The following is a 72,089-nucleotide window of genomic DNA, read 5'->3' on the forward strand; positions in this document are numbered from 1 at the left end:
ACACTTCTGTGACTTGCAACCATTAGGTACCACCATGACTCACTAGGTCCTCCCACAGTGTCAAACTACCCTTCCCTTTCCAAACTAGAGATAGCCCGAGTAACTCCCAATGTTGGAACCCAATCCATCCTCTTCTTGAATCCATTCCCTCTCGTGCTGACAGGATACTGCATCCTTCAGCTTCAAGAAATTCCCATGAATCAGCCAGCTATATCACATAACCATTCGTACCTAGCCCAATCAGCCTCGGGCTGGAATACCAGGTGCGCCTATAACGGGTCTAGTCATCCCTAGGACGGAATAACCTAGATTGGAATACCACTACTCACATAACCCATGCCTACAACCATACTTGAAGCCCAAGGATCCACCCTTGCATCACTTCTGAACTCATCTGATTCGACTTCAGTGCTAATCATTGTTGGGTTTTGAGCATTCTAACACTCCTAAGTGTACATGCAACCCTAAATACCTTGGATCTATGTTTTCTCTATTATACATGCAAATATAATTATCCAAGGTATTATCCTAACTAGCATATCAAAACATTGATACTAGGATACTAAAATAGATAGAATACATACCTTGTTGTTGTTGCTTGACTCCATGAAGCTTGAGAGCCTAGTGCCCCAAGTGTGACACCTCAAATGGTTCACACAACATCATGAACTCTTGGAATAACCATGAGAAGAAGACATACATGTTCAAATCGGCTAGCCCTCAAAATATGTATCACTAGTGCCAATTTCTTGAACTAAAGGGGTTCTTATATAGTGTGGCTATTAGGGTTACACCATGTAACTCATGACTTTACCCATTCCTTATGCTCCATGGGTTTTAACCTCCATGGAGTATCCATGGATCACCACATGGGTTAAACCCAACATAAAGGAATCTTGGATCATAAGCCCACATATATAAGAATGAATGATTTACACAATCAATCCCCATATATTTAATTAGTCTCTTTTTGATCACTAAATTAAGTCCAAATTAATTTTTGATCAATACTAATTAGATAACATGATTTCATATTAATATATTAGAACTTATAATATATTAATATGTCACAAAATGTCTTTTCCTCATAAACGGTCTATCCAAATGTTCCGATGCCATGCAACCCAAATGGACCATGCCGAGTCGGGTCAAGTACATACCAATTATAGTTATGGACTTAGACACTAATCCAACAGTCTCCCACTTGGATAAGTCTAAAACTATTATTGCGTATGACTTCAGGAACCAACTGGCAATCGTAGCTCTCAAAAGCCGCTGTCGAACTCTGGCCTTGTAGATGAACTCTGACCTTTGTCAATGACTTGTCCAATAGATAAGGGATCATATATTCCTCCATTCTAGATATCATATGGACTGAGACATGGATTATAATCATTCTCTCTGTCCATTTGTTGTTTCCCGATTTCCGATTTATGACGATTGACTAATTGAACAAATCAAATCAGTCCAGGCCCGGCCGAGCACTTACATTTGTCATCACCAAATCATCAAGGGGCCCACAGATATCGCTTTTATCCCGAAGGTAAAAGGAATGGATAAACTTCGACTCATATGGCTTGTTCTACTACTTGTTGAATCATACACAAAGGCACGTTTTATAACACCGAGTTACCGAATGCGTTTTCGTGCAATCAATGTACAACCAACTCATAGTAACAACTCATATCTCTAGGTTTGAAGAATATAAGATATTATCATTTCATGATCACTCGTGATAAAATCCATGAAGTGATTCCAATGAGCGCGGGTTGAATCCAATACTCAGAACTTATGAGCACTCATGAGTGTTGTAGCCCCTTGTCCAACATCTTAGACCTCTACAAGCCAACCCATGACAGTCTTGATTCATATCTACTTCCAACATATGACCGACTGTGGATAGTTTGAATAACTTAGTCAATCAGGAAGAACGACCTAGTTATTCTGGAAGTCAAAACATGCAAAATGAAACACAATAATAATAGAATCTAATATGGTATCAAAACCTATGAACATAAATAAAACACCTTTTATTTATCACCATATGATTACACATTATTCATTGTATACTGTTTCAGCTATCAACTTTATTCTTGAATTTAAAACAATAGTTGTCCCATGCTCCAAGCATGTACACTATGTTTTCTAAACACTAGTCATGACATACACCAAGTATGCATACTATGTTTGTCTATGATCTTCACTTTGTGAATTAGATCAATTGAACATAACTCCAATGATCCTCTTTCACAGTCCCAAATCCTTACTACAAATGCAAGAATTCCAAATTCATGCCATTTACTGAAATCTGTTAGATTCTAAACTTATATGCATTGATCCTCCTGTAATGATTATGCACAGAGTCAGAAAGACTTGACAACAACCATTACAGAGCATTCCAAAGGAGATCAGCTCCTTGGAAATATCCTTCTTGCATTAAGTTTCCTAATCTTACACAGATTGAATAATTTCCAACTTTGAAACATTTCCATATTCCATTTTGACTATCACTTCTGAACAAGAGTTGCCTCCTTACAGATTATGTCAATATGGTCCTTCCAGAATTATCACTATACTTCCAACTGTCCTTGAGCAACCAATCTTTGGTAAACCTTATATTGTCCTCGACAATTGCTTAATCCTTTTAGTCATATCCAGTTCTAGACCTTTTCCCTTCTTAATGCCCCACGCATTTGGAAAATTTTAGAAAGGATAAATATAGCACATGTAATCGATCCTATATCCGAAGCATATGGGACACGAGTCATGATGTCTCACATAAAGACTAAACCAGTCTTTTGCTATAACATTTCCATTTCTATTTGCCAAGTTCTCATAATTCAGATTATGAAAAGGGATGTCGTAATCATAATCGAATTTTAGAACGCAAATAATGGACCCATATATAGAATTTCCTTATGTTGAGTCATTCCAACATGAAATTCATATATATATCCTTGACTAAATACGACTTAAAACCTCAATCTAAGCTTTTAGAATTGAAATGAAGTATAATTTTCTCTCCCTTAATTATAGCAAAACAACTTTTTCAACCCCTGCAGCCTCACGAATTGAAACTTTTGTTTTCTATAATTAACATTGCTAACTTGCAACCTTTATCATAATTATCATGCTCCCACTAACATGATGATTATTAGCATAACACTTATGCTCCCACCAGCTTTGACATGTACTGAGAAATCAGTTGAACTTGTAGAAAAAAAAAACAATACTTTATTGACTTACTTACCAAAGTTCAGATTTCTGATACTAGATTGCTTTGATAAAACTTTATCAATATCATACACCTTATCTTAGATAGCTCACAGGTGTGTCTAAACAATTTCAGAACTATGAAAAGGGATGTCGTAATCATAGTCTCAATTGTTTAGACCTTTGCCACTTCTCACAAGTCCATGTTAGTGTGCCGGTTAACCACACAGCTCCACTAATGACTTTGAGAATGCAAATATCACAATTGCTATCTACTTCAAATCTACTTGGTGGAAGTGTTTCCTCACCATCATTTTCATGAATCGGAGAGAAACCTTATGACCCTTAGATTTAATGGTGTATGTGTTCTTATCCATGTGAATTGTCAAAACCATAGTCACAAGACAAGGATAATGACAAATCCAAACTCATATGGACTGAACTCAATCTTAATTTCTTGCCACCTGGCAGCTCAAGGGCCTGTCATTGCTTCCAAGTTGTTGTGCAACCAATTGAGAACTCTAAGAACTCATATGCAAAGCCAACTTTAACTGGAATGGGCACAGAATATGTCAACACGATAGGTTATAAACCTCAAGTCGTGTGCTAGTGAAGAACTTTAGGTTTTACTCTTGATTAGTTCTTGAGAGTTTCAAGACCTTTTAAGACTCCCACTGTCCTCTTGACATATAAGACTTTCTTGTCAGATATTCAAGAGATAATGTGGATTCTAATCAAGACAAACACTTCACACAATTGGCCTTAGTTGGTCTTTGTTTTATCCAAAACATCACAACTTACCAATTTCAAATGTACAAGAGTAGAAAACTTTTACTCTTACATTTGACAAGTGTTTTAAACCTTCTTTAAGACATGTCACTCAAGTTACAATCTTAGAGTATAACTCTAAGAATTGTTTTTGGAACGAAGTATAAATCATCTTCTTGATTTAACCACTTCAACAATTCATAGCTCCTCTTCTTAGCTACCAGAATGCACTTAGAGGATGAATTGTGATAAGGTCTCTTAATCATTAAGATGATTATCTACCATGATACTAAAGTACTCTCCCATCTTTTCAGATTTGAGAAACTTTTATCTTTCTGCCTAAGTCGATTCTTCTTATTCGCTCTGCCATACATTAAAACCTTTTCCAATGTCTCAGAATTACACTTAAGCTTGTAAGTATAACCATATTTACTGAATTTTAGTAAATAATGACGAATAGTCTTAACGATTATTTGTGGTGGGCTTGATCAGTGCACAAGAGTGTACTCGATCCTTTACTTGACTCACACATCCATGTGAACAAGTACTTAGTCTTAATTTTTCCAATGCTTGAAAGTTCTTATTCATCATGCTATACAACTTGCATGATTCCAAGTTTCTATCCAACTGAGACTTAGGTGATGAGAATCTTTCCTTATTTGGTAAATTTAGACACTACCACAAATGAAAGAATCAAATTCATATTTCCACTCTTGCTCTTAATGGAATCTTATAAGCAACAATTTTTTTCCTCAAATGTCATTGTAAGGATATTTTAAAATAAATAAATAAAATCATCATTTTTCCTTTTATTTTAAAAACTTTGCGGAAAAACTATCCTTACAGTGCAAAATCACATGAAAACTTTGTTGTTATCTATTCCTAAGCAATATATCATAACTCTTAAGAAGTAGCTCAAGAATCCGATCTTCAAACTATGCGATAGAAATCCATCTATGCCATCAGATTCAGCATATTCTTTCTTTAAGTTTCTTCACTTTTTCTTTGATTCTTAAAACATCAACATGTGACCCAGTCACATCATGTATCAAGAATCTCAGAATAGAAACTTATCAGAGTTAGATAGTAGACTTTACCTGAAGTAGAGTCAAACTTATTGACTTTAACATCCTTTGGTAAATTTGGCAGCTTCGCAACTAATGCCCCTTCCTTTGGCAATTTAACATATGGACGTATTGGTAATGGTACATGGGACTATCACAGACTTAGCCTTTCTCTTTACCATTTGGTCAACCGAGCTGACTATGGTCGATCCCTTTCCATTGGGAAGAGAATGCTTTTCCTGGATTTCTAGTGTCATCATTGTCAATGTCCATAAAGTTTGAGGAAGTTGATCTTAGCAAATAGATAAGATCATTAAAGGTCTTGTCATAGTCTGTTTCATAGGAGTCCCAAAGGAACTCACTATGTGACTTAGAAAGTGATTGATCATCAGCTTCCTCTAGACTTTAACACCCAACTCTCCCGGCTTGTCAATATGTGACTACATCTCCAAGATGTGATCACACATAGACCTTTGCTTGCCAATAGGGCTTGAGTGACCTTAAACTTTTCAGGAACTTGTGGGTTAGGGAGAATAATTGGAGGAGGTGAAAGAGGTATGATTTCCATGGGACATCATCTTCATTTAGGAAAGTTTGTTTCAAGAGATTTGGGAAGATCATAGATGTCTGAACTTAGACATCTTTTGGGAGATATTCAAGTTAGTTGATTTAGAGTCCTTAATATAACACCCAATATGAAATATTAAGGCTAGGACCCAATAACCTATTTATAATTGGAAGAGGGATGCCGTAATCCAAGTTATAAAATAGTTAAAGGTAGGTAAATGACGATTTACCAATTTCCACCATAGAAAAACGAAATATAATTAAGTTTTAATTGGATTTGAAACTCCTAGATCTTTTGAGATACATTGAACTTTCAATGGCATGTTTGAATCTCGATTGTGCCCTCTCAAGTTTGTGACTGGGATGCCGAGGATCACAAACAAGGTGTGAATAACCATACAAATTGACTTGGTACCCTCAACAATATTACCTAATCGATGTGTCGGTTAACCACACACGCTCCACCGATCTATAATAAAGTCAAGTTACCCTTTGCCACTCTTACTAGTCCATGTTAGTGTGCCGGTTAACCACACACGCTCCACTAACGACTTGGTAAGGTACAAAGTGTAATTTTATGGGCTAGCACCAATTTCACATTTTTCCTAAGTAACTAATATTGGGAATTTATAAGCGTTTAGTTACTTAGTATTTATCATTAATACTTTTAATGAAGGGAGAATTATAGTCCTTGTCCTACCCGTTCGGCTAACGACCCTCCACCAGTCAAGGAAGCGGTGGGTGAGAGTGGACACCCATTAAACTGCCATTTTATAGGCAGTAACCTTATACCCCCCTTATAGACCGGCTTCGTGAATGAGGCCTACTAACGGTAAGATTGACTTTTCTTATACATATATATATAATTAAAATTATAATAATAGTATAAGGGTTGAATTTTAACTTTTAAAATTCTAAGGGCTAACTTGGAATTAAAGTATTCATAAGTGAAACTTTTCAAATTCCAAAACTTGAGGGCAAGTTTTGAAACTATTCAAAACTAATTAACTCCATAACTTATGTGTTTAAATTAGTTTTAATTAAAAAACTCTTCATGTTCCATAACTTGAGGACAAGTTATGGAAGACTTTAAACTAATAAAAGAATGTAACTTTTCTTTATTTTGTAACTTATGGAATTAATTAAGGTTACACATTTTATTACTTAATGAAGTGACTCTTGAACCTCCATAACTTGAGGACAAGACTCTTCATTTTTGTAACCAGTGCCAACTTTTATGAGTTTTATGAAACTTAAATGTGACTTTTCATATAACTTGAGGACAAGTTACAAAAACACATTTTAGAATCAAATCTTAGATTAAAATGGATTGAAAACACATAATCAATTAACTTTTCTATTAATCTAAGCAACTCATAGAACAAGATAATTCAAATCAAACTTTTTCATGTAATTAGCCTAATCACTAAACTAATACAAAACATGAATCTATTGACAATTATCTTTAAAATTGGATTAGTATGAACATTACCACATCAAAAACAAGTTTATAAGTTCAAAAACATCTTAGGGTAATGTTTCTAGTCCATTTCTAGCCAAAAAACTCGAAAATATGCTGTCTGGGGCTCCTACTCGTCGAGTGTATCAACCTACTCGCCGAGTAGGATGATTTTCTTCATGGACTCGCCGAGTTCATCAGTGGACTCGACGAGTCCAGTGCCCAGAATGCCCGAAATTCGACTTTTTCAGCATTTTTCAGCAATTTGAATCAAGTATAATTGAAAACAAGCCTAGGCTCTGATACCACTGTTGGGTTTTGAGCATTCTAACACTCCTAAGTGTACATGCAACCCTAAATACCTTGGATCTATGTTTTCTCTATTATACATGCAAATATAATTATCCAAGGTATTATCCTAACTAGCATATCAAAACATTGATACTAGGATACTAAAATAGATAGAATACATACCTTGTTGTTGTTGCTTGACTCCATGAAGCTTGAGAGCCTAGTGCCCCAAGTGTGACACCTCAAATGGTTCACACAACATCATGAACTCTTGGAATAACCATGAGAAGAAGACATACATGTTCAAATCGGCTAGCCCTCAAAATATGTATCACTAGTGCCAATTTCTTGAACTAAAGGGGTTCTTATATAGTGTGGCTATTAGGGTTACACCATGTAACTCATGACTTTACCCATTCCTTATGCTCCATGGGTTTTAACCTCCATGGAGTATCCATGGATCACCACATGGGTTAAACCCAACATAAAGGAATCTTGGATCATAAGCCCACATATATAAGAATGAATGATTTACACAATCAATCCCCATATATTTAATTAGTCTCTTTTTGATCACTAAATTAAGTCCAAATTAATTTTTGATCAATACTAATTAAATAACATGATTTCATATTAATATATTAGAACTTATAATATATTAATATGTCACAAAATGTCTTTTCCTCATAAACGGTCTATCCAAATGTTCCGATGCCATGCAACCCAAATGGACCATGCCGAGTCGGGTCAAGTACATACCAATTATAGTTATGGACTTAGACACTAATCCAACAGTCTCCCACTTGGATAAGTCTAAAACTATTATTGCGTATGACTTCAGGAACCAACTGGCAATCGTAGCTCTCAAAAGCCGCTGTCGAACTCTGGCCTTGTAGATGAACTCTGACCTTTGTCAATGACTTGTCCATTAGATAAAGGATCATATATTCCTCCATTCTAGATATCATATGGACTGAGACATGGATTATAATCATTCTCTCTGTCCATTTGTTGTTTCCCGATTTCCGATTTATGACGATTGACTAATTGAACAAATCAAATCAGTCCAGGCCCGGCCGAGCACTTACATTTGTCATCACCAAATCATCGAGGGGCCCACAGATATCGCTTTTATCCCGAAGGTAAAAGGAATGGATAAACTTCGACTCATATGGCTTGTTCTACTACTTGTTGAATCATACACAAAGGCACGTTTTATAACACCGAGTTACCGAATGCGTTTTCGTGCAATCAATGTACAACCAACTCATAGTAACAACTCACATAACCATTCGTACCTAGCCCAATCAGCCTCGGGCTGGAATACCAGGTGCGCCTATAACGGGTCTAGTCATCCCTAGGACGGAATAACCTAGATTGGAATACCACTACTCACATAACCCATGCCTACAACCATACTTGAAGCCCAAGGATCCACCCTTGCATCACTTCTGAACTCATCTGATTCGACTTCAGCGCTAATCATTGTTGGGTTTTGAGCATTCTAACACTCCTAAGTGTACATGCAACCCTAAATACCTTGGATCTATGTTTTCTCTATTATACATGCAAATATAATTATCCAAGGTATTATCCTAACTAGCATATCAAAACATTGATACTAGGATACTAAAATAGATAGAATACATACCTTGTTGTTGTTGCTTGACTCCATGAAGCTTGAGAGCCTAGTGCCCCAAGTGTGACACCTCAAATGGTTCACACAACATCATGAACTCTTGGAATAACCATGAGAAGAAGACATACATGTTCAAATCGGCTAGCCCTCAAAATATGTATCACTAGTGCCAATTTCTTGAACTAAAGGGGTTCTTATATAGTGTGGCTATTAGGGTTACACCATGTAACTCATGACTTTACCCATTCCTTATGCTCCATGGGTTTTAACCTCCATGGAGTATCCATGGATCACCACATGGGTTAAACCCAACATAAAGGAATCTTGGATCATAAGCCCACATATATAAGAATGAATGATTTACACAATCAATCCCCATATATTTAATTAGTCTCTTTTTGATCACTAAATTAAGTCCAAATTAATTCTTGATCAATACTAATTAAATAACATGATTTCATATTAATATATTAGAACTTATAATATATTAATATGTCACAAAATGTCTTTTCCTCATAAACGGTCTATCCAAATGTTCCGATGCCATGCAACCCAAATGGACCATGCCGAGTCGGGTCAAGTACATACCAATTATAGTTATGGACTTAGACACTAATCCATTAATCTCCCACTTGGATAAGTCTAAAACTATTATTGCGTATGACTTCAGGAACCAACTGGCAATCGTAGCTCTCAAAAGCCGCTGTCGAACTCTGGCCTTGTAGATGAACTCTGACCTTTGTCAATGACTTGTCCATTAGATAAGGGATCATATATTCCTCCATTCTAGATATCATATGGACTGAGACATGGAACGGTAATGGCGTACACCTCACAAGACACTCATGCCACATCGATCCACCTGCGCTCACCGGCGCTAGAATATTGTCGCCAACCCCTACGACTAACTGACCCGAGCTAGAATACAACCTGATCCTGGGGTCCCAAGTCTGCTCAGTCCTTCGAGCTCGAAAACTAAAAGGGCACAATCCTTGCCCTATAAAACGACATTCCAACCCACTAATTAACCATTCTACTTCCAGCTGTGAAACCCCAGCTGAACATAAACATCACTCCTTTCCAGAGTCCTCACGACTCACATTCCGGCCTCAAGCAAAACCCCCGAAGCTTCAACTCTAGAAGCTCATGTACTAGACTTTCCCGCTCTTGCGGCACATACCACCGGACCTAAAAACTCCGGTATGACCCTTCCCATACTTCTCACAAGTGTGGCTGCTCTGTTCTCCAATCCTAGAGACTACGGCCTTGGACCGTTTCGGCGCCGGCTGCGACTGCGCCGGGGCCTGCCTCCGCTCTCACAACTGAAACTCAATCTCCAACTCGCGCCGCCTGGCGGCCTCCTGCAACTCTAACAAGGTGTCACATCTCTGCGTGGACACAAACTGTCTGATATCCCTCTTGAGCATATTCAGATATCGGGACATCTGAGCCTGCTCTGAAGCAAACTCCGGGCAAAACATCGCCCTCTCAGTGAACATCCTGGTGATCTCCGTCACCGACCCTGAATCCTGCTTTAGCTCCAAGAACTCCTGAGCCAACATCTCTCTCTCAACCCGCGGAACATAACGGGTACTAAACATTTCCCGGAACTGATCCCACGTAAGCGCAACCCGCTGCGCATCAGAATAAGATCACGTAGTCAACCTCCACCAATCCTTCTCTCCGAGCCTCAAAAGGTTCAGAGCACACCTCACCCTTTGGTCTGCAGAGCATGAACACGTGAAGAAACAACCCTCCACAACTGACAGCCGTCTCATAGCAATGATCGGATCCTGAACTCCATCAAAGGTAGGGGCTTCGTGTTATCAAAATCCCGATACTGAAAGCCCCGACTGGCTCCCCCTCCTGCCGCTGCTACAGCTGCTGCAGCTGCCGCGGCAGCCGTCTCAACAATGGCTACATAGCGCTCATCAAGGTATTCAACCATGGCGATCTTAATAGACCCAAACATCTCCGGAATCTGACCCCGGACAATTCCCGATCACCTCCTCCCGGATGATCTCACCGACACGATCCACTGACAATGCTGGCCTATCCTGGCTGCCAGCTCCCGATCCTATCTCGAATCCGCTCTCAAGACGTCTCGTAACCACCATTCTGGTAACACACCAGAAAGGTCTCTGATAACCCATATAATCACAAAGAGCCAATTCCCAACTAAACCCTAGGGGGTGTGACTTCCTTGCTACGCGTATGGGTCCTGTGCTTTCAGTAGTACGGGCCCATACTACCTTCCACACCTACCCATATTTGTCTCAAGTATCATCACAACGCCCTAACAATATACATAAACATAGCGAGCGCTCAATCCTCACTCCTAGACGAATGCTAAATATCTCATAACTGGCCTCCCGGCCTCACACAACCCACCCATCCATGAAACTTCCACCAACCCCTGCAGCACTAGTATATGCTAGCCACACATAACGCTAGACCCTATAGACCTTCAAATATCCAATCCTACCCTAAGCCCTAATCAAATAAGAACAGAACATAAGGCCAGGTCAAACATTCTCAGGCTATAAGATCTTAGTTATATACAACTATGATGCATACACAAGTAACTACAGTAATGATGTCAATCTCATATAAGGAAAACCCTAGGCTAACAGGCATCATGAAATCAGGTAATTCTATCATGCAATTCCTGAAGATCCCTAGCCTAGTACTAGCATGCTGTTCTAACATATCACAATATCAAATATCAGTATGGTATTTTGGGGTCTACTTACTGGCTCCGGCCGATCGTACACTCTGCATCCTCCTTTACTTATTTTGAAAACTATTTTAGAAATCATTTTGAAAACCTTTCCTTGATTTGAGACTGGATTCACACGAATGTTCCTCCAATTCACTCAAACCCAGGCTCTGATACCAACTTGTAACACCCGAAAAATTCAAGCCAATTTAAAACTTTTTAACGCATTTAAAAACCATTGAATGAGTACAGTTTGTTTTCAAAATAGTTAATCATCAGAGTATTCCCACAACCAATTCATAAAACCATGAAATAGGAGGAGCTGTACGACCACGCCTTTGCCTTCCTGCGACCATCTGATGTACCTGAAACATAATCAACAACTGTAAGCCCGAAGCTTAGTGAGTTACCCTCAAAATACCAACGCCATACAAACATAACCATATCATATAACAAATACAGAACAACATGCATCTCGAGTATACAATGTGACTGGTCCGCCCGCACCGGGCCTTCAGTCCACCCGGTCCACTCTCTGAGTCTACAGTATGACTGGACCGCCCGCACCGGGCCTACAGTCTATCTGGATCTATCTCGAGCCTTCGGTATGACTGGACCGCCATACGGGCCTACAGTCTATCCTGACCGCTCGTAGGGTATGTTGGCCTTCAGCACGAAGCAGGACCGCCTCAACCCAAACATCAAGCAAATAACCATGTGCACATATAACAAGTAATCACATAACAGTCCATAGACAGACAAATCGATCTTGCAGATCATATAGTATAGCAACATCCTAACCAGGATACCGACCTAACCGGTCACTAACATATCATCATCCTATATACCAGGACATCGACCCTAACCAGGTCACTAACCATAATATCGTCCTAATTACCAGGACGCCGATCTAACAGATCGATAAACATATCAATAATCCTATAACCAGGATATCGACCTAACCGGTCACTAACATAGCATATCACCATCCTAACTACCAGGATGTAAATCAGTAAGCATATCATGCAATAATCCAAATACAAACCAAAAAGGGTCGGCTTTGGTGCCTTAGACCCTGTTGATATAGTGAGGATAACTCACCTGCAATTGCCGACTGAAGAGATACGACCAAGCTGCTCCGACCACCGACACGAACTTCACCACAGCACACTACCAAGGAACCAATACCAAAAATTACCAAAATACCCTTGGAAGTCAAACTGGTCAACTCTTGGTCAAAGCCAAAGTCCTCAGTCAAATTCAACCTTCATGATTGACTCTACTCAAAGAGTCAACCCGTCGACTCGTCGAGTTCCTATACTCAGAACCTCACATAGCACGACTCAACTCGCCGAGTCGCCCCAAGACTCGTCGAGTTCAACGATCTCGGAATCCCATCCTGTCCAACTCACTGGGTCGCCAACCGACTCACTAATCCAAAGCTTTAACCAAAAGAGGTTGGGTTCTGCGACCAGACTCGCCGAGTCCAAGAACAGACTCGCCGAGTCCAAGGCAATCTTCAACAGACTCGTCGAGTTGTTCCTCCAACTCGCCGAGTTCATGCCTATCTTCAACAGACTCGCCGAGTCCAAGAACAGACTCGTCGAGTCTCTTCAGTCCTTTATACATGCAGAGGCTTTTCGAGTCTTGCAGGGGATCCAAACTGTAGATCCACTCTTCAAGGGCATGACTCTCACGTAAAGTTGCAAACTTTACGTGGAAACAAGGAGTTATAAGCCCAAATCACTCTAGGGCTAAGGTTTAAGACAAAGGGGCTCCACCAACAACTCAAAGATTGATGCTTTATTACTTTCTGGACCAACACAAGTCTAGATCTGAAGTAGCAACCTCAGATCTAAACTCCAAGCCCGAAATAGATCTCAATCATACCAAAATGGCCCCAAATATCATTCTTGAATAGATATAATGCAATAGAGTCAAGGTAACAGCTTGTTACCTCTAAAATATGCCCAAGCTGAAGTAGATTCTGGATCTACACCAATCCCTTGATGCTCTACACTTGATCTACAAGCCTTCTTTGCTAGAATCTCCTTCCAAAGCTTCCAAGTTCACTCCAAAGGCTCACACACGATTCTAGGGTTTTCTGACTCTCAAGGGGTGACAAAGAGGCTGAGGTGAGGACTTAAGGTCCTTTAAATAGGGTGCAAGCCCTAAGATTAGGGTTTTATCTTCCCAGCACCAACTCGTCGAGTCCAGCTTCCGACTCGGCGACTTGGTCACTTAATTCGTGACCAAATCCCGCTCCGACTCGACGAGTACTCGCACTACTCGTCGAGTAGCTTCCTCCATGTACACTTTAAGCCGTTATATCATATTTCTGAAATTTGGGATGTTACATAATTTTGTTCTGCTCAATCCCATCTTGCACTGTTACTTTCTCTGCACATGAAACAGAAGCATTCGTATCGTTCACCTCATCACAAGTTTTTGAGACATTTTCAGCAGAACTAGAATTATTTTTGTTCTGCTCATGCCCATCTTGCACTGTGACCTTATTTGCACATGAGGTAAAAACATTAGTATTGTTCACACTATCATTATTTACTGTCTCAACTACAGTAGGTTTTCCATACTGTAGGTGTGCTTCCCTTGTCTTTTCTTCCTCATTCATAGGAATAAAAGTGTAGTTATCATTGAATGGAGGAGGAACACTACTATACCCTAGACCTACATTCTTTTGGTCTTGCCATCTAAGTTGCTTTTCAATCATTGTCTCAAATTTCTTACTTGACACATCAAATTTTTTAAAATTAAAGTCTGCATTTTCAAACTTAATTTTCAATGTGTTAAGCTCGGCAGTTAGACTAGCAATCTTTTCTTGAGCATAATCATAGTGTTCACATTTAGTGTTGTATTCTTCCTTAATTCTTTTTAGATCTTTGGTTTGGACCTCCAACTTTTCTTTTAAGGGTTTTTGGGCCTTTCTGAGATTATAACATTCATATTTAAGGTCCTCAATTTCCTTAATTAATAAATCATGTTGATCGCGATAGTGTTTAATTTTAGCTTCACAGGACTGAGAGCATGAGGCTTCATTAACCTCCTTGGTACTGTTGTAAGAACTCATTATTTACCAAAAAGAATCTGATTGTGTGAATTGATTTTGATCGATAAATGCTTCTCTGACCGAAAATACCAATGGTCAACTCTCTGTTGACCGAGAACCTTGAAAGTCAACCTTTTGTTCGAAATAAAAATCTTGACTGAGAACGAGGCTTCTAGACCGAGACCTTAGCCGAAATCTTGATAATCCGAGAATCTAACCGAGAATGCGAGGCCAAAGACGTTTGACCGAGAATGTGGTTTCTTGACCGAGAACCTTGGTTGATATCTTAATAATCCAAGAAACTTAACCGATAATGTGAAGCCGAAGATGCACACCGAATACGCAGACCGAAGACGTTGACCGAATACGAAGATGTTGACCGAAGACTATAAGTCGTACCGATAACTTGTTTGACCTAACCGAGAATGAGGTGCCGCCATCGAGAACTGCGAGGTAGGAACCGAGACCGAAGGTGCAACCGAGGAGCTGGCCGAGAACTCTCAAACCCTAACCGAAGTCGCTTTGCTAGCCGCCGAAGACTCTTAAAACCCTAACCGAGGATGAGATTTTTCGCCGAGAACTCTCAAAGCTGAGACCGAAGTTGCCCAAAAACACGGAATTTTCAAATTTTCAAACCAAATTCGATCAAAAACTCTAAAATAATGAAGAACACGAAGAACAAACAGCAATACTTTTCGTCAAAAATAAATCAAAAACGCCAGAAACTCCAAGAAAAACTCCAAGAAATGTATAATACTTTGCCAAATCGATCGATACCGATCCAAGCTCTGATACCAATTGTAAAACCCGATCTGAATATATCAATCAAAATCACTATAATTGGTGCGGAATCCCAATCAAGTGAATGCCACCAATCATAAATATGAAATAAGAACACAGTGATGAATCTTCAATGCACACTATATTGATAATAGTATAGTACATAAGATTCACAATTACTCTCTCGGTTCTCTCTTTCTCTCTCAGTTCTTGAAAAACAACCACTTTGAATAGGCTGATAACAAACATTTTATACCTAAGACCTAGTTACAAGGCCCAGCCCACTCCGAAAACCTTTAAGACCCACCGAAATCACATGGAGATTTCGGTCCAAGTACCACCGAAATCATGGAGATTTCGGTCCTAAACCGAAAACTATAAAAGCCTTGAAAAGCAAAGTATAAACCACAAATTCATGTCCTAACAAGTACAAAATTCAGTTTTTAGGACATTCGATACTTATACCTTTAACTGGTGATATCTTGATCTCAAATCGATTTTTGAAAAAAAAAAAGCAAGGCTCCCCGAAATTGATCAAATAATTCATTAATTCTCGGAAAAGGGTATCGCTTATTTATCATGATTTTACTTAACTCATGATAGTCAATACAAATACGCATCAACCCATCATTCTTATTTACAAATAATATAGGTGCACATCAAAATCTTAGGTGGTAATCGATATCAAATTGACAAGGAAAGTGGTCCCACTAATCTTCAGTCGACACTCTCATAAATTCTCTTTTATCTATACATGATTTCCATCATCCATATCTACAAATATGCTCTCATCTAACTGGGTTAGTAAATCAGTTAGTTGGGTAGCAAATAAGGCCGACAAAAACAAAAAGTTATCACCTAAAAATTGAATAACACACATATTAGAAGTGTATTTAGAATAAAGTTACCTGATACATCATCTGCTTTTTCTTTGTCTCTTTCGCAGTTATTTGGAATGCTTGCCCCTTTACTTTACTATCTTCGTTCATCTTTTCCTCTCATGAATTGTCTATCTCTACCTTGACCCCACCCTTTTAAACTAAGTTATTTGTCTTTAGGCAGTTGGAATGAATATGCCCACTTTCTCCACATCTAAAGCACATTGGACTATGTTCTCACAATATCTTGCCATGTGGCTCGATTTTCTACATCTAAAACATCATGGAAATAGGAAGGAGATATGATAATTCCCAAATGCTTCTTACATCATTTTCCTCACCATTTCTCTTCTTTTTTCCTCAAATTAAATTGAGAGTACAATCCCTATGACTGGCCTTTCTTTAGGTCCCCGCCACTTTTTATTTCCCGTTTTATATTTAGTCTGGAGTAGTGTAACTCTATCTCTTGATCCATAGTAGCTTCAACCACTCACTGAAATGAAGTAAATTTAGTTGATTTGATAAACTTGCATATTTGGGTTTTTAAACTGCAAATGTACCAATCTATTTTCTAGTCCTCTATATCAACTTGATTTCTCGCAAATCTTGCAATTTCATTGAATTCAACTGTATACCGCTACATCAAATTGGTCCCTTCTTCCATTCACATAAATTCATTATCCGTTTGTTTTGTTTCATCCTCATGGTACGACAACACTCTTCCATAAATTTGACCTTAAATTGATCCCAATTCAACATACATACCAAGTTTTCCCATATTACTACTAATCATTTCCCACCAATATTGGGATTCCCCCACAAATAAGTTTGAAAAAAGTGTGGATGTAAATCATTTGTGTACTATTGTTTATTCTGTCGGCTTCAACTGTCTTGAAGCATATGCAATAACTCATCATTTTTTCAAAACACATCTGATACCAACCCGTAAAGCTTCTTGAGGTAACATTAATACTAGGGATTCACATATTGCTTGTTTAAGGCATTGGAATGTTGCTTGGTGCACTTCCGATCAAACAAACTTTTCAATATTTCACATAATTTTGTTAGCATTGTTGTTATACTCGAAACGTTTTCTACAAATCATCGATAGTATCCCAGCAACCCTAGAAAACTATGTATATATGAGGGATTTTTGTCTGCTCCTACTTAATTAGAACCTCAAGTTTCAGGGTCAAGTTTAACCCCCTCCTCGTTAATAACACGCTATAGGAATTGTACTTCTTTAAACCAAATATCACATTTAGAGAATTTTGTAACACTTGACTTTTCAACACAAGGTATACCCAAAAGTTTCCACTTATTATTTATAAAAGCATATTGGTGTATGCTATTAGACAGCTAATATTAGTATAGGGTTTAGATTGTAACATGCTTATTATATATACTTATCCCTCTATACATACACGTGATTTTTGAATGAATCTCAATACAATTACAATTACAATTACAAGTCTGATTTGGTATCAGAGTGGGGGAAACATACGGCTCCTCTAGGGTTACAACCCTACCCTTGCCGATTCTTCATCAGTTGACACAAATCGATCATCAACAGCATTAAATCAATCTTCAGCAAGAAATCGATCTCAATGGGCACCATCAACGTCTTCTCCACAACAAAGAAAACATCACACAATTCTCATAAGTTTCCTTTTACTCTCTCTTCTACTAATTATGGTTTTTGGAAAATAATGATCGAACATTTTCTTGTTACTAATAATCTTTTCGGCTATATTGATGGAACCATTTCTTGTCCCAACCCTACAATACCACCAACAGAGAAAGCCACCACAGCAGAACCTCAGTTGAATCCTTCCTATACAGTCTGGATAGCTAATGATGCCCATGTTTGCATGCTCCTTCTATCTACCATCTCTGAAGCATCTTAGTCCCATGCCCAAGGCACAACCTCAAAGGACCTTTGGCTCTCATTACAGAGAGCCTATGCTCCTCAATCTTCTTATATAGAATACACCCTTAAAACCCAACTTCTCAAGCTTGAGATGAAATCTGATGAAATCGCCTATGTTTACCTCTTGCGCGCTCAATAATATTCAAATACTCTAGCAAACATCGGCGAACCAGTCAAGGAAAAAGACCTTGTTATGTTAGGTATCTCTGGTCTTCGTGAGGAATACAATAGTCTAAAATTCACACTCCTAGCTCGCTAAGCTCCCACCTCCTTTCAAGAACTTCATGGTCTTCTTGCTGACCATGACTTTATGGTCAAGAAAAAACCATCCACTGTTGCACCTGCTCAAGCTTTTGCTGCCACTGCTGTCGGTCGCTCCTCCCCTATCACCGCCACATCACCTACTGATCCCATACAAGCTCTACAACAGCTTGCTTAACCCGACTCCCCCATTATCCCCTCATGCCTTTTATACTAACCGGCCTCCTTCCTTTCGGGGTCGTGGGTCCAACAACCGTCGTGGCCGAAGAAACTCGAACCAACAAACAGTCAGTCTTCAAAGCCAATTTTCCTTGGCATCCATGCAAAACACAGTTTATGGTACCTGTAACAGATATGGTATTGGCCATATTCCTTCCCAGTGTCCTAACCGTGATCCTAGCACCATCCACCCATGCCAACAGCCTTCTGCTAGTTTTGCAGAAAATCGCTCACAGACAACCACCTGTCTCACCGACACAGGATCAAACAACCATGTATCCCATGATTTATCCTCTCTTTATAGCCACACACCTTACTTTGGTGAGGATGTTCTTCACGTTGGCAACGGTACAGGATTACCTATTCTTCATATTAGCTCTACTCGTTTTTATTCACCTAAGAAAACTTTTTCTCTATCTGAAATTCTTCATGTTCCTGAAATCAAAAAGAATCTTCTTTCAGTTCAAAATTTTTTCCTAGACAATGACGTTTTATTTGAATTTCACTCGTCTATTTGTTGTAAAGGACAATACTACCAAAACTACCCTCCTCACGGGTCCAAGTAACAATGGTCTCTACTCCATTCGTCTTCCATCACTTCAGCGTCTTCCTAAAGTTGCTTTCACTACTCTTAGAGCATCCTCCGACATTTGGCATCAACGGTTGGGACATCCTCACCCACAACTTTTAAATTTTATGTTTTCTAAGTATTGTCTTCCTCTTTCTAGTAAAGGTTCAGATTCTTTTGTAATTCCTGTCACGTTGGGAAATCATCTAAACTTCATTTTTCACCTTCCACATTTAATAATAAACATTTTTTAGATCTTGTTGTGTGTGATGTTTGGGGTCCGGCACCTATGACCTCGTCAGATGGCCATAATTATTTTTTGTTATGTGTTGATGATTTCTCTGGCTTTATGTGGATTTTCCCTCTTAAACGCAAATTTGATGTTTATGATGTGTTCAAACAATTTATTACCGTTGTTGAACGCCAATTCTCTACCAAACTTAAATATGTTCAAATTGACTGGGGGTGAGTTTCACAAACTCACTCAATTCTTTACCTTACTTGGCATCATTCATTGTCTCTCTTGCCATCATACAAGTGAACAAAATGGCTTGGTAGAGAGGCTTCACAACCATGTCATTGAAACCGGTTTGACTCTTCTTGCTCAATCGGGTGTTCCAAACACCTATTGGCATTTTGCCTTTGACACTACGGTTTATCTCATTAACCGCATGCCATCCCGGACTATATCTCGTATCTCACCCTTTAAGTCCATATTTAAGCGCCGACCTAATTTCTCCTTCTTAAAGATCTTTGGGTGCCAATGTTTTCCTCATCTCCGACCTTACAATCAACACAAGATAGATTTCAGGTCTACTCCATGTGTCTTCCTCGGGTACAGCTCCTCACACCACGGGTATCAGTGCCTTGACTCCACTTCTGGCAGTTTGTATATCTCTCGTCATGTTTGTTTTCACGAACAATACTTTCCATTTCTGGCTCATGTATCTACGCCAACTTCACCCTCTCCTTCCGACCCATATGTCTTGACCTACCCATTACCCATTATTCCTGAAACCTCACCACCTACCACTACACAACCAACTCATCCTGTTGGTTCAAAATTATGGTTTATACTTTGCTTTTCTAGTTGATTGTAATTTTCTGTAATAGCCTGTGTTGGTTCTTTATCTTGAACCTGCTGAAGTGATCCAGAAGATTTGTAAGTGTGTGAATCTTATGGAGCTGCAGTTTGCACTGATGGTATCTTCTACTTCCGAGCCCAAGAAAAGCGAGGTAAGTTTACCTTCTTGTTTTCAGGCATGTACTGATTATGTTAAAATTCTTCATGACGAAATAGCATTATTGCGTAGAGAAGTAGAGGATCTTAGATATGAGGGCTATCAACTTAGAAAAGGACAAAAACCCCTAAAGGCCCAGTTTGAAACAAAAATAAAGGACTTTAGGAGACTTCAGGAAGACTACAGTAACAAATGTGAAAATTATGATTATGTCAAGAAACAGAATGTTGAGTTAATTACTGAGCTTGATACATTAAAAGGGCAATTTGAAACTGCAAATTTTGATTTTAAAAGGTTTGATGTATCAAGCGAGGTAGTTGCCAACATGATTGACCATTGCCTACAGTTCAAACGAAACCAACAAAAGGGTTTAGGATACGATAATTGTCACACCCCCGAAACCAGACGGCGGAAACGTCCGGGGGCTCGTGTGACTTAAATTGAATACCATCACAATGAATATACATGAATCATAACACAAACATCACCATGCATCAATACATTACAACTGATATTGTTTACATCCAGTACATTGTTTTCAAATATTACACTTCATAACACAAGTTGTTTCAAAGGTTTTCAACACAAAATATTCTAACATACTTGGTATTACCCTTCCGCTTATCTACTACCTGAGAATACAAGTTATTTTGGAGAAACGTCAACATATGGAATGTTGGTGAGTTCATAAGCATATTTGTAAATAAAATGATTTATATAGTTTATAAAACCCAGAAAATCCGATATTTTCTGAAAAGACATTTGTTTATCAAAGTGTGAAGATCCATAGATGATGCATGAATGATTTTCAAAACATATATATGAAGAGTGTTTTGTATTATAGTTATAGAAATTTCGAGCGAGTAGTATTGATTTTCCCGGAAAACCAATACTGTGAATCTAAACTGTAAATATTTCAATTTTTAACATTCATAATAATTTCGAACAGTTCAGATTCACATTGTGAATCTAAATTACTATTATGCACACTGTGAATTTGAGAAGGTTCACAAAAAAAAAAAAAAAAAAAAAAAAAAAAAAAAACTCGATCAGTGTAGATTCACACTGTTAATCTAAATTGTAAATATTTCAAATTTTAACATTCACAATGTGAAAAAGCTCCGATCAGTTCAGATTCACACTGTGAATCTGACTTATTATTATGCACACTGTGAATCTGAGGAGGTTCACAATGTGAATCTGAACAGGTTCACAACATGAATCTCAACAGGTTCACAATGTGAATCTGAACTGAAATATCATTTTTTTTTAACATGAATATTAATCTATGTTTAAAAAATACAAAAAAATATGAATTTCGATATATTTATTAATTTTTTTGTATAAAAAATAGACATTAACTTTTTTCATTAAAGAAAATGAAGTGGGTTTTTTTTCGAAAAAAAAATTTGTTTTTTATATATAATCATGGATCTCTATGGAAAGAGGACGAAAAATCGTGAACAACGGTATATACGGTTTTTTTTTTTTTTTGATAAAAAACATGGCCTAAAAAAAATTTTAAACGAAAAAAAGTGGTGGGTTTTTTGTAAAGGGTGGATTTTTTTGTATAATCCGGTGTGTGTGCGTCCAATGTAAAAGTGTACATCTATTTCCTTGGCCGTTGATCGTTATGATTTCCGACGCTCACGATTGGTTCCTTGGTTAATTATGGTTCTCTATTGAACCTCATCATATATATATATATATATATATATATATATATATATATATATATATATATATATATATATATATACTATTTAAAGAAAATAAAAAAAAAAAAACTTTACAAGGACCCTTTCTATACTTATAAAATTACACGGACTATATCTAACAAAATCCAAAACCTTTATGGCTATAATTTAAAACTAAAAACATTAAAACGGACAAAACTCCAAAATAAAAAAGTTTAGCGGCAAAAATCAAAAACTCCAAAACACTATTATTCATAACAACTTTCTAGTTAATCAATATGATAATTATTCATATTCAAGTTTTGAAAACCGAAATTAATTTGCATTCTTCTAACTAAATTGACTAAATCGATCCCAACCAACACCCAAGATTCCACTATAGTTACCAACTCTTTTGAACTTCATATACCCCATCGTTCATCTTCAAATCCACCTGAAATATTTGTTTACCAACCTCATTCTCATTCATGGCGACATGTTTTCATCCGCCACATTACCATATTTTCCAAACTCCCATTACAAGATTGTGGCGAAGTTTGTGATGTAAGTCATGCACACACGTAAACAATAAAGAAAGTAAGATTGATAATTATGGATTTTTTTGGAGATAAAACATTAAATATCAAGAAATCTCATGCAAATACAATGACATTATCAAGAAATCTGGTCAATCTTTTTATAACAGTTTCCCAAAGTCATTGAACAGAATGAAAACGAAAGACAATACCATATAAAGAGTACCATATATAAATAACAAGAAGTCAATAATCAATGATATGCTTTGCATAATGCATTACTCTCACAAAACAAATATTTGAATATATAATAACACCCCCCACTTCTTCTTTGCCAGAAAGTAGGGATTGTAGTTTATTCATGTCTCAGGTTGTTCTTCATCTTCATTCATAATTTCATACCATAAATCTTGAACAAATAACAAATAAAGACATGTCTTAGATTCTAGCATTATCATCTAAATAGAAGATTGTGACAACTTTTGTCACATGGATACGGGCAGTCTGTTTCCTTCACACTTGATCGATCAAAAAACCAGTCTCCCACAGCCAATGCTATCGCCTGCATGGCATTTCAAGATTAGCATCTTATCTATGTCTAAACTTTCAACTCATCATGCTTTAAAGATTCAAGTGTTTCAAATTATTTCTTATTAGGGCATTTTGTAATTTAAAGAAATGGGCAAAATACAGAAAAACACAACCGTTTATCTATCAGCATTCAGAAAAACCTTTACAGTTTGTTTATATCCAAAAAAACGCTTACATTTTCAGTTACCTTTCACATTAACCTAAGTATCCGTTTTTTTAAAGAAATTTTTTATTGTTTTGTGACATAACATTTATATATTTTTGTTTTTAGGTTAACATGGAAACAAAAAAAAAAAAGCGACATTGCCTATTTTTTTTCCATGTCAACCTAAAAACGAACAAGATAAATGTCATGTCACAAAACAACCCCTAATTTCTTTGGAAAAACATATATTTGGGTTAATCTGAAAGGTAACTGAAAATGTAAGGGTTTTTCTGCATATAAACAAAATATAAGGGTTTTTTTGAATGTTGATAGATAAATGGTTGTGTTATTTTGCATTTTGCCCTACTAACTATACAATGTGAAAACCATTTAAAAGATAGCATGTTGCCCATTGTGAAAATTCGGTAGATTTATCAAAGTTTAATGTGGATGTGTGATGTTGTAAAAAGAGCTGAAAGTACAATGGTATAATAAAATAATTAAAAACTACATTGCTCTTTCTTGCATTTATCTTTTTAGAGTAAATTGCAAAATTGGTCCCTGTGGTTTACCAAAAAGTGCAATTTGAGGACATGACAAAAGTGGTTGTAGTAATGTGTTCCAACATTAATCGGACTGAGAGACTCAAAAATTGTAATTTTTTTTTTCACTTAAAAGGATGGGACATGTAGATCACTCATCTATGTAAAATGACAAAAATAGCCCTATATACCTTGTTGTTAATAACAGGAGAATCATCTGCAAACCATGTATCTTGCCTTTCTGTCTGGCAATGAGCAAAACATGAATTTACAAACAATCCATTTTGTGTGGACTTTGAGAAGCCTTTAAGTGCATCCAACATCTGGTTTCTGAAATCTGGTCAAAGGGTAGAAGAGAGAATAGATACATTAGTCAACCAATTATATATTTAATGAAGCTCATGATATTTGTAAAAAAGGTTTGTATTGTACCTTGAAGGTAATTCATCTGAGATGGTGAACAGTTTCCAGGGTTCTTTTGACACGCCTTCCAAACACCACTTGGATCAGCTGATGGAGCTGATAAACTGGAGAGAACCTGAGAATAAAAATGGCTCATTCCATTTGAATTTAAAAAAAAAAAAAAGACTTTTGTTTTGCATGATGAAATGGAATAGACCATCTTTAAAATGTTTTTACTTCTTTTATATTAAATATTCATTTATCAGTGAGGGGTGTTCTTTTTTCTTCCATCTGGAATAAGATGAAAATAAAGCCATATAATCCATTTTATTTATGTGATTTTAGTGCTTATAAAAAAGGATTAATCTCATAAAAGACCTTATATTTTGTGTTTTTTCCGGATTAAACCTCAACTTTATTTTTTTCATGAAAAAGACTTTGCATTTTTTCAGTTTTTTCCGATCTGGCCCCTTTAGTCATTTTTCTCTAAAAAAATTGTAAAATGTGAGGGGTTTTTCAGGAAAAACTAGAAAAGTTGAGGGTTTATTTGAAAACATTTAGAAGGTTTAGGGTTTTTTTCAGAAAAAAAAAATAAAAAAGACAAAGTTGAGGTTTTTTTCAGAAAAAAAAGACAGTTGAGGGTTTTTTCAGAAAAAATGAAAAAATATATGGTCTTTTTCATGAAAAAAAAATAAAGATGAGGTTTAATCCGGAAAAAACACAAAATATAAGATCTTTTATAAGATTAAACCTATAAAAAAATTCATGTTTTTATTAAATTACAACAGTATTTTCTTTAAAAAAAATAATGATAATCTTATTTGGTTTAATCAAGTTTTTAATATGTGTAATCATTTATTATCTAACGTTCATTGGTTTTAATAATTAAAATAATCCCTAGACTAGATTTAAAAAAAATAATGATAATATTTACCTGCCAAGAATCATAGGCCGCATTGAGAATAAACATAGGTGTCTTGATATTCGGAACTACATGTTGAGGGAAGAAACACTGGAATCCAAAACCGAGTGTAAGAACAGAATGGAATCGCCGATTCCATCAAACACAGGAACTAGAATACTTACCGAAGTCGGATTGAGTTGGTTGAGGCAAGTTGGTGACAAGTTTTTAGCAACACCCTGTTGAAAGTTCATAAGCCATGTTTCATATATTTTAGTTTTAACAAAATGTAATATTTTTTTTAAGTGATTTAAATTACCTGTAAGGTAACAACACCTTCATACATGTTCCTTAGTGTATGTCCCCCCGATACATCAACCCTAATTTAAAAAAAAAAAAACAAATAAAAAATTATATAAAAAGAAAATCGTACACCAGTAAGGACACATGACATGACATGACAGAACAAGTGGCCATGTGCTACATCCGGTATCAATTGGACTTCTACTACAACTCAATTTAATGAAAGAAAAAAAAAAGCAATTTTTGTACAAAAGACATGAATGCCCTTTCTGTCATAGAAAAATAGCCCTAGAAAGTCTGTCCAGTCCAGTCTGGTCTGGTGTCACAAACGCAAGATAAAACTATAAATCTTACGCGTCCATGAACATCCCGGCATCAGCCAGACACTTGACTTTAGTGCTTCCAGAGAATAAAGAATGGAACTCGTCACAATGTAAAATAGATGCCAAACCACCAGCTGAGCACCCAGAGAGAAGCGCCTGAAATTCATATATATTATCGCGAAGAAATCTTTATTGTGAAAATAACTAAATAAATAATTGATAAAAAAAATTACTTGATCAGCATTCCTCATCCCCTTTGACATCAATTCTTCCATTGCTGCCAACCAAATTTTTTGTCCTCTAAATTGCAGATTATGAGCCTGTTACCAATATATAAACGTCATTAAGCAACTTGTAAAACAATAACAAGTGTCACATTATACGCTATGTATATTGTGACACGTTATGTGTCGGGCACAAAAGTGTCCGACACATTTTGGGTCTGATACAATATGTATCAGGCCCATCATCGCCGTTACACAACTCATTGTGCCTCACACTGTGTGAAGGACACGGATACCCACCTTGTCTTCTGAATCGCCGGCAAAAGAGGCACCATCACAATAACGGACCTTTACTCGATTCCAATTGAAAAAATCTGAAAAAGAAACGCAAAGTTGAATTAAGATGAATATATGGCAAAAAAAAAAAAAAGATAAATTCTCATTACAAGTTTCTAAATCGATGAAGCAATGAGAGGAAACCTGGATTTTCTTCAGCCTTATTGCTTAGAATTCCAGTGAAGGCCAATTGTTTTTCAAAAAGATTTGAGGATCCACGTCTTGTTGTTTTTCGGTAAACACACGATCTAATAGTGTTACACCATCCTCCACCCTGTAATATGATGCTTAATTAAATAAATTTAGGAATAAAAAAAATGAGATTTCATATTAAAGTATCAAGTATCACATCATGTTTCTTTCTTTTTTTCTACGACTAGTAATACGTTCTTTCTGCATTAAGTATAAAAAAAAACACCCACATATGGTTTATCATAATAAAGTCTATCCCGATTAATAACAACTTATTGACGTACTGACTTTTAAAAAATTCAATAATTCAATAAGCTAACACAAACACTTTTTAAAAATACAACTTATTATTAACTTAATGACTTTTCACCACCACAAAAGCTAATTCAAACACTTTTTAAAAAACTCATTTTCTCACCAACATAAGTCAATAAATCCTTTTACCTAAAAGTCATTTTAAAGTTCAAAATGAAATTCCAAACACCTAGTAAGCCTATTAAAGTAAAAAAAGAAAGAGTATCAATGATATTTTTTAGAAAACGTGATAGTAGTAATAATTATGACTTTATGAGTGGATATATGGATACTAAAGACAAGCACATGGAGGATAGGATGAATAATTAAAGGTATTTAAATCGTGGAAGAAAATAAATAACACGTAATTAAATATAAATTGATGGGTGTCATTATCCATTTAGCTGTCGCAAACCTCCAATTGAATGAGCCAACTGTTCGCTCCAGATTCAAATCCACGATGCAAATGATACCCAGGTAATGTTCCATCCAAACATACTGTAGAGAGCGAAACACAGGATAAGAATCTCTAAAAGTATCCCACTTACTAACTAATTACTAGATATATACATATGTAAAACAACAAGAATCTCATTCTCATGACCCATGGAATAAAATGACAACTAGTGATAAAGTATTGAACTTTATAGAAATAAAACGTTGTGGGGTTAGAAAAATAAAAAATACGTGCATAAAATTTAAAATCTTGAACTACTTGGATGAAATTCAATAATTAAAATTTATAAATTTTTTTTTTGTCGACAGAAGAGCATGATGATGAGAAGAAAAACCACAAGAATCTCATGGCGCATAAATGAGAAAAGTACTAAACTTTTTTGCAATAGCGCATTTTGTCGGTGGATAACTTAAAATATTTACTTCAAGTTTGAATCGTGAAACTTCTTAGATGAAATTCAATAATTAAAAGTGAATTTTTTTTTCTGGGTTTTTTGGAATTGAGGGGTGCAAACTGTAAAAAAGAGTACGATATTGAGAAAAAAAAAAAACAAGAATCATATGTCTCATGAATAGAAATCAAACCAAAAATGACAGGAAGTGATAAAGTACTAAACTTTACAGAAATAAAAACATTTTCGGGTGGAAAACTATAAATATTGACATCAAATCTGAATCTGGAAACTACTAGGATGTAACTCAATAAACAAGTGCAATATATTGAGAAGAAAAATCACAAAAATCTCATGACCAGAAATCAAGCGAAAATAATGATAAGTAATGATAAAGTATTAACCTTTATAGAAAAATTATGATTGATTTTTTTGTCTTATTTTTTGGGATGAAGGTACAAGTTGAAAAGATGACCGATATGTTGAAAAAGAAACATTTAATCACCAATTAATTAAATCTTATTGACAAAATCAAGCAAATTGTATGACACAAAAAGAAAATGTGTATCTAAAAACCAGTGAACTAATTGTAAAACTACTAATAATAGCAGCACAAAGAGCGGCGGAGTGAGGGCTGTTCTTGAATACAATCAAGAAAACATAAACCCCAAACACCCAAATCCGCAAATCAAGAAAACAAGAAAACATCAAATTTAATCAAATCTGCAAATCTAAGAATTGGTTTCACATGGGTTCATCAAATCTTGAAGATTCTCATAATAAACATCTCGCGAATTAAAACAAAAGAAAACCCACACAAAATGCACATCGAAATCTAGCGAAAACCCATTGATAATAAACAAAAGGAAAACTCAAAATGGATAGAAAGGGTTAATTACCGGCGCCTTTAGCAGCAGCTCCGGGAATAAGAGTGAGGCCGACAAGCAGCGGTTTAGGAGCGGCGGCGGCTGAAGAGGCTTCTAATAATGAAAGAGCTTCAGTCGTATTGAAATGGTATTCAGTTTCATCAAACACATATCCACACACCAAATTCCCAAAAACACCAAATCCAATCGATGATATCAAAACCCATTCGCATAATCGATTCGTCATTCTCAAATCTGTACTCTTCCCACAATATTTTATGATGTTTTATAGAATCGTGTGTAAATAAATATCCAAATGTACGAAATTTTGTTTCTAAATCTAGCTACTTTATAGAATCGAAGTGTATATTTAGTTTAAAACGTAAGCGTCAGTGGGAAAAAGAAAGAGAAAGAGAATGAGAGGCAATTTTATGTTTTTTGCCGGGGTAAAGCCAAGGATTCGATTCTTTTTCATCGCCTTTTAATGTTGTATTTACGTGAGCCACGCTTCGAATCTTTGTGAAAATCAATGTTAGTGAATTTTTACCCATACACTTTTGTTTTTTTAACTTTTTTCTCCTTCTAATTTGTATTTTTACATATATAATGCTCTAACTTATCTTATTTGCCAAAGAGACTTAAGTTACAAAACGTCAAATTAGGGTAACATTAAACATATTGATTATTGAGACATTATATTATATTAAATACTCAATTATAGAATTGGTCTTTATTTTTTTAAATAATCAATACTTTTCATTAATTTAATTATCATCGTACAACGAGTGAGATGGCAAACAGGCAACAAGCTGCGCCGCTAAGCCTTTTGTATGGTAAAGTTAATTTTTTTGAAGACTACATCCATAGATCTAGGAGATATAACATTGTTATACATGATCCGTTGTACTTTATTAAGAAGCTTCACCGCATCCGACGCGAGGAAACCAAACGTATCAAATGCAAATGGTATGAACTTGTGTTGATTTTCCATGCACGATTTCTCATGTTTGGTGACTTTGTCTGTAGCAGCTTTTAAAACAGCATGCCCCGCCGTGAAACCCCAACCCTCAAGCTCATAAGAATGGATACCCCTGTAAGGTCCAAACATGCGTGTTTCCCTTCGAACCATCCAAAAATCAAAACGTCAGTCGGTCTAAGGGTTGACCTTCCTTCTGTCGGGTCAGTCAAGAAATTCACAGGCGTCTCTTTCTTAGCGGAAACCCCGGCACGCTTAAATATATCAAACAAAATATCATTAACCATATCGTGCCTGTATTTGAACCCCGGGAGTTCTTTACAGTGAACCGCATGCTCTCCAAAAGAGTCCAAACATGCCTTGCGACACAATAGACATATCTCGTCAGCTGGGAATATTGGAATCATAAATCGATATTTGAGGATAGTGCGCTACTCCACATGAGACATATGTTGGCCAAACCCATCTATAGGGATAGCTAGAAGAAAATATTGAGCATGTGGTGCACGTAAGCATTGGAAAACCGCTTTCTGCCGAGCCGTCATGTCGAGATGCACTTCCATATCTTGGACAATTTTACGAAAAATGGCACTCGTCGGTGTCTTCTGGGATTTAGGGGGTGTCGTTAGTAGTAAAACTGCTTAGGTTAATATCCCGAAGCTTGTTACGAAGAGAAGCCAAGGCACAATCATAATCAGAATCTATACCATATATGCGCTATCCCGTAATATGTGGTTTTGCAATACCCAAGATTGGGTGGTTTTGCAATACCCAAGATTGGTGTAGCACCTGGTTCTTGGTACGTATTTCTTTCTAAGTATTCTGCATTTTTGGCCTTGGACTCGGCGAGTTGAGGGACCAACTCGCCGAGTAGAAGCGGGACGGGACGCGAGATTTAAGTGATGTACTCGGCGAGTCGGGTCCCGGACTCGGCGAGTAGATACTGTCTGGACAAAAACCCTAATCCAAGGGTTTGCACCCTGTTTAAACGACCTTATGCAGCCTCCATCGCCCCTTTATGCTCCCAAACACCTCTCATTGAAACCCTAGCCGTTATTGAAGCAATCTAAGGCATTTGGAGTGATTTTGGTGCTTTTGTGACCCAAGGAAGGAAGGAAAAGCTTGAAGGATCAAGAGGAGGCTAGAAGGATCCGATTTTGAGCATCATTTGCAGTCTACAGAAGGTATAAAGTCTATACGTTGTTTGTTCTTTTGATAGATCCCATTTTGTGGAGTTCTAGGGCTTTTCTAAGCCATTTTGGTCACCAACCATGATTGCAAGCATGGTTTGGGGTTGATGTTTCGGATCTAGGTCCTTAGAGGGGTTACAAGGCAGAAAGGAGTGGCTTTTGCACTCAAAGAAGGCCCCATGCATTGTGAGAGCTTGTTTTAGGACCTTTTGAGCTCAAAGTCCCATGCAAGAACGTAAAGGTTGTAACTTTACGTGCTAGATCGATTGTAGAAGCATAGATCTATCTTTTGATCAAGGGTTGTACATCAGAAATCGAAGATTTAGTGAGAGGATGTGACCAACTCGACGAGTCCATTCTTGGACTCGGCGAGTCCTGGGGTTCTGTCCCATATCAGTTGAGGGTCAAAAGGACCCAGTTGAGTGTGGAAAGGTTTTAGGGAGTCCCGGGAAGTGACCCAACGTTCTGGACTAAGCTATGGTTCTGGAATTCATGGGACTCGGCAAGTGCACGAACAGACTCGACGAGTCCAAGGCAATCTTCTTAAGGATGAAGATGAACTCGACGAGTTGTTCATCAACTCGGCGAGTCGAGGACAGAACTTGTTCATTAGATGAAGGTGAACTCGACGAGTTGTTCATCAACTCGGCGAGTCGGATGAGTTTTCATGTCGATGTTCAATTAGAAGGAAAACTCGTCGAGTCATCGCCTAACTCGACGAGTAGAGACGGGTATAAGGACAAAAGGAAGGATAGGGACTCGGCGAGTTGGCAAGCCAACTCGGCGAGTCAGGTCAACTGGAAGTTGACTTTGACTTTGACTTGGTCAGGGGTAAAATGGTCATTTTACCCTAAGGACAGTTAGCAGTGTATGACTAAGTGTTTTGTGGGAATTATAGCCGGAGGATTTCCGGAGCAGCAGCGGCAGCAGTCAGAGGATTCCCGCACAGATCAGCAGCTACTACGAGGTGAGTTACCTTCCGGTAACGGTGGGTCTACGGCCACAATACCGGCCCACCAGTAGGGATCGTATGATAGATGTTTGTCTTTGTGATATCCATCTGTGTTGCTACTACCTGATATGTTATATGCTAGCTTGATATGATATGTGATAATGATAGAGTTCGGTTGTTAGGACCGAAGGGTAGGTTAGGCACCCCAGATATGCCTAACGGTATGTTATGATATGTTTAGCTGCTAGCATGATATGTTACATGAGCTAGAGGTAGTAGGAGGGGGAATAGACCCCGAGATTCAGTTGTTAGGACCGAAGGGTAGGTCGGACACCCCAGATATGTCTGACAGTAGATTATGCTATGATATATGCGATAGTAGTAGTAGGGGTGAAATAGTCCCCGAGGTTCGGTTGTTAGGACCGAAGGGTATTCAGCACCCCAGAATGGCTCGACATGGGTAGGTCAGCACCCCAGAATGGCTTGACACGGGTAGGACGGCGCCCCAGAATGGCCGCATGGGTAGGTCCGCACCCCAGAATGGCCGTACGGGTAGGTCGACACCCCAGAATGACAGTACCGGGTAGGTCGGGCACCCTAGAAATGCCTGGCAGTATGTATGCTATATGATTGTATGGTATGTGGACGATGGGGGAACTCACTAAGCTTCGTGCTTACAATTTACAGTTTTGTTTCAGGTACCTCTTCAGCGAAGGGGAAGGAGCTGGCGCGGTAGCGGCACATCATACACACACGCATTGGTTTTCCGCATTATGAGATGTTCTGGGATTGTACTCTGACATTATTATTATTTTATGATTTGGTTTTCAGACACGAGATATATTTTTATGATATGATATGATCGGATGATGTTTTAATACAAATGTTTTACGAATCAATTAATCAAAAAGGAAATTTTCGGACGTAAAAATTGGGTCGTTACAATTGGGCCCTTGAGGCAACAAAAGCATATAAGGTAGCCTCTACTGTGGAGTATAATGTGACATCCCCAAATTCACGATCATTTTAAAAAAATTATTTATGCTTATTTGAAAATCAGAGTATTCATTTTTAAAGAATAATATTGCGGAATTTGTTCCCAGAAAACATGATAAATATATTATCAAAGCATTTCCGAAGAAATGTATTTTGTTTATATAAAAACATTGGAATGTCATCGTCAATACAGAAACATAAGCATAAACAGACCTTACATTCATTTACACTAGTGATTTACATCTCTTTTAATCTCTCAGTGTAATGTAGCTTCATATTGACACCTGTGATACAAATAACTGAGTGGTTCAGGTTGGAAAACCTGGTGAGTACATAGGGTTTTCAGCCCACAATAATAACGTTATTATGTTTCATCATCAACAATTAACCCAACTTCTCATCCCCGTTATCTTCTTTATTCTTAAGGATCTACCCTAAGAATCGTCTATTTATCATTCATTCATTCCTAAGGCTTATCCAAAGGAATAGGCACGAAGTCCATCGCTGTCAGGGTTCATCCAACAGGCACTAAGTCCGTAACGGCCGATGTTATCTGTTAGGCACTAAGTCCATAGTTGCCAATATCCATTCATAGGGCACTAAATCCATAGTTGCCAACGTTCATTTGTAAGGCACTAAGTCCATAGTTGTTGGGTTTATCTATTTGGCACTAAGTCCATAGCTGACGGGGTTTATCTATCAGGCACTAAGTCCATAGTTGCCAGGGTTTATCTATCAGGCACTAAGTCCATAGTTGCCAATGTTCATCTATATCATCTTTTATCTCTCATCATTCATCTCATCTCATCTTTAATTTACCCATCTTTACCCATCATAATTATAGGTATAAAATACGTATACAGTTTAAATCAAGTAAAACATGTATATTTTGTTCATCCGACATAGATATCAAAAAACACATATAATATACATACATAGCACGTAATTTATATTAAATATTTCATATATATGTGTAAGATGAAAGTAACTATCCACTCACTTGTTAAAGTGTTGATTCCAAACTCGGGCAGCACTTCGCTTTTAACAATTCTATTTTCCTTTGGCGAAACCTAATATCATTACCACTAGATTTTAGTCTAATATTCATCGCGACTAATTACGAGCGTTATTATTTTATAAGTGTTAAACAATACTTTTCAACCACTACGTACAGACAGGGGCCAGGCATGAAACACTGGAGGGCAGGACCATTTTGGCATTATAGCACTTCTGAAATCCAACAACCATATGCGGCCCTTTAAACCAGATTCCCCTGTACCGCGAGTAGTTAAAAGATATTATAATAACACTTTGTATATTATATTTTATAATATATTTATTGTTTATAATTTCATAATAACGATATTGAACTTAAACATAAGCTATACTTGAAGTAGGGTAAGCATAACTCACTTACCGGGAGGTTTGGCTAGGAACCGGGCTCTGCGAGGGCAGAACTTCCGAGCTGAAAGCTCTTCTTCTCAGAGCCTTCTAGCGCTCCAGGGCTTTCCTCTAGCAATTAGGCGTTACTAGGGCTTTAGGAGAGGTTTAGAGAGAAGTTAGAGAGAGAGAGAGAGAGAAGGATTAAGGTGTGAGGAAAATGGGGTGCTCTCGCATGGTATTTATAGGCTGAAAATGGCCCAACTCGGCGGGTTTGAGCCCCTAACTCGTCGAGTTGGTGTGCCACATGTCACCATCTGGTGGCAAGGCGTGGGGAGAAAGCAATGGTCCAGATTAAGCCACGTCACCCCTTTCGCAGCAGCACCCTTCCGACTTCTAAATTTCGTAACTTTCGCATACGAGCTCCGTTTTCGACGTTAATTATATCCACGAGTAGGTATTGACAAGATCTACAACTCACCTTTTGACTCCATCGGCTAATTCTCGACCGATTTTAAATTTAACAGTATGAAAAGACTACACTATTTAACGACCGTGTAAAATTCATAACCTCTACATACGAACTGCATTTTCGACTATCTTTTTATCGTTGAGCTCCTATTAATGAGATCTTCAATTATCATTTAGGTTGTGTCAGCTAAAAATCGATTGATCTAAAATTCGAATTCCGGGTTGTGCACTGCTATGTTAAATCTTAGAAAAATCATAACTTTCTCATACAAAGTCAGATTTGGACGTTCTTTTTATGCACGTTCTCGGTTTAACATATACTATGACTTTTGTTTAAATTGATAAGGCTAAAAAGTAATTTATCAAAAATTCACTTTTTACATTACGCGGTGTCGTGTCGATTTCGCCGTAAAACTTTGACGGGACATAACTTCTTCGTTTTAAGTTGGATTTCAGCGTTCTTTATATGTACAGAACCCTTGTGACATATACTATAACTTAGTTAAGATTATATATTCTAAATAATCTTCTACCAAAAAGTCATTTTTTGACGCTTATCGTCTCTAAATTAACCAGCTCGAATCTGCAGGCGTTACATATAAACCCAGACCACCAAACCTAATTGATAAGGAAGCAATTTGCCAATGTATGTCGCCAAAGAAAGGGCCATCACAAACCACAATGTCCTCAATTGCCCCGCGCAACCCATTGTCAAAGAATAATGTTGTCTCATGCATGTGAATGGGTTAGCACGTCCTCAAACCAAAGAAAAGCTTAGCAATACCCATACAAGACCGAAGCAGAAGGACCTCACTCTAGGGGTCAGACAATTATGGAAGAAAGCGTATCAAATTCATAGCATTTTCGGCTCTCTTTATGGCTAAGCTACTAATGAAACTAGCATTTCTACTAACAACTCCCCCAAGAAGTTTCACCCCCAAAGGCGGCCACCCGATACCAACCGGGAATAGCCCCTCACGTAGCTTCCAACCATCACACGAGGGCCAAAAGAGCTCAGTTTTCTTGAAATTCAGCTGCAGGCCCAATTTTGGGCCAATAACCATAATGATGTCCAACGCTTTGGTCACCTCCTCTGAATCTCCAATAAGTGTACCATCATCAAGGTATCATGCATGGGGAAGAAGCTTGTAATTGTCTCTAATTGTGGTTACCTTCTCCTCCGAATCTCCAATTGTGGTCACTTATAATGAGTTGTTTTACTGTTTATAAGTATGGTTTTTCTAACAAGTGTCAAAGTTTATAATATATTCATAATCATGCATTTTAAAATATAAGTGTCGCCACCTAGGGTTTAAGCATATAACTTCCATTCATTGACTCTGATACAATGTGGAAAAAAAACATCGTCATCACCGATGCCACAGTTGTTCTTATTCTACAACCAAACAGTCAAAGGAGAAATGAAAGAAAAACAGGAGATGGCAGCGATGAACAAGGAATGGGTAATCGTCATTGCCTCTTTTTATCCACCAGTCAACGAAGAAACAGGAGATGTTGGTGGTGAGCTACGATGGTGATGGGGAGCCATAGTGGTAGTGGCGATGTTAGTGTTGATCAGTGATGATGTCATTTACAGATGGTGGTTGTTGTGGATCGATGGAGAGGAATAAGGGGTGAGAAAAAAAGAGACTAAGTTGAGTAAAGGGAAGCGTTAGACAGGTTAGGTGTAGATATTTATTTTCATTTTTTTCAATCTAAAAATGATGAGTAAACAAAATAAAATTGAAAAAAAATTAATGGCAAAATAGTTATTTTATGTATCTAGTGACTGATAGAGTGAAAAAAACAATTATAATAAAGAACTCGTTTTTTGACTTAACACTAGAGACAGAATCCTGTAATTTATTTTTTTCTTCTATCATTTTTTTATCCCTTGCATCGTTAACTTTTTATGTTTACTATTTTGGACCAAAGCTGTCCATGTTTTACCACTTGCCTCATCTTGTGTTAACTGTTGTAAATCAGAACCAATAGACACACAAGGAAACTGACAAATAATATTGAGAATTATATGTCGATTAGCTGTGAATAATAAATCCAATTATTATTAATATGATTACCAAGTTTCGTCCAGAAACCAGATCTATCATTCTTGATTAGATCTGATTATAAGAAAGAAGTAGAAGCAGTATGTCCTGTTATTCAAGACAATAAAGTAAAACCGACCTATTAATGGATGATCCTGAATGTGTAATAATTGAACAGATCGAACTCTTGTCCTTAAAGGTTTTTACTTCGCTTCTATCGATTGTACGCAACAGAGTAAATCCCCAGGATTTAATGCCAATATACCGAGTTTTCAACAGGAATGGAAAATGATAAACGCAAAGCGTATACTAAGAAACTAGAAAGAAATCGCCAAGAGAGCTCTGATTTTCGTGTGTGTCAAATACGGCTCATAGGGAGTTATAATTATAGGTGTCAAAACACTTGAAGGCATTAAAGGGGCCCCTCATGGGCCGGCCCCGTAGAAACCCTAAGGCGATGACTTGCTCTCCATGAAAGCTATTTTCTAACCCTTCTAGAATATTATGTTTCCTTATCCATGAAGTCAATTTTGGTCAACCATTTGACCGGATTGATCAAACCGACTTGACCCAAACTCGCCAAAAATAAAATAAAATAACATGGAAGACACCTTCCATCTTGTATTAACTGTTGTAAATCATAACCAATAGACACACAAGGAAATCGATAGATAATATTGAGAATTATATTTCGATTAGTTGTGAATAATAAATCCAATTATTATTAATATGATTACCAAGTTTTGTCCAGAAACCAGGTTTATCCTTCTCGATTAGATCTGATTATAAGAAAGGAGTAGAAGCAGCCTGTCCTATTATTAGACGAAAATAAATGCAAGACAATAAAGTACAACCGACCTGTTAATGGATGATCCTGAACGTGCAATAACTGAACAGATTGAACTGTTGTCCTTAAAGGTTTTTACTTCGCTTCTATCGGTTGTAAGCAATAGAGTAAAACCCCAGGATTTAATGTCGATATACCGAGTTTCCAACAACAATGGAAAATGATAAACGCAAAGCATATACTGAGAAACTAGGAAGAAATCGCCAAGAGAGCTCTGATTTTTGTGTGTGTCAAATACGACTCATATGGAGCTATATTTATAGGTGTCAAAACCCTAGAAGGCATTAAAGGGGCCTCTAGAAACCCTAGGGTGAGGACTTGCTCTCAATGAAATCTGTTTTCTAAGCCTTCTAGAATATTATATTGCCTTATCCACGAAGTCAAAATTGGTCAACCGTTTAACCGGATCGGTCAAACCGACTACCCGAATCGAAACTGAATCCCAGACAGGGCCGACCCGAATTAGGACCAAATAAGTTATTTGGGTCGGTTATCGGGTATCTATTTTTGCCCAATCCGGGTTTCGGGTTATTCGGTCCGGGTTACCCGAATAAAGGTTTAATCGGGCCAAAAAGACTGACCCGGAAAATGAATAGTCACTTGATTAGATGAGCATATCCAGCTATCCATCATGCGTATTGTCGTATGCGGTAATCCTGTATCCATCGATTCATTGATTCATCGTGAGATTAAACGAAGTTTTAAAAAAACCCACTGATCGATTATCGATCTCGCCCTACTCGATCAACGTTTCGTACTCTGATCGATTAATTGATTCATTGATTCATCAACTCCATTGATTCATCGGCTTTGCAACACAAAAAAAAATCTCCTCTACTCGTTCATTCCTACTGTCATCGAACACCAAAAAAACATTCAAGTCAAGTCATTCAAGAAATCGAACTACACTCTACTATCAAGAAATCGAACTCCATTCTTTATCTCCAAGGAATCATTCTAAGTCATGGAAAACTGGGTTCCAAGTCAAGAAACTCAAGTAAGCATCGTATCTTAATCTACTACCGAATGTTATTTATGTTGATGTATGAAATTTCATTGTTATGATATCATATTAAATACAATATGCTATGTTAAAATTGTTGATCTATTTCAATGTATTATCTGATTGCAAATCACTGTCTTATTGTAATTTAGATTAATGAATGTATTTCAATGTTAAAGAACATATATTGCTATTTTATTATATTAAAATCATTTTGTTATTGTGTTTTAGATTGATGATGAAGATGTTTTGGTTGATAACACCCAAATTGACATCAAAGACAGAAAAGGTCAAACAACAAACAAGAAGAAAAAAATGCCAAAAGAGCGGCTGGGCCGATTATGATGAACTTGAGGTTGACAACGTTCTACAAAGCAAATGCAAATGGTGTGACACGTTGCTCAAAACCAAGTCCGACGAAAACGGTACATCTAGTATGATCAGACATTCAAAAAGATGTAAAAAGAACCCAAAAAATTTATAAGAAAATTCAAAAAAGCAAACCACTTTAAATTTCAAAGGGGGGGGGGAGAATAGTATTGGCTTTCAACTTGGATCGAATTAATGTAAACAGACAACTTTGGGCTTAAAATACTAATAAATAGTAACCGATCGGACTTTTGTGCTGAATCAAAAGTAATTGAATTATAGTGAAATTGGGCTAGATTTTGGGCTCGATTAATTGAAAATATTTAATTGGATCAACAAATTTGACATGAAAAGAAAATAGATCCAATGGAGAGACTCGCCAAATATTTTGCGTCTTTTAGTCGATTACACGAACATGCTGTAATCTAGGATCGTTGATCTTGAAAAAGTTGATTAAACCTTCAAGATTAAGCTTTGATACCACATGTAGGATCCCATGGAGATGACAAATACGGAATTAAGAACATGCATATTCGAAAAGACCCAGTTTAATGTTTAAGCACAAGATGTATAGATAATGGATTAGTATAAAAATGTAGAAGCACGTGCTTGCTTAACTACAATACTCTCTCTGTCTCTCTCTCTCTAGACTAAACTACTCATCTATACAATGGGAGCTCTCTCAGCCTATACAAGTATATACATGCATGCTCAACTGATAAGGCCTTCACAGAGAAGCGCCTTCCACCTTCTCTAAGACCTTCATAGAGAAGCACCTGCCACCTTCACAGGAAAGCTTTCCATATTAAATAGGGAAGGATCCTTCCAAGTCACCATTCAATGAAGAGCTTTGCACCCCAACACTTCCATTCACGGATTACCTAGAAATCTTTTGTGACTTCCATAGTATTATTTAATCAAGCCAAAAGACTCTAAATCACAATATAACAATAATCATATTCTCCAAGATATTTAACTATACTTAGAATAAAGTTAAATATGAAAATGATAGTATTCGCACAACTCATACAAAGTAAATTTAGTTAGACCCATTACAAAAGTCTTCCTTTAAGCTAAGTAGGAATGGTCACACTTCACCTGTAGGGCTTTGTTATTCTAGAAATGGGATGTAATTTTAATTTAGTATTTGGATATTGGAACATTGTGACAACAACTATTATATTGTTGTGATATATTAGGATATGATCATCACATCAATACTTGTTGTGTTCTATATTAACATGTTTAATCCATGAATAATCTTATTATTCTAAAAGTTCTTAGTCGGTTATAATTGTGGGAGAAAGTATGAAGTAAGAATAATATAATTCGAATGGTTAACTCTTACCAGATGAAAGTAGGCAAGTGGTTATAACCAAGATTCATATGTACTTTTTATAGAAATAGTATTGAACAATGTAATGTTCATAGATTCGGGGTAGACATTTAAGATATAATAAGTAATAATTATTCGTCGTGTGAACGATAAATATATGATTTAGATAGAAGATAATTTAGGATAAATAATCTTAACCAAAGTTATAGTCGGTGTGACAAGGATTCCGTAAATATAAGGATCACTTAAATACGTCTTCATACAAAGAAGTTATGTTTCTTCAAAGTTTTTCGATTAAACTGACACGGCTATACACGTCGTACATAGTGAATCGGATATTGGTTGATTATTAGCTTAAGTAATATGAAAAATCTAACTTCATATGAAGAAGTTATGGTTTTTCAAAGTTTCAACGTAGCAGTGTGTGACACTGAAACCGAAATTCAAATTAGTTTATTGTTAGGAAAAACAATCTAAACGAGAGTCGAAGATGTCTTTGATATGATTATGTCAATATAAAGACAGTCGAGAACGGATATCATATGGAAAAGTTATGATTTTTATAAGGACATTAACAGTCTAAGCCTATTAAAAATATAACTTTAAAATTAATTGAGAATTAGCCAATTGACTCTAAACGAAACTTTCAGATCTCGTCAATAGCTGCGCATGGATATAAGGAATGTTAAAAAAGGATGTTCGTATGAAGAAGATACAAAATTTTGAAGATTTCCTATAGATGTCACACGCGCATAGGCGTGGCGTGCGCTAATATAAGGCAACCACATCAAACCAACGAATTCTTGCCATGTGTTGCGACGAGGGTGGCGGACCAGAGCCAAGGCATGACACACTCCTGGTCTGGGCGTAATGTTCCTCCAAGAAATCCGCTCTATAAATAGGAGGAAACCCTCAATTCGTTCCCACATCCCAGAGCACTTCCTCTGAAAATCTAACTCTACAACAAATATTTTTCTATATTTTAGAAGTTTTGTAAAGCCATGGTTTCTCAAAGATCCTGACAGTTAGAAGTGATTGATTCGGAGTTCTACCCGCACAACTTCCTGGGTTTCCCTAAAATTTATGTAAGTTAAGCTACACATATTTTATTTCAAGTGTATCTTATATTTATATTCATAGTCATTATTATGAACCTATAAATAGTGTTTATCAGTGGTTCGAAGTCATTATACTGATTGATCTACTTACAGGAATGATGTCTAAGCTAGATTTAGTGAGGTGTTTAAACTGGGATTTCTAAACAGTATACTCTGTATACGAGACAGACCTGCCTCCGATAAGATATTACCTGGATATTCCTTACTTGATAGATGTTGATGTAGACATTGGGATTAGTGAGGAATCTAGACTATCGTTAGTCACCATCAACATTAGACTAAGACTCAGTATTAATCATACTTAGGTCACGTCAAAGGAAAATGTAAGGTATCTGTCAAAAAATTTATATGTGAGCTATATGCTTATTGCCTGGAATATGTGTTAGAAATGTATATGATATGTGAACCAGATAGGGTTTTATATGTTTTAAGATAGGGTTCTATATGTTTTAAGATATATATATATATATATATATATATATATATATATATATATATATATGTGTGTGTGTGTGTATGTGTGTGTGTGTATGTTTGTGTATTATTACGTGATAATAATAATAAAAGAAGTATTATTATAGAAAAAGAATAAAAGTACACAAAATTAGGATATTGCCTACACGAAGTTGGTATTTGAAGCCTATTAGTTTTGCCCGTTAATGAGATAAGACTTATTATAGATGCCTATTTCAATTAAGTTTGATATTAGGTAGTCTCATTCAGAAAATGTGTGCAAGTTAGGAGCAAAGAGTAGAGATCTGTTCCACGACACTTTCAGGTGTCGATGGTACGAAATACATACCGGAGTACACTATAGTGTTCTTTCTTGGATGACTAGTAATAGTGGATGTAGATCAGGCAACTGTAATGGTATGCCGGGTCATCTACCAGAGTAATATGACAACACTTGATCATTTTAGATGGTCTTGTGAATTACATTGCTAGTGTGGATTCCTAACCCACCGACGTAGATGAAATGGGATACCATATTAATAAAATACCTTGATGGCTCGAGTGCCTTTATGACTTACACCGACCAAGGAAGCCCATTGTCGGTAGTTAAATGCTTGATTTGTAACGGTTTATATTTCTGATAATTGTTGACTAGGATCTTTAAGTACCAGTTGGGATGGGTATGATTGTTTATAGGTATATAAGTTTGAGATACATTGTTTGGTAATAGCTGGTTTTGGAGGATTAAGATATATATATATATATATATATATATATATATATATATATATATATATATATATAAAATAACATTGTGGTATTGAAATCCCTATGTGTCCCATAAGGTTTCCCAACCTGACATACTCAGTTTTTATGCATCATAGGGATCAAGACTTAAGCTACTAAAACATGATTATGATGCTAAGTGATTAAGAGACAGCTTGTAATAGTGTTCATGACCGTTAGGTTGTTACGCTATAACTTATGTATCTATATTGATTATGAAATCCTTATGATTTTATTTTAGACAATATTTGTTCTCAAAAATCTTTTATAAACTAGGATTTTCTACAAATGAAGTATCATGATGTAACGCCCGTAGATCCGGGCTAGTCAATTTAGAGATAATAGGGGTCGAAAACGACTTTTCGACAAAAGTTTATTTATAATAAATAATCTTAACCGAGTTGTAGAATATGTCTCAAGGGTTCCGTACATATAAAGAACGCCGAAATCCAAGTTATAACAAAGAAGTTATGGCCCGTCGAAGTTTTTCGGCAAAACCGGCACGACACCGGGAGACGTAAATAGTGAATTTACGATAGAGGACTTTTTAGCCTTAGTGATCTAAACAAAATTTGTAGTATACATTAAACCGAGAACATACAAAAAAAAGAACGCCCAAATCTGATTTCGTATGAGGAAGTTATGAATTTTCTAAGATTTGGCATAGCAGTGCACGGCCCGAAACTCGAATTTTAGTTCGAGCGGTTTTTGGCCTACGCAACTTAAATGAGAATTGAAGATCTCATTAATAGGAACTCAACGGTAAAAAGACAGACGAAACAGAGTCCGTATGTAGAAGTTGTGAATTTTACGCAGACATTTAACAGTATAATCTTCTCCTACTGTTAAATTTAAGATCGGTAGAGAATTAGCCGACGGAGTCTAAATGAAAGTTGTAGATCTTGTTTTTACCTACGCGTGGATATAAAGAACGTCAAAAACGAAGCTCGTATGCGAAAGTTACAGGGTTTAGAAGTTGGCAGGGTGTTGTGCGAAATCGGGTGACGTGGCTGAATATGGGCCAAGGCTTTCTCCCCAAGGCAAGCCACCAGGTGGTGACACCTGGCCATGGACTCGATGAGTAGGACCTCCTACTCGACGAGTAGATCAGGATTCCAACCTATAAATAGAGGTGTCGGGTTCCCTCATTCTTCACACCATTCCAACTTCTTCTCCATCTCTCTAAACTCTCTCTCTAGCCCCTAAACCCCCCCCCCCCTAAGCCTAGGTAAACCCCTAGCACCCGAAGGAAGCCCCGAGGCTCCCGAAGTCCCGAGAAAAGAGCCTTTCGGCTTGGGAACGCTGCTCCAGCGAAGCCCGGTTTTCGAGAAAACCCGCTGTAAGTGAGCTATGTCTAACCTATCTTTAGTATAGTTTATGTTTCAACATAGTAATGTTATTAGGATCTTATAATGGGTATTTGGGCTATTATTATGACTTATATAAGTGTCTTTATAATATCTTTTTAACTACTCGCGGTACGGGGAATCTGGTTTAAAGGGCCGCATAGGGTTGTTGGATTTCAGAAGTGTTATATGCCAAAATAGTCCTGTCCTCCGGTGATTTATGTCTGGCCCCTGTCTGTACATAGTGGGTGAAAAGTATTGTCTAACGCTTATGTAATAGTAATAATAGATAAACTATTAATTAGTCGCGGTTAACGTTAGACTAAACCCTAATGATATTGATACTAGGTTTTTGTCCGAGGGAAATTGTTTTGAGATAACGAAGTGCTGTCCGAGTATCGAGTCACCACCTTAACAAGTGAGTGCATAGTTACTTTCATCTTACACATAGATATGAAGTATTTTAATATAAATTACGTGTTATGTGTGCATATTGTCTGAATACTTGCTGTCTATGCTGAATGAAAGATTTTTATACATGTTTTGAATGATTTAAACTGTACATGTATTTTATATCTACAAAATGTGTTGGGTAAAACATTGGTAGATGAAATAGTTTCTGTGTGACAAAAACAAAATGATGAGAGGTGATATAGACCATGAGATAAAGGTGAGAGGTGAACCATGAGAGAAGCCTTTTACCCAAGTGTTGGCCCCGTCATCTAGCAGAGTATGGATGACAACCACAGACTATTCTAGACAGTCCAGTGGAACACTAGCAACCTCGCAACCTGTAGGTGTTATTTGAACTGTGTATTCACCAGCTGTACTCTAAAAACCCATTGACATGTATTGCAAGTGGATTCTCGGAAACGATACTATCAAATAAACGAGATAAAAACCCATTGACATGTATTGCGAGTGGATTCTCGGAAACGATACTGTCAATAAACGAGATAACCCTGGCAGATGCGCCTAAAGGACTCTACCGGCAGAAGCGCCTATAGAGAACCTCATAACCCCGGCAGATGCGCCTAAGGGACAATACCGACAGATGCGCCTCATAAGGAATGTCACAATTCTAATAGCTACGCCTAAGTGATAATATTAGTAGCTGTGTTTGACAGATGTGTCATTAGCAACGATGGATTTTGTGCCTATTCCTTAGGGTAATCCTTAGGAATGAATGAACGAGAAATAGGTGATTCTTAGGGTAGATCCTTAATAGTAAATAAGATAATGGGGATGGGTAATTGGGTTGATTGATTGTTTGATTATTAAAACATAATAATTATATTATTGTGGGTTGAAAACCCTATGTACTCACCAGGTTTCCCAACCTGACCCACTCAGTTTATTTATATCACAGGTGTTGATATGAAGTCACATTACACTGAGAGATTAAGGAGATATAAATCACTAGTGATAATGAATGTAAGTTCTGTTTATGCTTATGTTTCTGTATTGACGATGACATCCCAAATGTTTTAAAAGGAATAAAAATAATTTTCTTCGGAAATGCCTTGATAACGTATTTATCATGTTTTACTGGGAACAAATTCTGCAACATTTTTATTAAAAGAGGTACTCTGATTTTTATAAAGCATAAACAAAATCGGTCTTTTCTGGCCATTAATATGGGGATGTCACACATGATTTTTAAAGCATAAAAAAAATTGGTTCAGAAAATATCACAGTTGGTATCAGAGGTATAAAATCCCCAATTCTATCCAAGATAGTGTTTACGCTATCTGAACTCTCTCTCGAGAAACTTCATCTTCTACATCTTCTTGCTAAAACTCTTTTTTGCAAGTTCTCAAAACCTATTTTTCGCAACAATGGTGAAGTCTGGTATTTCAAAGAAGCAATCAAAGGCTTCAGGTTCTGCTCGTCTCACTGGTTCTGTATCCACCATCAAGGATCAAACTCCATCCATTGCTTCAAGCAATTTCAGAGCCATTTTCGAAGATCATCCTTCTTACAACGAGGCGATAAAGCTAATGATCAAGTTTCTCCCAAAACACTCACTATATGGAGCTTTTGATGACTTCACTGAAGCAGTTCCAATGGCGATTTTGTTCAAATGTGCTTTCTCGGCGTTTCGACCTAGCCACAACTTACAAGAGGTTCATCTAAATCTTGTGGATGACTATCTGGTGGTGCTAACAAAAGAAAATTTTCCAAGTGCAATCAGTCTTAGGGTTCTTCCATCGACAAAGTTTTACTCCCCAAGCCCAAACGACGTGGTCTCTACTCTGTATCAAATGGGTTACCAGAAGAAGCTCAAGGGCATTAGTGAATTCAATAAGAACCAGCTTCCAGCGGTTTGGCAGTTTGTGTGCCATTTCATCATCAGGAGTCTTTCAGGAAGAACTTGTGGTACTGATAACATGGGAATCAAGCTCCTGGAGATTGTCTGGAGTATCTACACAGGGAATGCTGTGAACTATAGACAAATTTTGTGGGATGATTTCTTGCAATACATCCCTAAGGGGGCTCCAAAGAAGGGTGCTACAGAGCTTACTTTTGCTCGTTTTTTGGTCACTTTGCATCTTTGATCTTCACAAGGAGGCCAAGCTTGATATGGGCAACGACACAAACTTGTTTTCAACTCGCGATCTAAAAAGTTACACTGCCTCTAAAGATCGAGCTATTTTGGACCCCTTAGACGTTTACTAATGTATATCTTGGAGTCCATTGGACTCACAAACCTTGAGGTAGCTGACCATATTGTCGCTACAAGTGGTATTGCCCCATACCACTCTTCCCTGCCAAGACCTAGTCAGTCTACCGCAACACAGGACCCCCCTACTACCACCGACCAAGTAGCTCAGCCCAAACCAAAATGAGTTAAGTCTATTGTTACTTCGAAGAAAGCACTAGTTAACAAAAAGGGAGCTGGTACTCCCAAGAAACGAAAAGCCAAGACTGCAGAACCCTCTGCTGCAGTTCCCTATTCCCCTTCCTAGACCCAAGATCCCCCAGTGTATGTTTTAGATGACACTCATCATGAGTCTTCAAATTCTAGTGATGTATTTAAGAGAAAGAAACTCAAACTCACCCCCAGTCAAAGCCATATGCGAACCACGACTTATACCACACTCTCTCAAAAGACTTCGGTAGTCACTGGAGTCACCACAGACTCACCCACTCACACCCCATCTTACCACTCAGATACAATAAGTGTATCTGTTTCATCACATCATGGAGACACACCCCCAATTGGATCCCAAGTGGACCCAATTGTGACGAGTCGCCCTAAGGTCTCCAGGGCATCATACTTGCACGTATTTAAAGATGAGGAGTTGAACTCCATCTTTCTTCGTGTCACACAAACACTCAATACACAAGTTGCACCACAAGGCACTTCTTTCTTAGCCCTTGCCGGAACTGAGCCGAGTCCAGACTTGACTTTAGGTCAAGGAGACCAAGGAAGCTCAGGAAATCCTATTCCATCGACATTACGATCAAGTGTTCTAGGCGTGGGGAGCACAAATATGCAAGAAACCACAAACCCGAGGGACACCTTGGTGTGACAAGGATTTGACAGATACAACTCTGATGATTCTTGGACTCGATACCGTCCAAGTACCATGTCCGGAATCAGAAAATTTGAAGTTTTTAAGAGTACAATGAAAGCAAGAAAGGCGTATCAAGTCCAACAACAACAACAAAAGGAGAAAGATATTCAGATCGTAGCAAAATATTGGGCGGAAACAATGCCAAAACGGTCCATTACATCCTTTCTATTTAGAAATGGGTATCTACCATGGAGGCAACGGTTCAAAATGTTCAACAGATGGAAAATATTGTTGGCACTTCCAAACCTCCCCTAACTGCAGAAATTCATGATTCCAACGACGACGACACCGCAATCGGGATAAGCTCAGCCCCAATGTTTGGATTCGACGTAGTAGATCCGGAAGATGTTCTACAGCCTCCCAACTCAGAAGAATTTCTCATGGTTTTTGATGATGACGAGTCCAGTGGATCTCAACACTCCACCTCCAACCAAAGCAAAAGAAGAAGAAGAAAATTATGGTATCCAGAAAATAGTTTCTTAGTCTACAATCCAAAATTGACCAAATCTTCGCCGTAGTTGCTACCAATCAACCACAGAACACTGACTTTGCTACCCCGCAGTCACTCGTTGAACAACTGGAAACAAGGGAGTGAATGGCCGCAGAGCGTATGCTTATAAGGGTTGAAATGGGTATCTGGGAACTGGACAATAGCAGAACCGTAGATCATAAGGAGTTCATCTCAACAGCTGAAAGACTCGTCAAGGAAGTAACTACACAAAATGATGAGTTCAAACTTACTCTTGAAAAACAAGCCGCTCACTCCAAACAACCGGTCGAAGAAACTCATACTGCTTACGAATCTGGCCTTGCGGCTCTCCAAACCACCATCAATGGTCTGCGTCGATCACTCACTACCAACTCGAGTGTTGATGAGAGATCCTTCGTCTTACAAAGGAAATCTATCAACTACTCTTCAACAAAGACATTCCGGACAACCTTCAAGTTTGTGATCAGATGAATATCAATTCAATGAGACCTTTTCAAAATTTGATGGTCTCAAATAATGGTTTGAGGAGAAACATGTGGTTGCTTCCTCAAAAGGGGGAAGTGAATACACTCCAAGATTTCATCAAGAACAACGTCCTTCACATTCAAAGACCCCTTCAGTTCATCAACATCAAACACCACCAATAATCCAACCTTCTCCTACCGAAGAACATGAAAAACCACCTACTCCTCGATCTTCACCCCCAAAATCACGACAAAAGTCTCCTCGTCAATCTCATCAATCTCCACCCCAATCTCCAACAAAATCAACTTCTCATCACTCCAAACCCATTGGAGAAGAAGAAGTTATGTCGTCTGATCATCCCACAACAAATCAAAGGAAGAAAGACTGGAGAGCAGCAAAGTTTTCTATTGAAATATGGAAAGAGCAAGGGTTCGACACTTCCTTTGATGAAACAATGATAAATTCATGTGTGAATCCAACCCGCAGGATTCTGGATGCAGACTACATTCCTCATCTTACTTATGCTCAACCACCTTCGGATGGCTACTGGGACATTCCCATCTCTCCCAACTCAAAATACTTTCCTGTATTTGAACCCCTTGATCTTAATCTTCCTGATGCTTGAAGATTTCCAATGGAGTTTGAATGCTTGAGCCTCTTTCATGCCAAGCAATGTTCTGATTTTGGAAAAAAAACTCGTCTAGTGATAGACCAGAAGGGGTAAAGAATTACAAAGTCAGAAAGTTCATGAAGACTGATTTTGTTCAGTATACCCTGACCAGAAGAGGAAATGACTACATCAGAACTCAGGCTGACTTCGTATGCATGAACTCAGAAGAGATCTTTATGATTGAAAGGGTATTTCAAATCAAAGCGGATAAACATCCAAAGATGAAGATTGCGTGCAGAAAAGCTTGTGAATTTCTTAAGTCACTAGTATGCGATTTCCGGAAAATTGATGCTGAAATTCACCCAGTACTTGCCAAGAAGTTCAACTTTCCTGACTTCGAGCCTGCACCAAGCTTTACTGAAGTTTTCAAGATATGTCACTCGAAGCAACAAATTATCCGGAGTTAGGTGTTGTATACAAGAAAACTCAAAATGGTCTAAAGTACTTTATACCGGTGACCGCAATGCATCGGTTGACCAAAAAGCAACTGGATACCACCTTGGCTTCGGTTCAAAGATCAAAGAATACAACATATGAAGTCAAGTTTGAGATAACTAGAAGAATCCTTTGGTTGTGTGAAGTAAGGAAATTTTGGTGGATCTTAATCAAGTTCCTGGAACTCAATAAGTGAAGAAGAAAGCTGAAGAGGTCACTTTGGGGGAAATTATTGATACAAAAGGTGACCCTCTTTAGCTAAAGGAACCACAGTCTGATTTGTTGCTGATACCGCAGTGGAAGTTGACACCGTAGTAGAATTTGTCTATTGCAATGAAGAATTATTTTTGTTGAACCGCAATTGAACCGCAACCGCAATGAACCGCAACCGCATCCGCTACCGTAGTATTGAAGATTGCATGAAGATCTGTTTTGTCTTTTTATTGACTTAGTGTACACTCTTTTTATTATCCAGTGAACCTTTGATGTTCATTGAATTTAGTAGTTTAATAGTCCTTTATTTCGATATGTAATTTTGGGACTCTATAAATAGAGTCTCCGACTTCATATAATCAATACACATCTTCACGATCTTTCTGAACTTTCATTACAATATAAAGATCATTCTTCTCTATCTATTATCTTCTGATAAACCGAGTTCCTCTTCACCTTAACTTGTTTGCATTTACTAACTTGTGTTCGACTGCAAACCTTGTTATGAATCAGCTTGGTGTTTACTTTATATAACTTGTTGTCATTTATATTTTCTTTATATTTCCGCAACTAACTATGTAACACTTCTAACTTATTGTTGTTGAGCTAACTTGATCCTTGAGATTAACTTATTCTGCAACTTATTATCTTATACTAACGTTTGTTCAAGTGATCCTTAAAAGTTTTTCTCTCAACAGTCGCCTATTCACCGCAGACTACTAACCCATCTCATCAGTATCATCATATTGGAGAAACACCATATTAAACCTCATATGATGACAGACTGTAGTCATATGAAGCAGATATGCAAAACGAAGATGAAGAAGCTTTTCAACATGCATTAATCCTTGTTACCCAACAATTCAACATATTCCCTCCATTCAACTACCGTAAAAACCAACACTTTATAAGACCTCTGTTTAACCACAACTACCGTCCTCAAAACAACACCGTTAAACACTATCCTTAGTCTTCCAGATATCCTAGAAATCCATCCTATCAGGCTCAGTCTCAAAACACACCACTAATGATCTTATACTCCTCTGAAGCATCAAAAGAAGAAAAATCTTCAGATACCGTAGAAGATACAGAAGAGAAAAAGGAAGGAGTTCTTATATGCCATAAATGTCACAAAGAAAATCATTTTGCTAGAGACGGAAAAGCCAATGTCGCAAAAGACAAATCATTCTACCTTAGAATGGCTCAAGAGGCTGAAGATAAGGAGAAGATTGAGAAAGCCTTTGTGGAACAAGTAAGAAGAAATCATCAAGTTTGGTCCTCGGGAGATGAAGATGAAGATAATGACAACAAAAGGAAAAGAGGCAAGTTATGTTTGGTTGCAAAGGAGAACACTGAAAAGATGAAGAAAAACTAATGCTTCATGGCAAAGGAAGGAACCATCTGCATCATTGAATAGGTAAAACTTATGATTCAGTCAAATAACTACAACATGCATGACTGTGAACCATATCTTGTATAAATTACTCAAACGTGTCCTGCTGTCCTTTCAGATTACAACAAGGCCTTAGATAAAAAGAACATAGTGAACTAAGAGTTGTACCACTTGAGAGGAAGACTAGAAGACAAAAAACTTGAGGTCATCATGTTAGAAGCAGATTTGAAACTAGAAAAGGATGCTAGATTGCTTAGTGAAAATCAGTTAGACGTTGCTTTTAATCAACAGGATCTAGCCCGAAATGAAATTGTACGCTTAAACAAATTAATAGAAAAGACCTTTAATGAAAGTGAAGAAATTAAAATTTTAGTCACTAATGGGTCCGTAGACAACACTTATAACTAGGGATGGTCAAATGGTTACAATACCGGAGAGAAATCTCTAACTCGTTTTAATGCTGAACATCCCTATGTCCCACCTGACAGTAACTTTCACTTCCCAATCAAAAACAATACCCATCCCGAAGACATTCAATGTCATTTTGGAAAACTTCATGTCCTAAACAACAACTATGATGTTGAAGATATTATCCCAAAATCCTCAGGAGTCTCTAAAAATATGAAATCCATACCAGTCATTATATCGATATTTCCTGGCTCAGGATCTGACTTAGATGAAGAAATCATTATAGATGAACCAAAAGAGTCCCCAAAGCCAAATATCCCAGGAAAGGTAAGTACTGAATACACTGCGGTATCTCACTCAACACAAGTTTCACCGCAAAATTTTGTTAAATCCATCACTAAGATATAAACTCTTCCCCCAAGGAGTAAGAGCAGACAAATTCGAGACCAAACAATGCTCAAAATGTCACTAATTCTAAAGCTCCGATGATTCCTCTCCTGGACCCATAACCAAGTCGATACTCTTTAAAAGGCAAAGACATAAACTAGGCAAATCTTTTCAAAATAACTCTACGTAACAACCTTATAAAAAACCAACTCCAATTCTACGCAGAAGTTAAACAAGGAATAAAAAATCACAAGTCCCAAAAGGACTCAAAGTCACAAAAGGCCTGAAAATCCCAAGACTGTCATGTACAAAAAGCCTGACCAAAAACTCAAGGCAGTAATGGTTGATAACACTCCTGTTATCAATCAAAAGGACAAAGAAAAGGACGAAATAATACTGAATCTGGCTAAGCACATGGTTTATATTCCTAAATCAAAACTCAGGCAAACAATTTGGATAAATGAAAAGAAATTAAGCATTAGTACTTATCCACCTGTTAAGAAGTCTGTCATGAAACCCAAAAAGAGGAACCTTACTTCAAAAAGGATATGGATTAAGAAGAAAAAAAAACAACACATCATTAAAAGTCACAACTAAACCACACACTGCATAAATTCAATCTTATTATGGTGTTGCGGGCCCCAAACAATTTTGGGTGCCCAAATTAACTAATTTATAATGCAGAAAATGTGCGAGGAGGATCACGAAACAGAATGGTTGATAGATAACTCCTGCTCCTTGCACATGACAAGAAGGTTAGAATACCTTCGTGATTTTAAGACAGTCACAAATGGTGGTCACGTAACTTTTGGAAATGATGCAAATGGAACCATTCGAGGATATGGTGTCCTAACAAATGGAAACTTCTCAATTCAAAGAGTTGCCTATGTCGAAGGGTTAAAACACAATCTCATCAGTGTTGGGCAACTCTACAGATCTGGTCATCATGTTGAATTTGATGACGAATACAACTACATAATGAAGAAAGATAGATCATGGTGTCTAATCAAATCAAAGACTGTTGGAACAATGTTCCAGTTATACATATCTCTAGTCATCAGTAAACCACAACTGTGTTTTCTGTCAAAAGTGGTCTTCGAGGTCAGCTGACTATTGCACATGAAGCTTGCTCACCTCAGTTTTCAATACATCAACAATTTGGTTACCGGAGAGATGGTGCGAGGATTTCCTCATCTCAAATTTGACAATGACACTTTATGCCCTTCTTGTAAATGTGGAAAGCAAACCAAGGGAAGTCGTCCTTTGATAGTTGATTCTTCCATCACTGAACCTTTAGAGTTGCTTCATATTAACCTTTGCGGTCCCTCTACGGTGGTAAGCATACATCATAAGAAGTACATTTTGGTTATAGTCGAAGATTTTACTCGTTTCACATGGGTGTTTTTCTTAAGACTACAATCAGAAACACCGCAGAGCTTGATCAACTTCATCAAGGAAATTAAATTACAAATCAAGCTTCCTATTCGAAGATTCCAAATGACAACGAAATTGAATTTACAAATTGATTGCTTAATGAATTCCTAGTGTCAAAAGGCATTAATCACCACTTCTCAGCTCCTTACACACCACAACAGAATGTCGTGGTAGAAAGAAGAAATAGAAATCTAGTAGAAGCTACCAAGTCAATGCTCAACTTTGCAAATATGTCTCTCTACTTTTGGGCAGAAGCAGACTCAACAACATGATTTGTACAAAACTGGAGCATCATCAACAAACGACTCAACAAGACTCCATATGAAGGTTTGAACAATCGTAAACCATATGTTCGTTTCTTTCACATTTTTGGTTGCCAGTGTTTTGTAGTAAAAAACAAAGAACATCTGAGCAAATTTGCACCCAAATTGGAAGAAGGAATATTTTTGGGATATTAGACAAACAAGGTAGCATACAAAATTCTAATATGAAGAACAAGAATCATAGAAGAAAGCTTTGACGTGAAATTTGATGATTTATATGTCTGGAAGACCACTCCTCTCAATGAAACAAAGTTTATCATGGAAAATGACATACAATTGAATTCGAACCTATCAACATCGTAGAAGTCAACTATGAAACACTCTTCGATCCTCCATAAATTTCAAGACTTTTTGAAGTCTTAATCTCTCCTTCTGCATAATTACAACATACCGAAGACTCTGGTCCTTCAGTATCTGAAGACTTTTCAAACATGACTTCCACCTCTCCGGTTGAGGGGGAAAGCAATCCCTCAATTCCTGTAACAATCCCAACCATCGAGGTTCCAATCATAGATGAAGCAATCCCATTTGTCAACAACAATAGTTCAAGGAGTTCTAAAGAATCTGAAGACTCGGAAGAAGATGTTGAAGAGATAGTGACTGGTGAAGTTCCCATAGTTCCTTTCACTCACAGTGCTTCAATCTAGGGGGAACCATCAACTTTGCAGGGGAAACCTTCACCTTCAATAGAGAAACTCATTCAAGATCATTCCGAAGGATATTCTCAGACTGAAGAGGAACAGCTACAAGACATTCAAAGAGAAACTCCTCTCGAAGTTGAAGACATTCCATCAAATGCAAATGCTGATCATCATTCATGTCTACACATCTGGACAAGAAATGATCCCCCGAACAGATAATAGGGAGTCCTTCTGCAGGTATATGTACTCTCTCTTCTGATGATTTAACTAAACATTATCATTATGCAGCTTTCATGTCCTCTGCGGAACCCAGAACCATCAAATATGCTCTTCGGGACCACAAATGGATTGTTGCAATGCAAGAAGAGCTTGCTGAATTTGAAAGAAACAAGGTTTGGAATCTAGTCCCCAAACCAAAAGGGCATACCGTAGTTGGAACTCACTAGGTATTTCACAACAAATTGGATGAGATAGGCGTGGTTATCAGACTCAAAGCCCAACTTGTAGCAAAGGGTTAAAGCCAATTGGAAGGAATTGACTAGATGAAACATATGCTCAACTTGCAAGGCTAGAGGCCATACGCATCTTCCTGGCGTAGGTGGCACACAAAAATGTCAAAGTAAATCAAATGGATGTAAAAAGTGCCTTCCTCAATGGTGAACTGAAAGAAGAAGTATACTTATAGCAACCTCTAGGTTTTGAGAATCTTGATCTTCCTCATTACTGCTACAAATTCGAGAAAGTTGTGTATGGGTTTAAGCATGCACCAAGAACGTGGTATGAAACGTTTTCTAAGTTTCTTATCAAATCTGGATACAAGTGTGGGGTCATTGATCCTACCCTCTTTCAATGTTCAAGTGAAAAGCATCTAATGCTTGTACAAATCTACATGGATGGCATTACTTTCGGTTCAACTGATCAAGTTATGGTAGACGACTTCGCCAAGCTCATGACTAGTAAATTTCAAATGAGCATGAACAAAGAGATTAACTTCTTTCTTGGTCTACAAATCAAGAAAGTTCCTCAAGGAATCTTCATTCATCAATAAATGTATAATGTAGAGTTGTTAAAGAAATATTCAATGGATAATTGATCCTCGGTAAAGGTTCCTATGGCCTTCGGCTTTAAGATTGTCGTAGACTCCACCGGAGAGTCGGTTGATCTAAAAGTATACCGAGGAATGATTGGTTCTCTATTGTACCTAAACGCAAGTAGATCAGACATAGTCTTCGCAACAGGTTTGTCTGTCAGATATCAATCTGATCCTAAGATGTCACGGAGGCATAATATGTTGTCGCAGCAAGTTGCTGTTCACATGTCCTCTGGATGAAAATTCAACTCATGGATTATGGCTATCAAATGTTACGAATACCTATTTATTGTGATTCAGAGTACAATTGCTATATCACACAATCCAATCGAATACTCAAAGACGAAGCACACTGAACTATGTTATCATTTTCACAAAGATCATATCTTAAAAGGTAACATCGAACTTATTTTTGTTCCATCCCATGAAGAAATTACAGATGTTTTCACAAAAGCACTTGGTTCCACTAAACTTAATGGTTTCTTAGAAATGCTAGGAATGATGATTCCCAATCCTCAGTTCTTCTTAAAAGGATAAAATGTGAAGACCTTTGGTCTTCACATCTAACAAATAGATTTTCCTCATTCACCTCGTTATCTGGTCTTTGAAGTAGATGTATTTGTCCATGATAGATTTTTTATTCCCTTTTAAGGTTAACTACTGAGCACAGATCTCATAAATTCCTCCTCGGTATCCTCTGGTTATCGAAGAATATTTATGATTTATGTACTCTTCAAGTCACTTTATTATTTTATATTTAACCTCATGATCAAGTCTCTCTGTAGTGCTCAAGATACTGCAGTCGTAATCAATCGATTTCATTGCAGTTCTTTCCTTTCAAGAACATGAAGTTCGTTTTTCCTGTTTAGCAATAAATAAGGTTTTTATGTGTGCTATTTAATGAATTGTAACATTTAATTTTTACAAAGGAATGTTTTTATTCCATTCATTAAATATGGCTGTCAAACTTAACGGTACCTTTTCAAAAACCGTTCCATCTTTTGTTTTTAATAAAAGATTTACCAAAACCCAAATTAAGGTAACTTTTCAAACCCTTACCGCCAAGAGATGCTTTTTCGAAACGTTTTACCCACGTCTCTGACAGTTACCTCTACACATCAACCCACGATTACCCATTTCATCATTTCATTCATTTAATGCACCCATTTAGCATTAAATGTGGGTCTTTTCTGGAATTCTTTTCTTATTTTAATTATTTTTAAATCGCATAAAAACCCTCTACCTTCCTAGTTACAACTGTAAAAAAGAAATAGTTTACCCAATTGCATATCTTTTCAAATCCGAAGGTATAAATCCCTTCTTCTTCTTCACGAGAAAGCTTTTATGCTTTCTGATTCTCTGACGATCTTTCTCTTTATCCTCTAGCACAAAAACTTTTTGGCAAGTTCTTTAAATATTTTTTCAATCAACAATGGTGAAATTAGGTGTTTCCAAGAAACAAGAAAAACCAACTGGTTCGACATCCACTTTGAAAACCCTAGGACCGACTATTGCTCCGAGCAATTATCGAGGAATCTTTCAAGATCATGACTTTTATGATGATCCGATCAAGATTATGAACAGATACATGGAGAAACACGTGCTCTTCAACAAATTCAACTTAGTGGCTGACATCGTTCCTCTACCTTTGTTGTTCAAATGTGTTTTCTTTTCCTACCGACCAATCGATGACCCTAAAATCATCAACTTCATTCTTGCTGATGATTCGACGGTGACGCTCACCAAGGCCAAATTCCTTGATGCGATCAATCTCAGGGTACCCCCAAACACAATCTTCAAGATCCCTTCAAATGAAGAAGTATTCAAAGCCCTATATCGGATGGGCTATCAGTCCAAATTAAAATGGGTTGCTGATTTGAAAAAGGCAAAACTTCCAGCTGTGTGGCAACTCGTGTGTCACTATCTCATTCAATGCCTTTCCGGCAGAACCGAAAACACATATGCCATAGACAAGCAATTTTTGGATCTTCTATGGAGTATCTTCACCGACAAACCAGTGGATTTTGGGTCAATCTTATGAGACGACTTCTTGACCTATGTTGGAAGGAATGAAACAAGACCGGGCCTTACCGAAGTCACCTATGCCCGCTTTTTGTATCTCTGCATCAAAGACCTTCATGACGCAACCTACATCAGTCTAGGTGCAGACATCAACTACTTCGTCTGCCGTAAACTTAAAAGGTACTCTCTTGCCAAAGATCAATATGTCTTCGGTCCAATTAGACAAATTCCTTTACATATCTTGACCGAAGAAGGACTAATCACCAAACTGGTCTCTGACCATATGGAGGCTACGAATGATGTACCGTCATATCGTTCTACCCCGCCTTCTCCCTCCTAAAACCATTGACCCTGTCACTGCACCAAAAGGAAATCGAAACAAACAGGTTGCAAGGAAGAAAACCTCTAAAGTTGCTGCAAAACCTAAAACCAAGAGGAAAAGTTCTGCGGTCTCTAAACCATCCACTGAGGTTCATCCAACATCAGAACCTCAGCATACTGCAGACCCTTTACATGAAGAAGCTGAAGACTCTCAACCTCTACAAAGGAAGAGAATAGCTCCGACTAGCTCCCCCACTTGCCAAAATCATCACAAGGCCCATAACGGAGACTCTCAATAGACTCCAGTAGCCACCGGACTCAACGTTGAGTCACGTGAAAAGACCCAATCCATCCACTCTGGTTCATCAAGTGAATCGGTTTTAAAACGTTCGATTGGAGACAAAACCCAATCAGGATTCCAAGTGGATCCTGATGCCGATCAACCTCCCAAGGTCTCCGGGAGCAAACAACGGCACATCTTTACCCTATAGGAGATGAAATCCATTTGTTCTTCACTTACACATACACATTAGACACAAACTGCACCGCAGGGTGCTTTTTCAGCGGCCCTAGCCAAAACAGATCCGAGGCCTGACTTGGTTTTCAACCAAGGAGAACAAGGAAGATTTGTAAATCCTATACCGCCTACATTACTATCAAGTAGATTAGGCACGAAGGGTCTCATTGGGCAAGCAACCGTGAACCCGGGGGACACCCCGGTGGTAACTGGTACAAATTCTCATTTTTCAGGTGACAGTTGGACGAAGTACAGACTAGCCTCTAACGAAGACTTCCAAAAGTTTGAAGCTCATAAACGAGCAATCAGAGTAAGGAAGGAGCAATCTATGCTGATCCAACAAAAGAGAGAAGAAGCCAATCGTCATGTGACCTCGTACTTTGCTTCAACAATCATCAATATGAAGAAAGCTCATGATATGGCCCAAACGAGAGCTCGGATGACGGTGATGGAAGAAACTGTTCATAAAGCTCAGCCCGGAGAAAGGGCTCAGACTGGAGGTACCAAACTTGCCTCTCATCCTCCATTATCTTCATCAAAACCAAAGGGATCATTCCAACGGAGCACCGAAGTGCGACTCAACATAGATCCACTTCTCGATTAGGACGACGACAATTATACCAAGGTGAACAAGGAACCAATTACACAAGACTTTCCTATGTTTATTGATCTCGAAGAATTCAGTGGATCCCAAATCTCTACCTCCAAACTCAAGGAGAAGACGAAGAAAAAGAAACACACAATAACAAGGAAAGAATTTCTTGATATCCAAAGCAAAATCGATCAAATTCTTTCTACAGTTCAAACATCTCAACAATCCAAAACTCGACCACCGCAGACTCCACCTCCCTCGGTACTTCAATCTCTTGAAGAACGAATTCTTCAAATTGAGGCCCAAAAAAAGCTTACCGCCCAACAACTACTTCTGAAGATTGAACAAGGGCGTACGACTCTTGATGAACAAAGGAAAAAGGACCATGAACAATTTTTGCAGAAGGAAGAAGAGTTCATCACCGAAGTCAAAGCTCTGAAGGAACAACTCCAAAAGGTGACCAAAGAGAAACACCAGAAGACCACTCATCTGATTAATGCAACTCATGATGCCTATGAAGCAGGATACGTAGAACTTCAAGAAACAATCAAAGGTCTTCGGCGCTCGGTCACAACAAAGGAAACACTGACTGAAACTCTTACCGTTTGCAAAGATCTCTCTCAGTACATCAAGAACCAAACCCTAATGACAACAAATGAAGTTAACGGTAAAGCAATGTTCCAATTTGCCAAGGTCCTGTCCCAACTGGACAAATTGAAAAAAAAAATGAGGAGAAAACGAAGCCTTCTTTCTTAAAAGGGGGAAAATCTAAGATAATGGAAATCAACACTACCAAAGAAAGCTCTAAATCCCCCTTTCCCCGAAGACAAAAATCTCCAGTTCAATCTCCTCCGAAATCTCCTCTAAAATCTCATGAAAAAGCCAACTGAAGAGGAGATTATGTCCTCTGATCAATCAAACGACTCCCCGACCACAAGGCAAAAGAAAAAAGACTGGAGAGCTGCCAAACTAGCTGACGAAATATGGCATGCTCAGGGAGTCGACAAAACCTTTGATGAATCATTGGTTCTGATACTACTGTTGATTCTTGTTGAAAATTTAGAACATAAATTGGCAGCAAATTCATAATAATCAAAACTCCAACAATGTTCCATGGATCAAAAGTTATTGCAGTCATAAGGAATAAAAAAACCAACCATAAAAAGTAAGATATATTTACCTCTTGCAGCCTAAAAATGGAAAAATCCGAAGTAGAGTTTCGCTATTAGAATCACACCACATATCATCAATTACGCAAGATCTTCTTTCTTAGCCACCAAGCTAGAATCATAAACCCCAAAAGGGTTTCTTCCTTGTGCTTTTCACTTTCCAAATGAGAGGGGAGAGGGGATAAAAGGTAGAGAACAAAATTTTCATTTGTCGTAGACTTTTCTATCAAGGATTTTTATGTCTTATATAGTACACAAACCATAGAAATTATGTTCTTCTCCAAGTATCCCTAATTATGTTATTAATATCATAATTCAAAGTATGGACCTTTATTCATAAATGGTCATTCCCATTTAATTCCTAGTTAACTCACTATTTATTAATGATTAACAAGTTAGTCCCTTAATTATTTATTCTTGCTTTTCAAGATTGAGCTATGTGTATGACTACTTAACATCATGGATTTATTATTGTATCACTAACTTGGTGTGGTAGTGAGCATATTTCCAAAAAATTGAACCTCTACAAGCTCGTTGCCTTCTAACAATATTTCAAACTAGTTCTAAAACTCATGTTTCAATCCCTAATCTAAGTACATGTGAAAATAGTAGCCTTAGGTTCGAGAAACCTAGTGAGTAATTGAAACTGAAGTTTCAATTTCGAATAAGATTAGATAATAACAATAATTCTATTTTACAGACAAACTCCCAAAACGATGTAGAAAGAAGGTTTCCAAGATTGTATGCATTTGAAAATGTTAGAAACAATATGGTTTCATCATACTATCACTTGCGAGGTGTGTTTAGATACGGTAACATACTCCTAGAGAAATATTGAGAGACATAATGAAATATAGTTATTGGATCCTATTCAAGGTGTTGTTCTGAATGATTCTCTAGTTGATGCATTCCAAAAGTGTATGGTTTGTGTGATATTTCCGTTTCTTTAGTTAGACACTATTTGGATAGTTACATTAACTTGGATCATGGTCCGATATGTTGGAACACATTGGTTTCAATTAAAGTTTTTGTATATGACCAATAATTTTAAGAGTTGGATTGACTTCTCCAAAAAATTTGAATAGAAGAGGAATTAAGTTGGATAAAATCTGTATCATTTTCTGTTACGGATGTTGAAACTCATGATCAAATGTTTGTTCCTTTTTAATTTGAACGGAGGTATGCAAGAAGGTGTGGAACTACTGGGATAATTTGGTCGTGATTCTAATGAGTATTATCTTTTTATGTGACTTGTTAAAAATGTCTTATTTATTGGTTTCTCTTTTTTATCGGCTTCTTATTTACAGTTTCTATAAAAGGTTTGTTTTCATGTGATGATGCGTATGTCCTTATAGATATTGTGGTTGTAATATAATAATTTTATATTCAACAAAATTACGTGAGATGAGATTCGATTAATAGTCACATTAAAGTAAAGTTGTACTCTTGGTTGAAATCTAGATGTAAAAAGTTTCATGGCGGCTAGATAGATTGTTTATAAAACCTTCAATTAATGGTGTAATTTTCAATTTTGGGAGGCCCTACAATTTACGGGGTAGGAATGGTTATACTTCCATCCATCCCTCAATCTATATTAGCCGCATCCGTTTTCCCTTTTCTTCTCACTTCATCCTTAAGGCTTAATTAAACCATACATAAACCATGAAAATTGTGACCTTCTATACCTTTCCAACTTTCTCAATCTTTAAATAAAAACAAAAAATCATTATGACTAATTAAAAAAATTACAATTCATAATTTAATGGAGGATGTTCATGTTGTTGTTGGAACTAACAACACCAAATAATAGATTTCAAAACACTGAATTCTGAAAGGATATCACTTCAAGCATAATGATTGTGTATTCGTGATCACCTTTCATGTATTAACCTCTTCATGCAACTAGACAATTCCTTATATACAATAATATTGTATAACATGCCTAAAAATCCATGTTTGGGTTCATATGTGGCATACAAAAGTATGTTGTATGGCATTGACAATTGGCTTACGAAAATATTCGTGTTCGTACAATTGAATAATACCTACAAAAAAGTTATGTAGACTTTCATGTAAAGTTTCTTCCAACATTTTAAAGTACACTTTATATGCATTAGAAATCGTTGATATGCTCATTGATGAGTCAATTGTGTATAAATATATGATATCTTTTTACACATTTTATCGTTTCCCGACATCAATTTTAGTATTGTAATAAGAAAGCAACATAGCTTGAGCAATTGTTGAAAAAATTGGGTGTTACAATCATACTTATTAGCTGAAGATGTAGAATCCCAACTATATGATGAACATACCAACATAGAATTTGAACTCGATGATGTATTCAGAAAGTGTATGCAGAACAATAGACAAACTGTATGCAGAATAATAAAGAGGCCACTCCAAAGATATAATAGGTCCAGGGCAAAAAGAAAAAATGAAACCCCAAAGTCATAAATATTATAAAAATTCAATTAAAAATAGACACTAAAAATTCAATTAAAAATAGACACGCTGTTATAAAAGACAAAATTAAAGATGCAACGTGGGCAAATATTCACAAGGACTACAACCTCTATACCCGTACCCAAACTTAACTCTCCATACACATCCCTAGCCCCAACAGATTCGGGTAGAAAAAAACCAACATCGGGTAGCCATTCTTATGGCTCAAGACTAATCCAATGATCGACTCAAGATTAGCTCAACACATTAAGAGTCTATTTAATTTATAACAAGTTCATTCTCATTTGTTTATGATAACAAGCAATGTGGGATTAAAATACAAATTCAACTATCATTGTGAGTACTCTTCCTTTTATATACTTGTTTCCAATGTTTTTAAAACCGGTTTGAACCGGCCGGTCGAACCGATTGGATCGAAAACCGGGGAAGGGAGCGGTTCAATTATCACCAGTTTTATATCTATTTCTGAACCGGATCGAACTGACCGTTTTTTACAAAAATTCGGTTGAACCGGTTCAATTAAACCGGTTGAACCAGTTAAATTGAATAAAAACACATTGAATTGAAACCTTTTGCATAATATACTTTGACAGTTTTTTCATATTTATTAAGATTTTTCTGAATAAAAACACATGATAAATGTTATGAAGTTTTTGATGCGTTTATATTCATCTAGGACTTTATTTTTCTTTTTAATGCACGTGGGTTGATATAAAACTTATGGTTATGTGTTATTTTAATTTATTTAGATTGATCTACAACTTGTTTTCATATGTATTTTAATATTCGAACTTGTGGAAATCAAGTTCTTGATTTGTGTATGTATGTATAGGAAAACACGAAAAAAATATGAAAATTATAGAAACCGATTACTCAGCGTTCGAACCGGAAACCAGTCAGCATACCGGTTTAACTAAATACCCGGTTTTTAAAACATTGTTTGTTTCTCCTTCACTTCACTTATCTACTCTGCCAATGTGGGACTAATATCCAATACCTTTTTAACTCCAAATTTTGTTGAATAAAGATAAGGTTTCAAACGTAGAACAAAAGACTCGTATTCGTTGAGACTGGTAATCAAATTACTACATTAGTTCATTTAAGTTAGTTCCGTATAATTAATAGACGATTTAGACACACATTAAAGAATACAACTAGTTTTTGGAACCACATTATAAATTCAAATAGGATACATAGGATGGTGGAAATTTGTGGATTCAGTTTTAGTCTTTATTTGTTTATAATATTAAATAATATGAAAAATACACATTTTAGTTTTTATTTGTTTCATTGAAAGTTTAAAACTATAATATACTATAAATATATAATAAACATGAACTCATATCGTTGCTAACTATTAAATAAGACATAAGTATGTGAAAACAACGCTACGCAAAATTGTTGCGATTGAATAAATGAATACTAAATAAATAGGAACTCAAATCGTTGCTATTGAACAAGATATACAGTGCCAAAATCATAGTAATGTTTGGTGGAAACAAATTGTTGTTGGAATTAAAAGTCAAAAATACGATAAAGGTTTAACGAAGGGAGGGGAATCTATTATCTATGACTTCATCCCACATCGGCCGTATATTAAAAAACAATGGTCACCCTTATAAAAACTCTCATATATACTTGGGTATTATATGGGTGAATAGTGTCATACCCCGACCCGCCCTGTCCCTACTTCGGATGAGTAATATAGCAACCATCTTGTTCCGCTACCTGTCAAGACGGGGAATCCCTGACCTGTTAGGGTTGGTCCCCAAATCTGCAGGTCTAACTTTGCATCTCTACATAAAATTCATTATTAATACTGAAAAAACACAAATATGTCCACAACATTACAAAACAATTAATTTAAAGCAAAAATAATATTTATGCTAGCATTTTTAGATAAGTTAGTTTTTTTTTCTATATATATTATATACTCTAGGAATTTTAGGTTCCTAAGAGACATAGACCCTGACGAATGTTCGAGTTGTCCATCGTCTGGATCGGGTCTGAACATAGGCAGTATTAAGAAAATGTATGTATAAAATCACCGGTGGGTAGGAAAAAATAAACTGATAAAGGTACTTGATAAAATAAGTTTTACTCTTTCATATTCTTTTCAAACATTTTAACGTGAGACGCTATGGTTATATTAGATAGCTAAATACACATAGGTCTTTTAAACGTCTCTTAATATAGCAGAATGTGGATTTACTGAATTGGAAAGCATAATTAATATTGAATAATTAGAGTAGGGGTTATTGGCAATAAGAATAACGATTGAGAAAACTCTTGTGGCCTGCCGACAACATTAGTGGATGAGCTTCATAAGCAATCATTATTTTTTCTTGTGGGTTTGTGTCATCCTTTCAACAGGTTACGTCTTTTTCAAAAGAGTGATCACACCGTTTTTTTCTCTATTTTTGATTTTAAGTGCTAAGATTTATTTTTATATCTAAAACAAGTTAGAATATGTTAACATAAAAATAAAATATTCAATAGAAACATCAAAACTTACGATAAACGTAATAAAAAAAAAACTTGGTTTTAGAACTAGTAAAAATATACTAACTGATTATACTTTTGCTTCACTACTAGTAAATATATATCGACGGTCAAATTTGTTGGTATTATGTCGGAGATGGGAGATGGATGCACCGATGGAATTTCAACGGATTTGAGGTTGTCTTGTTTTTGCTCGTGGATAATATATACCGACGGATGTGTTTGTCGCACAATAGCAACAGCTTTGAGTTACCGACGGAATAGCGATTAATATTTGACAGAATATCGTTTGACTTTATTTGACCAAGTTACCTACAGATCAACGACGGTTATCGACATATAGCTATTTTGAGTTTGTTTGACGGGTTACCTACGGATCCTTTTACCGATGGAAACTTTGTCGGTAAATTGAATTTATTTAAAAAAGAATTCTAAAATTTTAAAAATTCCAGGTTTCTTTTTTTTGTCAAATATTAATACTAACTTGTTGATAATAATCACATTCAAACATAAATCTAGGTAAACATTAGAGTAAAAGTCTCAAAATACACACAGTTGTATCATACAAACCTAATTCAACATTACTAAGTGTTTATGAACATAAAACTATGAAATAACAAATGTCTCATACCAAAAACTAAGAAATACACAATTGTCACATACAAAAAACTAAGAAATGTCATGGGTGGATTACCAGACAAATTTCATTGTCTCAAAAACATCGCCATTTGTTCGTGCATTTGCTCAGATGTCGCATGTTCGAAACTTCCTCACACAAGGAGACCATTACTCAATTACAATGAATAAGTTCTAGAATCACTAAACGAAACCTAAACTTCAACAATACTAAAAGAGTATATAACAACCGGTTCATTATAATTGTACTTCAAGGATATCGTGGAAGGGATCATACTAAGGGAAATGATACAACAATGAGTCTTGTGAGACACGATGGTAAGAATTTATCCTAAAACTTCTTTAACTAAACAAAAACTTAAACTGCTTTTATCCTCTTTCCTTAGGAATTTCATTCCAATTTTTATTTCTCAAAAGTTTGCCTTTGATACCAATTCATCACTTGTTATTCTTTAAGGTCGAAGTAACGTCTTTTCAGTCTACCAAGTTTGAATCCCTTCGAACATGAATGTTATATAATATTAAAGACACGTAATCCTCCTTACCCTCCCTGGACTTTACATGTTAGTTCTAATATAGTAATCTAAACACATAAATTCTCTTTTTCCAAATTAATGTCAACTACTCTAAAGTTTCAAATACACTTCGAACACTTGCAATTTAAGTCTAATCACTAATATGTTTACATAGTTACATTAATCAAGGCATATGAATATCAATTATTTGATTTATGGTTGCCAACATCAACCAGTCATTAGTTTACTTCATCATTAAGCAACACCAGATTAGTCTCGGGTCTTGATATGAAATTCCTTGTGTTGGACAAATGGGACACACTTTGAGCCTCACAGACCACTTTGAGACTGCTTGTTTAGGGGTTTGATGCACATATCTTAATTGGGTCTAGATGTGGATTGAAGTGGTTAGTCAGGACGATGTGTGCAAGAAAAGATTAGTCTGGTAAGTTATTTTGAAGACATGGAAGAATCGCATCTTGGTTTAGAGGGAATACCCCTTAGTACTCCCAAGTCTCACCCGAGCCTTGTATATTTAGACTCTCACCACCTTTGTGAGATAGGTCATCATTTTTCTAGGGGTCTAGAGTAGATAGTTAGATAGGTTATGTTCATCACACCTTACATTGAGGTGCATGATGAACTTTGAGGCGGGTCCCCCAATTCATTTTTTTGGGACCATAGTTTTTTCGGTAACACCAATTTTTTGAGTCATTCCCCACTTTTTTAGTAGATCTTGACACATTGTCACTGATCATTAGGTGTTGATTTTAGCCTCTATATATTACTCATTTTTCACATTATTGGAGTCTTATGTTCTATGGTGAATTTCCTTAGACCTTCAAAGAAGATCAAGACAAGAAGAAAACAACAAAAAATGAAGAAAATTGGAAAAGCAACAAAAAGAGACAATAACAAAAGATTCAAAGAAATTAAACAAAGAAAAAGTCAAAGATAAAAGCAACAAAAAACAATGAAAAATGAAGACAAGAAGCAAAACAAAAAGAATAATCCAAGTTCAAGCTTTCTCTCCTAAAAAAAGGAGGAGATAAATAAGAAGATAGAAGACAGAATAACAGAAGTACAAGAATGAAGATTTAGGTTGTCTTGTGTCTATTTCTTATATTGGGTTGTAATTTTTTCTTTTTGATTTTGGTGAGAAAATGCAATGAAGGTTATACAATAGAATGTAATGGATAATACAAGGGAGAAATCCTTGAAACTAGATGTTTACCCGGAGGCCGTGCTGCAAACCCTATGTCGTTATGATACACTTTGGCTAAACTTGATCATGGGGAATAGGCGTTCTTCACCTGTTACCAAGGTTGGGACGTATGGGCTTGTGCTTGATAATGGGATTAGAGTGGATTTGATTAATTGTAGTTATGTGTCAGAAATGAAAAGAAACATTATGTAACACCAGCAAAATTAGGTCAAAAATAAATTTGTTCAGTAACCATAATTGAGTATACTAAGTGGTAGATATCGTAACTAGGTTTCCAAAAATATAAAGAACACTAAAATCCGAGTTATAACGAAGAAGTTATGACTGATCGAAGATGCACGACAATACCGGTAAAACACTGTTAAGCATAAAACAAGAAATTTCAATAAAATACTTTTCAACCTTAGGTGTCTAAATGAAAGCCGTAGATATCCCAAAATCGTGAACATACATAAAAAGAACGCCCAAATCTGACTTCATATGAGGAAGTTATGATTTTTCGAAGTTTCTGACCTAGCAGTAGACAACTAAAAACTCGAAATAGAGATCGAGCGGTCTTTAGCCGACACAACCTAAACGAAAGTTGAAGACCCCGACAATAGGAGTACAACAGTAAAAAGTATGACGAAAATGGACACCCGATGAAGGAGCTATGGAATTTAAACGGACTTTTCCAGGTCCGGCCTGTTAAAAATAATATAATAAAAGTAAAGTCAAAATTAGCCGACGGAGTCTAAACGAAAGTTGTAGAGCCTTTTCACACCTACGCGTGCATATAAAGAACGTTGAAATCGGAGCTCGTACCCAAAAGTTACAGATTTTACAAGTTCGGGACACAAAACCCGAGGCTGACTCAGCCTCACGATGTGAGGGAAACAGACTCACAATGTGAGTCTGTGAATGATGGGTTCCAGAGCCTATCAACGAGTTGTCAAGTCTACGGGAGGAGACCTGGTCGAGCTCACGACGTGAGCCACCCATGCTCACGACGTGAATTCTCAAAATACCCCCTATAAATAGAAGCTTAAGGGTGCCGGGTTTGGTGCACATCTCTTTCCATCTAAGTGTCGTTACTCTACGTGATAACTCCGAGAAGCCTTCCCAAAGCCCTGGTTTTTTTCATACTCGAGTCCCGAAGGAAGTTCTACACTCCCGAGATCCCCGGGAATCCCGAGATTTCAACTCTCTCTAGTCGAAGTTCTGCTCGATTCTTCTCTCGACTACTTCAAAGCAACCGCTTCAATCAAGTGAGTTCATACCCCTACAACCACACTTTAAATGCTTTTTAAATGCTTTTGAAACACTTTTAAGGGGGGGGGGGGGAATACAAGTAAACACACGGTTAAAATCGTGTGAAACACCAATCTTTTACTATACTTTTCGTACTATTATTTTAACTATCCTATGAAGTTGTTATCATGCAAAACACCTCACAGCACAACTTTACCCTCTTGGGATACAATATGTTTTATAAATAGAAATATGTTTTATTTATACGTTTGCATACTACATCATATCAAGGGTAACCATTTCAACTATAACATGATGCTTTTACAAGAAAACTCAACTCATCATTACGCCTTTGTAACACGGTAGAAAAGGAAATCATTTCATACAAACGATTTTTCATCATATTACTCGTGAACTTGTTGTTAGCAATCATGTGATGTCATATGGCTTTGTTTGTACCAAACGAAAGTCCCCACCTATAACCAGAGTCTCCTGGAGGGAGAGCGTGACAAGTGTGTATAGATCTATATGGGGCTGACGACTCCGCACCCTGACTGTTAGCTACAGTCCCCGGGGTGACAAATGTCAACATTAGGTACTACGTCTAGTATGGTTATGAGGAACTCACAACAAGCGGAAACAATGACTCATGCACGTAGTAATACATAACTCAATCATGCTTGGGGGGTAATAACTATATTATAGGGTATTATCATGAAAGGAACTCCTTTCTATATTTCATATTTCTGAAAGACCCAAACTTTCATACTTGACAATATAGTTACTCCAAAACATGCAACATGCATATTTATAAAATAGTATTTTACATTGAATAAGTGATTACAAAGGATTGGATACAAACCAACTATGTTTTAAGATTTTACATAACTACTGTGACAACCCGAAATTTCTATTATGTACAACATTTCAATTCAATAGAAGTCAGAACTGTTTCTGCTAATTTTCAAGCTTTTTGGAATAAGTTTGAATATTTTAGGATTTGCACTTCAGGAGATACGAGGAGAGAGGATGCTCTAGGGTGCATTGTGCAACAATAATACCCCAAAGCTCCAAAAGTTTGGAGTTTACGGCCTAAACAAGGGTGTTTACGGCCGTAAACCCTAAATTGGGGGTATATATATGACACTTAGTCATTTATTACCATTTTTCACAAACTCAAGATCCAAACTCAATTCTCTCTCAAGTATCATCCAACAAATTCTTCAAGATCTTCAACTTGTAAGTGTTTCTAGCCCTATTAAGTTGATATATTACTTAATCTAGTGATTTAACACACTTCCATCCGTGAAATCATTCCAAAAGGTTAGATCTTCAAGTTTCACCAAGAACACCAAGAACACACACTAGTGTTCTTGGACTTTTAGCACCTTTTCAAGCCTCTATCTTGTAAGTACTTCTATCCTAGAGTATAATAAGGCTTGTTACACTTCCATACATCAAGAAAACACCCAAGAATGTCAAGATCAAATGTGTTTACGGTCCAAGATGTTCTTGGACCGTAAACCCTATATAGGGTACCGAAGTGTGCCCTAGTCCCTTCTAAGCCTTGGAAACTAGCATATATCCTTTCCTTGATGAGCTTAGCACTTGAAAACATCAAAAGACCATAAACCATATGGGTTTACGGCCGTAAACCCAAAGGAAAATGGTCTAAGGACCGTAAACTCCATTTAGGAGTGAAATGGTGCCCTAATCACTTCCATAGGCTTATACTTCAAGTAGAAATGCTTCTAAGGACTTGTAGAGCTTCAAAACAACACATGGTCAAAGAAGCATGAGTTTACGGCCATAAACTCATGGGTTTACGACCGTAAACTCAATGAGTTATGGTCATAAAACCGTAAACTCAAATAAGGGGTTCCCTTGAACCCTAAGCTCAATAGCAATGTCCTACAACACTTAGATGCAATCCTTAGCACTTATAACACTTATATAAGGTGTTTTTCATGCCCTAGGATGTCTTAACTTTATTAATTAATTGTTTAAAGACTAATTGGATACATATATGTGTTATTATATGTTAACTAGGATCATTGTGTGTATACAAGTCTTCACTTGACGCCTAACAATCCTATATCATCAGTTCATCCAAACCACTCACTACAGGTGAGTTCATACCCCTTAATTAACCTTTTAAATGTTTTTAAATGCTTTTATGGGGGGGGGGGGAATACAAGTTGAATTATTATAGTTATTATATCAATCACATGTGATTAATAACTACCAAACAAGTGGACTTCTTACTTTTCAAACTGTGTGTATCAAACTGTTTTACTTCAAACTGTTTTACAAACTCTTTTACATATCAAATACTTTTATTAAACTCTTTTAAACTTATATTCTGTTATATTGACAAATGCATGCCTATATATGTATAGTTATATTAGTAATGTTTAAAGAACTTAGGAAGGCTAGCTCACCTTATTCCCTTTTCCTTGTTTGGATGTGGCCTTAGGGTATCGGTTATTCGTCCGAATGTCGTCTAAATATTAGTTATATATCATGTATACATATATAGACATAAAAGGTTATTTCTTCCATTCAGTCCAATGCCTTTGGGTAGCAAAGGTATACAAACCTGTTCATATACACAAACAACATTACTAGTAAACTATAATAGGTATAGTTTAGGAAGATACTATTACTAGAACAATGAAACATACAATGAGTCAGTTCATTCACGAGTAATACATAGTAATGAGAAACAAACATAATACATAGTGATGAGAAACAAAAATAATACATAGTGATGAGAAACAAACATAATACATAGTGATGAGAAACAAACATAATACATAGTGATGAGAAACAAACATAATACACAGTGATGAGAAACAAAACATACAGGCTAGACAGAGAAAGAACACACAATACAGCTAGCACATACATATATATATACATATACATTACATACAGTTATGTGAGCCACTTAATGGGGGACATGGCACTATCTGTCATGACCCATTTTGTATCCAGAATCTCCTTAATTGGGGAGCGTATGAGTTTGTGTATAGATCTATACTGGATTGACTATCCTACACCTTGCTGCTCGCTACAGTGGGACTTGCAAGTCTACGGGTGCCAAACGTCATTTCTTACGACGTCTTACATCTTCGTTTTACTATAGAGTCGGTAGCAGGATACAGGCCGATCACATGGTACTTTAAATAACAATTAGTTTAAAGTAGTTAGTACAGCAGTAGTTACTTAATACAACACTACAATACTA

At 36.9% G+C, this 72,089-nt stretch overlaps 1 protein-coding gene across 1 annotated transcript; it reads right to left on the reverse strand.

The window, feature by feature from the left end:
• Positions 1-23,126: 23,126 nt before the first annotated feature.
• Positions 23,127-29,309, reverse strand: LOC145136350 (pectin acetylesterase 10-like). The gene is made up of 12 exons (XM_079070480.1): positions 28,877-29,309; positions 27,545-27,627; positions 26,788-26,917; positions 26,608-26,681; positions 26,317-26,403; positions 26,115-26,239; positions 25,777-25,837; positions 25,643-25,696; positions 25,491-25,568; positions 24,587-24,692; positions 24,346-24,491; positions 23,127-23,438 (listed from the first exon to the last, which is right to left on the reverse strand). Exons 1-12 carry the CDS (start codon positions 29,088-29,090, stop codon positions 23,331-23,333), a joined length of 1,266 nt encoding a protein of 421 aa, XP_078926606.1. The 5' UTR covers positions 29,091-29,309; the 3' UTR covers positions 23,127-23,330.
• Between the last annotated feature and the right edge of the window lie 42,780 nt (positions 29,310-72,089).

This window comes from Lactuca virosa, chromosome 9, assembly GCF_052849685.1.
Source record: "Lactuca virosa cultivar CGN04683 chromosome 9, Lactuca_virosa_CGN04683_v6, whole genome shotgun sequence".
Taxonomy (NCBI): Eukaryota; Viridiplantae; Streptophyta; class Magnoliopsida; order Asterales; family Asteraceae; genus Lactuca; species Lactuca virosa.

Excerpts from the sequence above, each read along its gene's own strand:
- LOC145136350 (XM_079070480.1), bottom strand. The coding sequence starts at position 29,090 with ATGACGAATCGATTATGCGAATGGGTTTTGATATCATCGATTGGATTT. Across the intron at positions 26,240-26,316 it reads GGATGAGGAATGCTGATCAA|GCGCTTCTCTCTGGGTGCTC; the intron begins GTAATTTTTTTT and ends TATGAATTTCAG. Across the intron at positions 25,838-26,114 it reads GCCGGGATGTTCATGGACGC|GGTTGATGTATCGGGGGGAC; the intron begins GTAAGATTTATA and ends TTTTTAAATTAG.